Below are 58,955 nucleotides of genomic sequence, written 5' to 3' on the forward strand. Positions count from 1 at the left end.
GTTCTCATAGTTCTCATAGTTCAGGTCCTTTGGTTAAACAGGAGTTTTCTATGTCAAATGAAACATGAAAATCAACCCTGGGTGTATGGGAAGGGTAGAGAACAAATGCTCTGGCTTTTCCTGTGTTCAGCAGAGATCCTTGGAGTCGGTGACATTTCTGAGGTCCTCCTTTCTCATCTGGTTTTCCCCAAACGCAGACAAACTTGTCCTTCCCCACGATAAGAGAAGTGTGTCTAAGCCAAAGAAACCCTCCAGGCTCCTCTGAGGTGTCTCACCTGGAAAGTGCTGGGTTCTTGCACTTTCCCCACACTGATTACCTGCACCACCCAGGGGAAGAAACTGACTAAACCTTTGTGGTTCTCAGCTGCACTGGCTTTAGGAGGTCAACAGTCCATCTGGTCTCATGATGTTTTTGTGAAGGAGATTATTGTATTTTAAAGCTAGAACCTAAGCCATGGGAGCTCTCCAAAGTCCACAGCAACAGACGCTCATCTCAAAGCCAGGGCTGGGGACCATCTTTGCCACCTTCCTCACTTAGAACCAAGGAGAGAACCAACCCAGAACCACCTCTGCTCTCAAGGGCCTGCAACAACTTTCCTGGTATCTCCTTGTGAGCTTCAGGGACTGAGGCTGGGAGGAAGTGAGGGGAACTGGGGAGACGGAAATGGGAGAGCTGCAGAGAGAAGGCAGGCCCAGGGGAGCCACCAGCTCATGATCAACTGAGGGATGGAAAAGGAGTGCATGGGGGAGGAGGGGACAATGGGATGAGTAGTGGTTGGGGCCTCACTGAATGACCACAGCTGACGAGAGAGCAGCATGTCTGGTTTGTGGGCCTGCAGTTCTGAGTCAGAGTGAGGCTATCGTGTTTCTAGCCCTGCGACCTCCCTGGAGTCCTGATCAACATGGGGAGCTGCCCTGCTGTTCAGGAACGTGGAGACCTGAGATTTTGCCGGCTTCAGCTCCTCCCCATAGGGAACCATCCTCCAGAGCCCTGGGACTGGCTACAAGGGAGAGAGGAGAACCCTCTTCTCTATTCCCAGAGGAACCTAGTTGTGCCCTAGAGAGTAAGAGAATGCAGCATTTCCCTTTCATGAGAGCAGAGTTCCCTCAAGCTCCTGTAGGGCTGCACTCCCGACCCACTGTTATCCCAGTACCAAGCGAGGTGACTAGCCTTGCTCCACAAGTGCATGTTAAATTGAAAGATATCCTTCCTGTACAACCTTGGCTGGCTAACCTCCCCCCACCCAGAATGTCTCTCTGTTCTTTCAGGGGCCCTAGAAAGTCATGAAGGAGCAAATATTTCCCCAAGTGCATAGACTTTCCTCTAGAGGTCAGGCCAGATGGCTCCAAGGCTTAGCAATAATTAAGCTTCTCTAAAGGGTTTTGAAAACTTCCCCTTCTGCAGCTCTCTCATCTGCAAAAAAATTCTTATTTTCAGGAGCCAGTTATAGCTCTCAATCCAAGACCATCACCTGCTTAGGGGATATTTTCCAGTAGGGGCTTCCCTCTAAAGGCCAAGTGAGTGGTAAAAGTCAAGTCCTTCATTTCCACATCAGTTGTCAGGTCTGTGAAGAACAATCAGCAGACACCTGATCCTGGTAAGCGAGAGGCTACAGTGAGGCCTTCCCACAGTGGGAGTGGCCTGATACTGGGATTTAGATGCGGAGAGTCTTCTAACTCAGTGGAAGTACCAAGTCTTGGCAAATACTTCAGAAGGATGAAAGAAGGAAGGAGGTGATGCCAAGAAATAGTTGAGAAAAAGCAAAATAGATAATAGGATTTTGTTCCAAAGCAATTTTACATATGCATTAAGGACAGTAAACTTATTAGACAAGCAGATGCATACACACGTCCACAAAGTAAGTACTCATTTTATTGGCTCCTCCTAACTTTTAAACATAACTTATTTAGTTCTTGGTTCCAAGATCACTAGCAGGCATTGCTCTACTTTGGGAGAAAACCCTGAACTAAGATGGCTGCTGAGTTTCAGCCAGAACTACATGAGTGAAGAGCATCAGGCTGAATAGCAAGAGCTGCAGAGTCTGGGCTGCTCTATATCATCCTGAACTATGTCAGGGTCAATGACAAGACACATATGAGTGCTTTCACAAGTTAAATCATCTTCAGTATGCTGTGTGTTAGCAGTGACATACTACCTTCAGCATACCCAAATGTAACTCATTATAGATCCCTAGCTACATGGAGCCTGCCTGGGCTTTTTACTGCTGGTTGTGGTACAGTTTAGTAGGCAGATTATATTCATTTAACTCACAATTATTTCAAATCTTTCCTCTTTATACGTCAGCCTCTAAAATGTGTTGCCAAGGAAAGCAGAGAAAAATCTACTAGGCTCATCTTAGAACCACAGATATCGCTAAAGAAAATATAAACGGCACCCCTCCCTGCTCAGATGTGAGGCCTTCTCATTCCGTAACAGACTCTAGGGATGTACAGAGGCAGTATTTTAAGAGATGTCAAAGATCTCTAATGGTGTCATTTTTGTAAATGAAAATAGGCTGAATTAATATCACCCAGACTGTCTTAATAATTACCTTGGTGTCCAAAGTACTGGGACCAAATTTGAGCAGAGTAAGTAAGTTCATTGGAAAATGAACATCACTGGGGACCAAATACTGACAAAACTCGATAATGTTCTATTTAGTAATCATCACTCTAAACCCAATTTTTTTGCTTTGGGGCCAAACCCAGCTCCTAGTTCATAATACTCTGCCATAAATTTAAATGCACATGAAAGATCTATCATTAATCTTATTCCAAATTTTTTCTTAATTGTTAATTTTTATAATCTTAATAGATTATAAAATAATTCACATAGATTTATAGAATACCTTTCCTCCTAAGATGCAGAGGAGAGATGAATAAAAAATTTTTAATGTAAACCAGGTTCATTAAGATACAATTCAAATGTTTCAGGTGCATAGTGAAAAAGTTTATTTATGATAGATTTCAAAACTCGGAAGAGAAGACAAAGAATGCACAAAAGCATCACAAAACTGTTACATAATATAAAAACACAAGAACAGAACTATTTAAAGAACCATAGCTCAGGATTATCTGTGTATCACAGCAACACATTCAGTGCCACAGGGTGGTAAAATATATTTTGAAGGCAAAACCACTCAGCAGGACATAAGGATTAAATAACATTTGGTACAGAGCTCTCAACTTAGAAATCATAGGAGATGTTGACAGCATTTCTCATGATGGGGGACATGTAAAACAAGTTGACTGTAATAAATGATTGGCTGGGATACTTTTGTATTTTAAAGAAAAGACTGTGATATTCCCTTCTGGACCCATTTTTGTAATGTCTGCATCAGTGCATGATATAGACCAATAAGGAAAGGCCTTTGTGGTTGTCAGTTGTTTAAACATTTACCAAGAAAACATGATTATCTTTCAGTCAACTGATAGATCTCAGTGCATGGCACCAAAGCAGGCCTTTCAGAAATGTAAGTAAATGGCATAAAGTAGTTTAGGGAATCTTCAAGCACCTCCCTCTATTCCAATTATCCAAAAGTCTGGCTTTCTTATAATCCATTGCTTTGATTACAAAGCAGCTTTCTTCTGGGAATTTCAAAACACTTCCCATTATTAAGGGAAAATGGGTACACCAGAGTCATGGGTCACAAAATTGCTTTCTCCAGACTTTATCTGCTCTTGAATATGGCTAAATGGAAATAATTCAACTTATTAAATGAAAACAAATTCATTTATGGGACAATAATCTCAGAAAGGGATCTTACTAGAGTATTTAATATGGAATTTCTTAGTAAAATGTACTGCTTAGGACATAAGAGAAGGAATGAAGATAATGTTTTCCAGATGATTCTTGGCCTGAACCTAAACACCAACAACAACAACCAATAACAAGGAACATTTTTACACAGAGGTATTTCAAACCTGAGTGAGGAAGAGAATTCAGGAAGAGAGCTCCTTAAACTGACTGTAAGTTAAGGGCTCTTCTGTAATCCCATATACTAGAATACTTCAAACTAAAACTTTAGGATTAATCATGACCCTATATCAGAACTTTCAGCAAATGTACTTTGTCCCCCAGAAGTCATTTCACATATATTATTTTACCCCTACATAAGCCAAAACCACCTGCTTAAAGTGACAGAAAACTGGAATTTAATAAAGAAGACTGTCTCTCTAGATTTCTGGGGCACCTTTTCTTCATCTCTTAGATTGAAGAAAAGCCATGAAATTAACTCTAGTCAACACGCTTGGGGACTGAAAGAAATCAAAGCACATATACTAGAAATCTGATCATGAGTTCAAACCAGTGACCAGAACCACAAATACTTTCAAAGCCAGCGCCTTGCCTTTGGACTTAGTTTTTGAGAAAATGACTATTTGTGAATGAACCCCACTATGGGGGCTTTAGGCAATTGGGTTTTCCTAGCTTAGTGACAAGAGATTTAAACAGGAGGGGTGTATGTGGCCTTCGTGGTTCAGACAGGGACAATGCAACACTTCAGATGGAGAAGTGATTTCTCAAATCCGGCGACACAACACTTAGCAAAGTTTTTCTCACACTTTAGGTCCCAAATCCTGCCCAACCTCATAATCTAAATAACTGGATCAATGTTAAAGGAGCGCCCACAGGTGCTGGACAGGTTAGACAAAGCAAAGGGGTGCCACTGACCATCACCGGGCACCAACTGAGCCAAAGCAGTTCCCGCCCGGGTGCCTCCCCCCATTCCCCGAAAAGAGGCCACCAGAAACCAGCTCTTGGGGGGTTCTCCAGAGAACGCTAAGGAGCTGCAAACTCACAATGAAACTGCACTTACAGCCAGTGACAGACTATAGTGCCCAGAGATGGACAGCTTGCTCTGTTTATTACTCAACTCAATTAATTTGTTGTCCTCATCCATACAGCACTGTCACATCCTCTTCACTCATTTGGTAAGGTTACCAAGAGTTCCAATTGCACGGTAATACACGAGTCACTCAGCTATCCCAACATGAAACTGTAAATCATAATCCCTGCCCTGCTCTACTTCCAACCAAGGTTGATTGCCTTATCTACTCAACTCACACTATTATTTAATTCTGGTTAATCAGGTAACCAGAGGCCCTGGAGACCATGCTGCCAGTGCTAAACAATACCACAATTAAGACATCAGAGAAATGAGGGAGCCTAGTCCATCTCTCAGCTGTGTGGATAGGATCCCAAGTAGGTGAAGACTGGGACTTTGGCCATATGGATACTTGCGATATACTGGGGTGATGGAAAGCACCCAGCTTGTGATTGGTTTTAGGCACCCATTCCCTACACACAATGACTTGCTCTCTTGTTAATACATCCCTTAACAAGTTACCCCTTGCAACGACAACAACAAAAAAGAAATGACCTTTTTTTCAGACAGAAACTCACTTTCTAACTCTTTTCAATCACTGAGATTATATTGGGATGGTGCTCTTCCCTTTTCTAGCAGATTCAGGTTTCTAGGAGTTCGACACTTTTGGCCAAGTGGAAAGAGACTAGTTAAAGAGGCTGATGTGGACCTTTTAGACCCAGGAGAAATTCTAAATGGAAGCTCTAAAAGAGAGAACACGCTGTGTCATTTGCTTCCATTTCCTGCTGTGTGTATGACCATCCCACACAGATTAAAGAAGATGGTGATTCCTACACCCCACAGGGAGGTCGGCCTACAGGGAGCACAGCTTGTTCACAAACATACTCTTGTGGCTTGAGGCTCTTCTGTGATGTTGGTCAAAATTAACCTATTTCATCCCTTTCCTGGCCATAGTCATAACCAACCAAGGCTACAGTGACACAACTGGAACTCCTCCCAGCCTCTTTCTGATCTCACCATCTTTTTTCTTGGCACCAGACTTGTAAATTCCAGAGAATATAGAGATGAAATCAATGCTCAGGTCAGGATTACACTTAGCAGAGGAGACCTACTCAAAAATACCCCTAAAGTCGACCCTGTTGGAAAAGACAGCAAAGTGGGTTTGGGGTTTCTCAGACAAGCACAATGAGAACCAGTGAGGCTTCTGGCTTAAAGAACAATTCCAACTAATGAAATGCAAATGAAATAACTAAACGAAATCAGGATATGAGAAAAATTCCAGGATACATTTGATAGCTTTTCTCTCTTCCCCTCATTTTATTCTGTTTTCATTCCTTACTATCAATTTAAAAAGGCAGTTCTCAAGCTTCATGTTCTCATGTTTCACTCATGCCCCTTCCTCTAAAACAATTGTCTTTTATGTAAATATTAGGGTCACGCAACTCTGTACCTTAGACCCATATACTCTGGGGGTAAAAGGCAACCTTTTGCAAAAAAGTGGTCTTAAAAAATAAATATCAAAATACAGACTGTAGGTTTGGGTTTCACCTAACTCTTTCAAAGAGGGACTGAGTAGGGCTCATCAAAAACATACAAACTTGGGGCCGGTCCCATGGCCTAGTGGTTAGGTTTGGCGTACTCTGCTTCAGTGGCCCAGGTTCAGTTCCTAGGCACAAACCTACACCACTCGTTGGCAACCATGCTGTGGCAGCGATCCACATACAAAACAGAGGAAGACTGGCAACAGATGTTAGCTCAGGGAAAATCCTCCTCAGCAAAAAAGAAAAAAAGACATACAGACTCAGATCTTTCTATAAATGATAAGTTTTACAATAATATTCAATCCCAGTGATTAATACAATACAGAGAGCTTTCAGATTTAACTCTTCCATATACATATTATAAGGGACAATATATACTTTTTAAAAGTCTGAGATTTTCTTTACTAAATAACAGATAAAAATACTTTTAAAGTGCATGAATCAATGAAGAAAAGAATAACTAAGAATGGCCTAATTTCAAGTTGCTACCTACTTCTATTATAAAGCTACATATTGTCTGAGGATTGAGTTTTAATTTCAGAGTCCTGAGGGTGTGTCATAAAGCAACAGAGATTGTAGTCCTTCCAGAGCAGCTTCACAATTACCCTCACGCTGACATGCCAGTTAAAGAAGAAAACAGCAAAAATTATGGCCTGAGGCGGGAGGAAACACAGCATGAGTTTTGAAAGATGGAGACCAAGAAACCTTTCTATGAGGACCACCTCCCAGATAATACACATTGAATGAAACAAGTCTGCTAAAACCCAGGGGCTCTCTGACACAGGACACCTGATGTCTGTGCACAGAACATATGCTAATTTGCCCCCTGTGAAAGGCAAGAGAATTGTGGAATCATCTTTGTTTAAAAATTAGCAGTTTAGGGGGCTGGCCCCGTGGCCGAGTGGTTAAGTTCGCGCGCTCCGCTGCAGGCGGCCCAGTGTTTCGTTGGTTCGAATCCTGGGCGCGGACATGGCACTGCTCATCAGACCACGCTGAGGCAGCGTCCCACATGCCACAACTAGAAGGACCCACAACGAAGAATATACAACTATGTACTGGGGGGCTTTGGGGAGAAAAAGGAAAAAATAAAAAATCTTTAAAAAAAAAAAAATTATAAAAAAAAAAAAAAAATTAGCAGTTTAGCATTATAAAATCGATGTGCTAGGTATACCTAAGGGTGTTTACTATAGACTTCTACTGTTTGCTGAAAATTTTTCATAATAAAATGTTGGAAAAAAATTAACACTTTAAACATGTCTTCCTTTCTAAAAGCCCCATCTCCAGCAAAAAGTAGCAAAACTAAAGAAATTGAAGGAATTTAAGAGCTCAGCCACTCTGTGTAGAGAACTCTAGTCTCTCTCCCACTATGATGCGCTTTCTTTCGATTGTACGTTCATGTTTATTTGTGCTCTAGAGAACAGGGTGGGGTGAAAGCAAGTGATTTTCATCTTGCTATCTGGCTCTATAAACTTGGACTGGGAGAGACTAAGGAAATGACTACCTCTTAGGATCTGCTGGGCTGTGATATTCTCAGTATATTATTACTTGTGCTTCAGTAAATAATAGTTTATCCCTAAAGTTCAGTAATTATAGAAATTTATTATGAGAATAGCGAATGAATTAGACGGTGAAAATATCTTAGCTATTTTGTGCTAATTGAACAAAGAAACCCTGATTGTTAGTGAACACCAGTACAGAATGAAATGTAACAATGTCCAAGACTTCAAAAGTGACCAGACAATAAGGGGCACACAGAGGCCATGGGACCAAGTCCCTCAGGCTTCCCTGATGCAACAGAACTAAGATTCCAAAGAAAATAAGTACAGAGAATCTCATGGCAAAAATAAACAATAAGTGTTATCCCACGGAGCTTGCTGTGGCCTGTGAGCTCTTTTTAAGAGAAAGTCAGAAGTTAATAAACAGAAAAATTAAGCAAGGCTTTAGCTAACTGGAGAACAGCTCAGTAGAAAATTCTTTTATAAAGATTCATTCAATTAGCTAAGGCAGGATTCAACTTCAGTGGTGAAAGAGTGGTCACTCAGCTATCTGACGGGATGACACACAAGTTTGCTTTTTACCGCCCAAATAGACAATCGCTAAAATAATTTCTAATTTTTTCCAAGGTATATAAATTTTGGCCAGTGTAATCCTCTATAAAATGCACTCAAATATAAAACAATGGATGTACGATGCTGCTCAGAGCAGGGGGATGCTATGGCCATCCACAACATCCTATCCTACTTGAGGCTTTGCACCCAGGGGAACGGAAGGTGCAGGCCATATTGCCCTTTGTTCGTGACAGAGATGCTACTGCAGACCTACTGGAGGAGCCCTGCTCTGTGAGTTCCTACTCATAGAGGGAGGAAAGCCTTGGTGTGAGGCACCCACACGAGGGAGGAATGAGACAAAGGAAACCTCCTGAAGAAGGTAACACCTCAGAGTAGGCAAAGGACTTTGAAATCCTGGAATCACAGGATATCTCTGATGGGCTAGTCAGTTCCTCCACACTCAATCCTGGGAGAATGGGCGGCTTTCCTCACAACCTAGAATTCCTCATGGGGAATGCAGGGGTAGTTTGGCACGATCCATCTCAGAAGGGGCAGACTCTCCCAAAGCATCACAGGACTGACCTGCGGGAATGGAACATGATCACTTCCCAGCTTCGCCTAAAATCATCATGTTTAACTCCACAGAAGAGGTGGTCTCAATGGCTCAGAGCAGATGGAAGCCTTCCGAGAAACAGATGGAAAGTGTTCCAAAGGCAAAATGAAATGTGCTAAAAAAATAAATAAAGTAATAAATAAATCTAATTATTCCTCAAAATTCTACGGCAGTAACAGACTTGACACAGGGAATAAGAAACAAGGAGGTACAGACAACCACAGTGGTCCCTTCTCTGCCTCCCCATCTGCCTGAGACCCCCGACCCTGCGGCTCTGGTGACCACTGGCTGCAGCACCCTGTGGCCCTCTGGGCTTCAGGGTGAATGGAGTGGGAAAGGCCATCACCAGGGAAATGCAAGCTTTGGCCTGGCAAAGAAGAAATCCAACCAGCAGCAACAGTGCCGCTTCATTATCACCTTTCCGAAGAGACTCTGCACCCCTGAAGCTTTACGCCCTCGATGCAAGAAACCCAAATCCAGAAGCTGTGGAAGTCTAATTGGTTCCAAAGCAAATTTCTAAATAACCCTCTAACTCTAAAGACAAAAAAAAGTGGTGGGGAATCTAGAGTGTTGTTTTGGGGGTTTTTTTTAAACCTTCCATCTCTTTGATTATACAAAAAAACAATTTTGTAACACTGGACTTTCAAAGATGTGAGTTCTGAGATCAAGCCAGCACCTAATTTCCACCCTTTCCCCGTCAACCACCAGTGTCCTGGTCAGGGACACTAGCTCTTGAAGCAGGAAGTGATGGAGGCAGTTTTTCTTCCCAGAAGATCTTAGACCACATGGATCATCACTTTAGCTTGCACAGAAGTTCTTGCTGTAATGGCAAAGACAGACTTAGGAAGGGGAGGAGAGGAGGCAAAGAGGCAGAGTCGAACCATCGGGACTGATAACACCCCTCCAAAGGCAGTGAGGGCTCCCAGCCTGTGCTAGAGACCACGAAGAACCGGCAGGCGGGAATATGGCAGTGGTGAGAGACTGGACAGAGCTGCCTCCGTCCAAGAGACTGGGTTCCTTCATGGACAATGTGCTTTTCCCTCTTCTAGCACTTCTGAAAAGCGAAGAGAGTGGGCGCCACTAAACGCGTCTGCAATAAAGGCACCGGGGGAGGAGGGAGCAGCCATTCGAATAATACACCTTGTACCAAAACAAACATTTTTAAAAGACAACACTCGACTTCCTTTTAGGCTCTTGCCTTATGGGTTCCTTCGGAGAGGGATTTTGCTGGAGTCTGAAGCAAGAAGAGCATGAGTGAGGGAGCACAGAACAGGGGTACTACACCACCGCCTGTAGAAGCCAAGAAGGGGGAAAAGCTACATGGGGGCGACAGTCAGGCATGCCAGGCAGGGCGTGAGGGTCAGGAGCCTCACACTTAACTTTTAGCTCTCGCCTATCCAAAACAAGAGGCCCCAGCTGGCAGCCTGCTCGAGCCCACAACGCCCACCTGCCTCCCGTCCCAGCCAGCCTTCAGCTCGTGTAGTAGATGTGGAAGTAGAGAGTCTTGTTGCGCAGCAGGGAGTAGGAGTTGTCAAACTTGAGCAGGTAGATGCCCTCACCGGGGTAGTCGTGGCTGCCAGCCTGCACGTCTCGGTGGCTGTCCCGCCGGTACACAGGCATGACTTCCCCATAGCGACCTCGCAGGGAGCTCCTGGAGCCTCTCTCCACATCTCCAACTGGGACAGGGTCTGCATGAGCAAAATGGCAGAATGTCTCAATATGAGTTGAGAGACTGAATAAGTCCTACAGGAAGGTCAGAGGATGAACCAGGTGACCTAGCGGCTTTCGCCAAGGAGGGATGCTATTGCCCTCCTACAGGAATTGGAAATGGCTGGTGGCCTTTTTGGCCATCACAGTGACTAATGGGTGATATTGGCATTTGGTGCCCAAGGGTCCAGGACTGCTAAACACCTGGATAGTACCTGCTCAACAAAGAAGCATGGCACCCCAAATGCCAATGACGTCTCCACTGAGAGACAAGGACTTCAACTTACAGAGCCTCGCCAGCTCCAGAAGTATCAACATTTCCAAGGAGAAAAAGATATTGAGAAAGTACGATTCTGACATCCTTTCATTCAACGGTGGAAAGAACCAGCTAATGGAGGCAGGAAATGGAGACATGCTGCACAGAGTGACCTAGAACTTTCACTTGACCTCCTGAAGAGCAGCAAATAAGATCTGAGGTTCTCCTCCCTAAATACCTTAAGATTTCCCTGCAGACCTGCTTTTTCATGTGGAAGCAAGTTAAGGGATTGATTTTAAGATTATATAGGAAAACCAAAGAATAAAGCCAGTGCTTAGAACCTACTCTTTTTTTTTTTTTTAAAGATTGGCACCTGAGCTAACATCTGTTGCCAATCTCCTTTTTTTTTCCTTCTTCTCCCCAAAGCCCCCCAGTACATAGTTGTATCTTTTAGTTGTAGGTCCTTCCGGCTGTGCTATGTGGGACGCCGCCTCAGCATGGCTTGATGAGCAGTGCCATGTCCACGCCCACGATCTGAACCAGCAAAACCCCAGGCCACTGAAGCAGAGCGTGCTAACTTAACCACTCAGCCACAGGGCCAGCCCCAGAATCTATTCTTATGTTACAGAAAAAAACATGTCCCTGGGCCATCCTGAGCAGGCACTGAAAGTAACAACTGGCCCAGAGCACAGAAACTACTTTCGAAACTGCTCTAGGCATGAAATAAAGAGGTCACAGTAGTCAGCCAGCTGTGACAGCTCGGAGGGGAAAGAGAATGCATCCATTTAGCAAACTGTAATCAGCCAGTTTGCTTCCAGGCCAAGAATAAATGTAAATATCTCAAAACTAAGAGAGAAATGTAAAATCATCTCAGGTTTACACGTGATCTGAAAAACCCTGCCTCTCATACAGCAGCACTGACCCACCCCTCTCCCTGCCCTCGGCCCAACCCTGTCCCCAGGGAGATGTTGGGGAAACAGCAGGTACTGAATAAAAGGAAAAGAATCGATACCAACCCTACCAGAATGTTCTTTGAGGGTCTGACTTTGGCCTGCATCACTCATCTCAGCTTCAGGGCTGAAAGGGATTCCCCACCTGCATTCTAAGGAAGAGGACTAGTACAACACAGGAAGTGGTCACCAGAAACTAGGTTGAGCCAGAAAAGGAAACTGCAAATTATGTTAAAATTAAATTTACCTTCAATCTCCTCCTCCTCTTCCTCATCTTCATCCTCATCCTCACTGGAATCACTGACCTGCACAGTTATGTCAGTGCTGGTTACAGGGGTCCAGTCAAAATAAACTCCAAAGCCAATGTCATAGTCATCGGTCGCAAACTCCCAGCAGACACGCTTCCCCTCTGGATGGGTAGGAACCCGGATGGTCACCACCTCACCCCGCTTCACCACCAGACGGCTGTTCTTCTCTTTGCCCAGCTTGCTTTTGAATTCCTTCATCTTGGCAAAGGTCCAGATGCACGGAGGAGCCATCAGAGGTGGGGAGACTGAAAGGACAGGCAGCTTACTGATGAGAAACAAGCGGAAATGCCGCCACACCTGGCATTGTGCTTCAGGAGGGCGTCACAGTCAAAGACATTCTTTCTACTGGCTTCTTTGACTTCCTTTCACAAGTCGCTTTCTTTCTTTCCTTCTACCTGCCTGCCTGCCTTTCTTTAAGTACCCACTGGAAACAAAAGAAACATTTTCTATACTCCCAAAGATCTCACCTTTCCTGTGGTCCCCCAGAAGATCTGCAGATTCCAAATCAGCTGAAAGAATATCCATAGCTCCCGTGTGCTCAGACTGGATCATAACGATGTCCCCAGACCTTTGTGGAACTTGATACTTGGCCATCTGCACAACAGAATTCTGGTTAAAGGACATACTAGAGTGGCAGATTCCAATTAGCCTCTTTCCAAATGAAGGCTACCCAACCCTGCCCTATTACCTCCACTCTCCAAACCCAAAGCCTAATGTGCTTGTCCACATTCCTTCTCTTTCCTCCAGGTACAGGTTACCAATAAATTCTACTAATTTTTTTTAATGCCACCAAAATGTTACCTAGTTTAAAGATTCTTTCGTGTTCTCTCCTACCTTTTCCAACTTTCCCACTCCAGACCCTTTATAAAAGCCTCATCTGCAAACATCCTCAAGGCTTGCTGCTGACTTCTGCATCAGCAGCACTTCCAGGCCATGCCTTGGTCTCGCCTCAGCCTGCACAGTATCTCCCTGCAGCTCCTCTCATGACAGCACTTGCCCCCGGGGTTAGCTCAACTCCCACTCTGCCATACATCCTCTGCTACAATTCCCGTTCAAAGGTCACTTCCAGATCACTGTCAATCAACTCACCAAGCACTGCAGAGAGAGAATACTGGTTCATATATATATACCGGTTTACATTCTCTGTCCCCTCCGTCTCACACATGGCACACCTTCCAGGGCTTATCCTATAGGTTGTCCCATCCACTAACATTGTTCTAAAAATAATTACAATTTCCCCTTAGATCAGCCCCGGGATTTGCATTTAAGGAGTATATTTGCTGCCAGACATCTAACCTGTATGCAAGAGTACAAATGTCACTTGATGCTCAAAGCCCTTGCTAACCCATGGCAGGAGCCTGCAAGCTCTCCCTAGTGGGTTTCACTTCAAATCACTCAGATTACTGCTCCTACTTCATGCCATTGTGCCTTAATGTCCCGCTCCTTCTCAGGAGCAGGCAATTGAAGAAGAAATGCACACCTACTGCCAACATGGGAGAGCACATCAGTGAGACAGCAGTCCAGTTAAGAGACCATAATTATACTTACAAGACATAATAAATAAATTTTGTAATCTTCCCAGACTACACTCTCATAATCATCTATTTCTGGAGAATAAGTCCTTCAGTTCTTATCTCCATTGCTAAATGAGGTGAATCAGACTTTGGCTAACTTGCTTGAACGAGTCTTTCCTTCTCCAGAAGGCTAACAAAGAATTTAGTTTGCACCTTATTAGCTGCATAGCCTTAGCAAAGTCACTAACAGCTCTTGGCCTCAGTTTCCTCATTTGTAAAATGGAGACATACTGGGAGCTATCTCACAGGGCTGTTCTCAGGAGTAAATGAAGTACTGTGGATAAAAATGCTTTGTAAACTATAAAGTATTATACAAATGTAATTACAATGCTTGGTGTTGTCTTTAGTGACACTAATACCATTTGTTATTATAACACATATGTTAATAAGGATACAAACAGGCCATTCCTCCATGGCAAGGAGAACACTGCAATCTGTACCCTTTCCATGGCATCTTTACCATAAATACTGAGTAGATCTACCACAAGAAAAGTGAGGCTAAAACACAGTCCAATGGTTTAAAGCTTCTCACAACAAGAGGATTTTAGACAACACGTAAACACTCATTCTAACACTTCATTTTCTGAATAGGTGCCTACTGGCTGCTAGTACAGTGACGGGCTCTGTGGGAGATATACATCATCATTCTTCAAATAATCAAAAATGAGAGGCCCCTAAAGAGCAAAAAGAATTCTGCGAGCCACCCTCACAGTGCTTTCACTTCCAACCCGTCCGTACGTCTCTAAGTTCTGATGCCACAAACTCCTTTTCAAAGAGAGAGCGAGAACGTGCTCCTTACCTTGTTGAGGACCTGGGCCTGGTCTGTAGGCAGCACTTCCTGTTCCACCAGGGCCTGAGCCTCCAAGGCACTGGCTGCTTTCCGCAGATCTTCAGCGGCATCCTCACTCCCTGGAGATACCATCTGTGGCCTCTCAGAGGAATAGAGCATGTCAATTAAAGGACTCTTTTAAAAGGCACGACCGTCCTGGAGAAACTCAGAAATAAAGCAACCTTCAAAAGACACCCCCCACAACCTCTGTTTTCCTCTGCTAGTTAGATCTACTGGCACTTTAGCTGATCTCTGCCCAGGGCTGAACTGGCCCACAATAAAGCGACGACAGTGTGTGAGGGCCCAGAGACTAACAAAGCCAGGTCCCAGGCTCCAAGAACCATGGGAAACACACAACTCCGTCATAAGATGGACTGCAGGTCTGGTTTCATTCCTCATTCTGGGACCCATGCCATTTGCTCTACACAGAATTTCAAAAAAGGAAAGTTAGAATCCCAGTTCTGTTCTGCATCTAAAGCCACTGGTTAGAAGCAAAGGAAGGAGGCCTAAGGCAGAAATTGATCACCAAAATAAAGGAAGTGCGAACTGATTAGCCCAGAGCAAAGTCTCCCAGCGGTGCCATTTCACCCCCTATCGCTGATAGCACACCATTCCCAGGGCACTGGGTAAGAAAAAAAGGTAATCACTTTCTTTTCTTTTTTAAGCACATTAATCTACCATTCCAATCACTTAAAAGACAACTATTTGATTAGTTAGTTTTAAAGAAGCAAGGAAATAATTTATGCCCTCTTCCATTTCTCCTGGCTCCCAGAGAGACTAGAAGGGAGTCAAGTGCCAGGGCTGTCGCACAATACCCCAGGCCTCTCGGAAAACTGTTGCCAACAAAAGGTGGCACAGATTTTTTAAAGCAGCAGTTATCAAAGTACAGTCCAGGGACCCCTGAGGTCCTGAAGACTCTTTCAGGGAAGGCTGTGAAGTCAAAACTTTCCCAAAAAAACTCTAAAATATGATTTGCCTTTTTTTCCTTTTCATCTTCTCAAGACTATACTGTGGAGTTTTCCAGAGACTACGCGACACAGGATATCACAACAGAATGAACACACAAAGCAGATCTGAGAATCCAGCTGTCTTCTGTTAAGCCAGACATTAAAGAGATTTACAACATCTCTCTTCTCACTAAATTATTTTTGCTTTGGAAAATAGTTGTTTTCCATTAAAAATATGCTATTTATATTAATGTAATGAGTTCATTATTGTTATTTTTAAATGAATCAATAACTATTTTCTGATTTTTCAGTTTTAATTTCTAACATAGTAAACATTGATAGATAGAACCCACATAAACAAAAATTCTTTGGGGTCCTCAATAATTTTCGAGAGTGTAAAGGGTTAAGAACCACTGCTTTAGGGCACGGTTTCCTCAGAAAAGCTGAGTAAATCACTGGAAAACAGTACTATAAACCACAGGGGGAAAAAGAGGGCTTATTTTGGTGTTCATTAGTTTCTTTGTTTCTCAATCCTACTTTATAAACTACCTCTTCTTCAGATAAAACAGAGCCAACTTTTGGAATATCCAAGTCACTCCAACCCACCTCAGAACAAACAAGAGGTAGTTACTATGAAAGTTAGAGCTGTGGGATACTGTTGGATTTTTATGGGTTTGCTTGGGTAATCCTGTATAAATTGTAAATTGGTCTAGGCTATGAGCCTATTTATCCTTGTTTTCTTATTCTTTTTTCTGTTTTTTGCTGAGGAAGATTAGCTCTGAGCTAACATCTGTCATCAGTCTTCCTCTTTTTTTGCTTGAGGAAGATTAGCCCTGAATTAACATCGGTGCCAGTCTTCCTCCACTTTATATGTGGGTTGCCGCGACAGCATGGCTGACAAATGGTGTAGGTCTGCGCCCAGGATCTGAACCTGCAAATCCGGGCCCCTGAAGTGGACTGCACTGAAATTAACCATTATCCCACAGGGCTGGCCCCCCATATCCTCGTAAACACAGAAATTACGGTCCATTTTTGTTCTTGACACAATTTATTATTATCTGTCTCCTCTATTAGAAGGTGAGCTTGATGGCAAGGACTGGGTCTTACTCCCTCTGTTTGCACAGCATCCACAGCCAAGCCTGTCATATGGAACCATAAGGCCCTTTGCGCTCCGACCCCATCTCCTAGAATGACCTCATCTCACCTTGCCTATTCCACTCTTGTCACAGTGGCCTCTTGAATGCTGAGACTCCTCAAACACCTCAAGCACTCTCCACTTGAGGGTTTTTGTACCTGCTGTCACCTCTACTCAGAATCCTCTTCCCCTAGCTACCTTATGACTTCCTTCCTTCAGGGCTCTGCTCAGCCATCACTTTTGGGGTACCTTCCCAGATGTCTGTATCTAAAACAGGTCACCCTCCCTGGCCCCAGCACTCTTTACACCCTCACCCTGCTTCACTTCTCTTCATTGCGCTCCTTATTGCCTACATACTATGTACCATATTTTGTTGATTGCAAGATGCCTATTTGTTTTCAGATTTTAATACAACTGAAAGATGGGATTTGAGCTGTATTAAAAATCGGTGGTGTTTTAAAACTGCCACAGGCCTGGTCTGACATCAAGTGCTTCCCCAGGAGATTTGTGATTGCTTCTGCCAGTACTCGGGAGTGCTACCAACTAGGTCAACTTGAACCTAAGTTCTGTTTAAGGGTTTTGTTTAGACAACACTGGTAGAGTGAATTTAGACAAAAAACTGGTGACTGCAGACTTGTGGTTCATATTCTCAGGGAGATTTCTCTTCCTGTTCTTACACTGTGCCAAGGTTGAGACATTCAAATCTCCTTGCTGTCCCTTTCTGTGTGGAGGGATTTCTTTCCTTGATTATCTTTTCACCCAAGGTGCAGGCTTTCGGTGTCCCAGCTCCATGGGGGAGTCTCTTATTAGACTCTCTATCTCAGCCATTTTTTCCTTTCTTAGTAGCACATAAAATAACAGTGCATCTTACAGTTGGTGGCAACCTAGATTCTATGAAATATGACACATGCTTGTTTTCTGTTCGCCTCCCCCATTAGAGTATAAGCTCCATGAGACTGGAGACTTGGATTGTCCGTTCATATGTGGTAACTTCCGCGCCCAGAACACTGCCAGCTAAGTAGGCTCTCAATAAATATCTGTTAAATGAATACATAGTAGACACCCAATAAATATTTGTTGAATGAATAAATGAATAAATTAACTTTTCTTTGGGAACAAAAGAGGAACATTTGGAATGTGAGGATACAACAGTTAATCTGAACCACTAGCCTGACCTTACTGTATATGGCATCTAAAATTTAGTCTCTTCTTTTGTGCATATCTGCACAAATATGGTTCTGCTCATAAAAAAAAAATTTTAAAGAGGACATGCAACAGCCACATAAATTTAATATTCACTTAGCCTTTTATGCTCTGAAGAATTAATGAAAGATATTTTGGGAAAGATCAATTGCAAATGACTAGATGCTGATGATAAACCACGTAAAGGTAAACTCCCACAGGGAGCCTTCTGGTTTGTGCTGACCCGGAACAGAGAGGCCATCCCACAGGAAGGGGAGAGTCTGGCCAGCCAGGCAGCCTCACTAGAAGAGATAGAGCTGTTTCCGTTTCCAGTATGCACAAACATAAACACTATACTTTAGACATCACGCTCGCGGGATTTTCTTCTTCACTCTAGATTTCAGAAACAAAACTTTAAAATTAAATCTCCTTTTGTCTAAGAATGTTCTATGCTCCTTGCTCAAAAAATTTATTTACGAGCCAGCCCTGATGGCCTAGAGGTTAAAGTTCAGTGCTCATGACTTTGGCGGCCCAGGTTCATTTCCCAGTCACGGAACCACACTACCTGCCTGTCAGTTGCCATGCTGTGGTGGCAGCTCACACAGAAGAACTGGAACGACTTACAACTAGGATATACAACCATGTACTGGGGCTTTGGGGAGGAAAAAAAAAATTTATTTACTCTTAGGAGGAAAAAACAGTTCTGTGACAAAACCCATCCCCCAAGGATCCTTCAAATCAACATGTGCAGAGAAAGGGTGGTGGCAGGAAGAAAGAAAGGAGCTCTCCTCAGGGGATTTGATGAGAACATGAATGGTCTCAAATAATCAAAGCCCTGAAGAGGCCATGTCTTCTATAAGGATTGTCACATATAATAACCCAGTTGCTCTAAGCACAGAACTCAAAACCCTTCTATTGCTACTTAGGACAATAAGCTTTAGAGTTGAACAAACCTAAAGCTGTGTGAATTTGGGCAAATTATTGAATTCAGTATTTGATTTTCCTTATCTTACAAAAAACAACCGGTATACTTATTTCATTAGGGTTGCTATGAGGATTAAATGAGAGAATACATTTTAACACCTATATAGTATTGAGAAAATAGAAATATTTGATTAAAAGTAACTCTTTTATCACTGTAACAGAGAAACATTCAATAAAGTACGGCTATTACATTATTATCAGCAACTATATTATAATTATATTAATCATTATGATCTTCCATCATCTGAATTCTGGGGGAAAAGCTTTACTCCATAAATAAAGGTAAAAAGAAAGAACTTCTAAACAGAATTCAAGAAGTAACAGGTTTTTTTTTTTTTTTTTTACAAGTTTTTATGTGGATATTTTTATTTCTCTTGGGTATACACCTACAAGTGGAATTGCTGGGCCATATAGTAACTTTATGTTTAACATTTTAAGGAACTGCCAAAGCAGCTGCACCATTTTACATTCCCATCAGAAATACATGAGCGTTCCAATTTTTTCACCATCACCAACACTTGTTATAATCTGTCTTTTTGATTATAATCATCCTAGTGGGTGTGAAATGGTATCACGTTGTGGTTTTTCTTTTTTATTAAGATTATGATAGATTACAACCTTGTGAGATTTCAGTTGTACATTATTGTTAGTCATGTTGTGGGTACACCACTTCCCCCTTTGTGCCCACCCCCCAACCCCCCTTTTCCCTGGTAACCACCGATCAGTTCTCCTTGTCTATATGTTAACTTCCACCTATGAGTGGAGTCATATAGAGTTCGTCTTTCTCTGTCTGGCTTATTTTGCTTAACATAATACCCTATAGGTCCATCCATGTTGATGTGAATGGAACAATTTTGTCCTTTTTTATGGCTGAGTAGTATTCCATTGTGTATATATACCACATCTTCTTTATCCAATCATCAGTTTCTGGGCATTTAGGTTGGTTCCACATCTTGGCTATTGTAAATAATGCTGCGATGAACATAGGGGTGCAAGGGACTCTTGGGATTGCCGATTTCAGGTTCTTAGGATAGATACCCAGTAGTGAGATGGCTGGGTCATAAGGTATTTCTATTTTTAACTTTTTGAGAAATCTCCATACTGTTTTCCATAGTGGCTGCACTAGTTTGCATTCCCACCAACAGTGTATGAGGGTTCCTTTTTCTCCACAACCTCTCCAACATTTGTCACTCTTGGTTTTGGATATTTTTGCCAATCTAATGGGTGTAAGGTGATATCTTAGTGTAGTTTTGATTTGCATTTCCCTGATGATTAGCGATGATGAACATCTTTTCATGTGTCTATTGGCCATCCGTATATCTTCTTTGGAGAAATGTCTGTTCATGTCCTCTGCTCATTTTTTGATCGGGTTGTTTGTTTTTTTGTTGTTAAGCTGTGTGAGTTCTTTGTATATTATGGAGATTAACCCTTTGTCGGATAAGTGGCTTGTAAATATTTTTTCCCAATTAGTGGGCTGTTTTTTTGTTTCAATCCTGTTTTCCCTTGCCTTGAAGAAGCTCTTTAGTCTGATGAAGTCCCATTTGTTTATTCTTTCTATTGTTTCCCTCGTGTGAGGGGTTATAGTGTCCAAAAAGATTCTTTTGAAACTGATGTCAAAGAGTGTACTGCCTATATTCTCTTCTAGAAGACTTATTGTTTCAGGCCTAATCTTTAGGTCTTTGATCCATTTTGAGTTTATTTTGGTGTGTGGTGAAAAAGAATGGTCAATTTTCAATCTTTTGCATGTGGCTGTCCAGATTTCCCAGCAACATTTGTTAAAGAGACTTTCTTTTCTCCAATGTAGGCCCTCCGCTCCTTTGTCGAAGATTAGCTGTCCATAGGTGTGTGGTTTTATCTCTGGGCTTTCAATTCTGTTCCATTGATCTGTGCACCTGTTTTTGTACCAGTACTATGCTGTTTTGATCACTGTAGCTTTGTAGTATGTTTTGAAGTCAGGGATTGTGATGCCTCCAGCTTTGTTTTTCTTGCTCAGGATTGCTTTAGCAATTCGCGGTCTTTTGTTGCCCCATATGAATTTTAAGATTCTGTGTTCAATTTCTGTAAAGAATGTCCTTGGGATTCTGATTGGGATAGCTCTGAATCTGTAGATTGCTTTAGGTAGTATGGACATTTTAACTATGTTTATTCTTCCAATCCATGTGCATGGAATGTCTTTCCATCTCTTTATGTCGTCGTCAATTTCTTTCAAGAAAGTCTTGTAGTTTTCATTGTATAAATCTTTCACTGCCTTGGTTAAATTTATCCCAAGGTATTTTATTCTTTTCGTTGCGATTGTGAATGGGATTGAGTTCTTGAGTTCTTTTTCTGTTAGTTCATTCTTAGTGTATAGAAATGCTACTGATTTATGTATGTTGATTTTATACCCTGCTACTTTGCTGTAGTTGTTGATTGTTTCTAATAGTTTTTCTATGGATTCTTTGGGGTTTTCTATATATAAGATCATGTCATCTGCAAGGAAGTAACAGATTTTAAAAATATCTTAACATTCCCCCCTACCCCAGCCATCAATTTTGTGTGGGCATGGAGACCACAGGTTCTACTGGACAAAAGTGTACCATGAGTTGGTCAGTTGAACTATAATACCCACTAGCTTAGTGTTCTCCAAAACATAGTTTTTCATTAATTATTCCATTAATGTTTCATGGTTCCCACTCATTCTAGGGCTCAGTACAATTGTTCCCTTTCTGTTATACACGTTGATATCAATGATGACGGGTGGACAAGATTGATAAAGAAGGAAATTAAGAATGACAACATGAAGGTCATCATAATGAATTAATCTGAAAATTACATAATAAAAAACTACCTCCAATCATGTGTGTGTCTGAGAGAGTGTGTGTGTGTATGTGCATGCATTTTATGGGTAGAAACCAGACACTTTCTCTTGCAAGTCCACCTGGGATCTACTTTAAATGTCTTAACATTTGAGCCTGGTCTTCAGGAGAAGATAAATGAAGACACTGCACTATTTGTTTCAGTTTTATTCTCTAAGGGTAAAATAAAATTTTATAACTGAAATAGATCTGACATTGCTCCTAAATACACTTAAAGCGTTGATTAATTAACAACAAAATCATCCATACCCTTCACTTCAACTTGTCTTCCCCTTAAAGTCATTGCCCACTTCTTGCAGTCAATTCTGATCTCAGAAGATAAAACCTCTAGAAACATTTCATCCAATGCAGTTACTGTCCCTACCTGTAGGATGAGGAATTGGGTTCTGGATCAGAGGCAGGAGCCACTGGAGAGGTGACCTTAGTGTTTTCTAGATCTTCATTCTCTAGAAAATCAGGGGAAGAAAAATTCAATATCTGAGAGGGAACACAATCATAATTATCTTGTACCTTTAAAAAAATCTGGTAGTTTCAACCAACTTTCTCATTTCAAAAATATTCTGGGCACAAACTTTATACTCTGGGATGCCCAGTACATCAATTATCCAAGTCATCACATCTAAGTATTTTCAGACAGTCATAACTCATTCATAAAAAAATAAGTCATTTTCTAAAACAAGTCCCCAAAGAATTACTCCTAATTCAAGAATCACACTTCTCAAAAAGCAGATGATTAAATTAGGCAGAACACAGAGGGCAGAGTGGGATGCAGGATGCAACGAACTGGGATTCAGTGCCAAAGGATAGTGTCACTTCTACACTCAATAAGCTCACATCACTATATCCAGGTCAGGTAAAGGATTTTTCTACTTTCATTCATTTACTTACTCACTCACTCACCAATGATTTCTTGAATAAACGTTAGATGCCTTCAAGGAGTACATAGGTGAGATGCATAATGAAGGCCATGATCCCCAAGCTCACAACAAGCCCATGGCTGATATTTTCATAGCCATTTGGCAGCTAAGAAAACTGAGATATAGAGACAGGATTCAAACCCAGGCACATGCTCTGAACCATTAGGAGCTGTTAAGTTTTACGGTTTATTTGCTTAGTCTTTCCTTGAGTACTCAGAAAAGCATATGGTTCAGTGTATTTAGATAACCCCTGGTTTAACCTCTTCTAGTTAAGACAGCAAGAAACTGAAGCCCCAAATTGACTTCTCAATACCAAATACAACCTCAAACACTGAAAGATTCAGGTTAGTAGCAACATAAAAGTGCAAATGACAGGCAAATATCTGTGATCCAACTTTAGTCTCTTTTTATGTATGTGAACAAGATCTTTCTCTTTTCATCAATTCACACCCTTCTAGGTGGAGCGCCTTACAGCTTACGTCACTCAATTTTCCTCTTGTGAGATAATAGAAAATACATATATTAGTCTCTGCCCCCAGTTCCTGGCACAGAACTCCTAAAACCCTTATAATTCCTAAGTGATAAGAGCACTAGAAGCATCTTTTGTTCTAATCTTTTGGTCTTTGACCCCGGTTCCTGACACAGAGTTCCTAAATCCCTTGGAATTTCATGGGTGATAGCAGTGTATTTGTTCTAACGAGGTGACTGTTGGTGGGCTCCTGATGGGGGCTGCTCACTAGAAACACCAAGCCCTGATTAGAAGCTTGGAATTCTCAGCCCCACCCCCCATTCTCCAGGTGGGGAGAGGGGCTAGAAATGGAATTAAGGATTGATCATGCCTACGTGATGAAGCCTCCATAAAAATCCCAAAAGTATGGGGGTTTGGGGAGCTTCCAGGTTGGTGAACACATCTGTACACTGGGACACTGACACACCCCAACTCCACAGAGACAAGCTCCTGCATTCCAGACCCTCCCAGACCTCCCCTTTGCATCTCTTCATCTGGCTGTTCATCTGCATCCTTTACTGTATCCTTTAATAAACTGGTTAACGTAAATAAGTGTTTCCCTGAGTTCCGTGAGCTAAAAAATAATCGAATCCAAGGAGGAGTGGGTCATAGGAACTTCCAATTTGTAGCCAAGTGGGACAGAAGTCGTAGGCAACCTGGGGACCTACTAATTGCAACTGACCTTTGAAGTGAGGAGGGGTGCAGGGGGTGCAGACTTGTGGGACTAAGCCCTTAAACCTGGGGGATCTGATGCCATCTCCAGGTAGAGAGTGTCAAAATTGAGTTAGATTGTAGGAACCCAGCTGGTGTCACAGAATTGCTTGGTGTGGGGAAAAAACCCCACACATCTGGTGTCAAAAGTGTTGTGAGTGTGGCAGTAGTGCGAGAGTCAAGGAGAAACACAGGAGGAGTGAGCTTTTCTTTACGCCTCTCAACAAAGGAACTGAGTCTAAGACATCGTCAGATGTTGCCACTCAGTGAAGATGCCCTTTTCACAGACGGATAATGAGAATAGAAAGTTCTTCCCTACGTCGACCTAAGTAAAATCTGTGTCCTAATAAATTCTGCTCTTTGATCACTCTGCCCCCACAATATCCTTTCAAATATTTACAGCCTGCTATCACATTCCAGCAAGTTCCTTCCAGCCTGACCAGAACTTCCCTCCAGTTCTCTCAATCATCCCTTAGATCTCTGACGATGCTGACCATTTAGTTGTTTCACTTTGTCCCACTGAAAGAACGCTAAAACAGATGACTCTGTCAGATGTGACCTAACCCATGCAGAGTACACTGAGACAATGATCTCTTAATAAGGACGCAGTATTTCTTGACGTAATACCTTAACCAGGCACTAGGTTTTTTGTAACTGAAAACTTACCGTTGACCTAAATAAGTCAATCAAGATCTCCAGGGCTTATAAAAATACACTTCGTCTAAGCCCAGATTCTCCTATGCTCTATTTTTGAAACAGATTTTTGGAAAATAATTGACTTTTTAACTTAAATGCAGGACTTTACATTTCCATATTATTTATTTCAAATTAGCTTTTTGAGATTACACTAACATATGCTTTGCTCATTGTAGAACACATTAAATACAGATTAGAAAACATTTTACAGTTACCCTTCTAGACTTTGATATACAAATAATCCATTATTCAGTGTAGAAAACTCAGGAAATAAAGATAAGCCAAAAAAAAAAAAAAGCAAAAAACAAAACAACCAACCACAATCCCACTAGCCAAAGATAACCATTGTTTACATTTTGGTGCATATCCTTTCAGAAATATATTTATACATATACTTACATGTATATATGTGTGTGTATGTACATATATAGATGTATATGTATATACATCTATATATTTATATATTTTTCCCCTATCCCAAGCCATCAACTTTGTGTGGGGCATGGAGACCACAGGTTCTACTGGACAATACTGTACCATGAGTTGATCAGTTGGATTGTGATACTTACTAGCTCAGGATTCTCCAAAATACAGTTTTCACTAATTATTCCATTAATGTTTCAGAGTTTCCACTTACTGTAGGGTTCAGTACAAATATATATAAATATTTGTTTATATTCATATTTCTGAAAGGATATGCACAAAATGTTATCAAACATTATTCATGAAGACTTTTCAGGGTTAGTAAACATGGGGCTACACCACAATTTTAAATGGCTGCATATTATCCCACAGGCTACACCATAATTTCTTTAACCAAGCCCCAAGCCTCTATTGTTAAAGCTGGAGGCTGTTTCAAATATTCCACCTTTACTGACAATGATGCTGCACTGGAGGTGTCTACAACCCTTTCTTAAGAACTTTCCCTGTTCACAGCCTTGGAAGGGGCAGGCCCTGTGACCACGATACACTATGCTGGCCATAGCTCATTGGGTGAACACCTGCCCAAAGTCAGTCCAGTTTTCTTCCCAAATACCTGAAGATGGCATCAGAGAATAAAACAGTCTGAGGAGCTTCAGTGGGGTCAGAGACTGAGCCTACCATTTTGGAGAAGCTTTCTAGGTCAGACAAAAGCAGATGACTAAGCAGAGAAGACAACTGTCAGAGACAGGAAAATGATGCATTCATGCAAAGAGAAGCAACAAGGGACCACGGGGTCCAGGAGGAACACAGATGCAGAGAGGCTACCTGACCACTTTCTAATTCCCATGAGGTCCAACTGTGCTTCCTGCAATTAGATTCTGTAAGACTGCTTTCTGTCCTAACAATAAGCTCTCTTTCTTTTTATTTTTTATTGTGAAATATATCATACATACGAAACACTGCATGAAAAGTAGACACCGAGCTAAAAATGTTAATAATACCAATACTGCATACTCACTAACTAAGTTAATTACTAGTACTTCAAAATTTAAAACTCCCTTGTGTAACGCCCCTTCCCAATCACCTCTCTCCCTATTCTGAATTTTGAGTAAATTATTTCCTTGTTATTCTTCATATACTATAATTATATTAATTACTACTATGTAAAAACTTTCTTATTTTAAAAAATTTTTAAACATACACAAAATTAGAGAGCAGTGGAAGGAAGACTCATGCACCTGTCACCTATGTTCTCAACAACATCTTACATCTTGTTTCATCCATCCTCTGCCTCCCTGCTCTACCACCACATACACAGTGCATTATCTAAAGCAAAGCCCAGACATCATTACATCCATTTAGAATATATCTCTAAAGAAAAAGACTTTCAGGGCCAGCCCTGTGGCCTAGTGGTTAAGTTCAGCATGCTCTGCTTTGGCGGCCCGGGTTCAGTCCCTGGGTGCGGACCTACACCACTCATCAGCAGCCATGCTGTGGCAGCATCCCACATACAACATAGAGGAAGACTGGCACAGGTGTTAGCTCAGGGCGGATCTTCCTCAGGAAAAAACAAAAGAAGGAAAAAGACTTCCAACATAGGTACAATATCATTATCACTCCTACAAAACTGGCAATTCCTTAATATCGTTTCAAACCCAGCCCATGTTCAAATTTCTCCAATTGTTTCACAGATTGTTTTTTAACAGCTGGTTTGTTTGAATCAGGATCCAAGTAAGGTTCACACACTAAATTTAGCTTATATGTATCTTAAGTCTCTTAATTTATAACAATCTTCACTCCACTGTTTTTCATACAATATATCTGTTGAAATAAAAATTAAAATATCATGTGACCTACAGACTTTGCACATTCTGAATCTGGCTGCTTGCATTTTCATGGTGTCACCTTAACAGATTCTTCTGTCCACTGTGTTACCTGTAAACCGGTCGGAGATCTACGGCTGGGCTGATACAGTAGCCACTAGCACATGTGGCTAAATTTAAATTAATTAAAATTAAACATAATGTAAAATTCAGTCCCTCAGTCTCACTAGGCACATTTCAAGTACTCAATAGTTACAAGCTGCTAGTGGCTACTGTACTGTACAGCACAGAAACAATTTCATCACCAAAGAAAATTCTACTGGATAGTGTTGACCTAGAGGCTTGGTTCAGTTTTGTCCTCGCAAGAATACTCCAGACACGGAGCATGTAATATTCCCACTGCACCACATCAGAAAGCACATCGTGTGTGGTCCTCACAACTTTAATGGGGTAACGACTGATCGTTGGGTTCTTGTTTTCAGCCCAAGTCACCTAATGGCTTTAGCAGCCATTCACAACCATTGTCTAAAATAGATCCAGCATTTCGTTAGAGGCTAGAAAATGATTTTTCTAATTCTAGCACTTTCTATATTTATTAGTTAAATTCTTGTATAAAAAAATAACTTCCCCTCATCAAGTATTATTCATAAAAGAAAGGCAGGATAAAGGCTTGAGTCTTTCCTAATTGTCAGAATACTGAGTGAGAACCACAGCAATCTCCGTTTATTTATTTTTTGAAGTATTGTTAGAAATATGTGGATTTTAACAAATATTTTATGTGTTTCAAGTTTTTCTAGTTTTGGCCAGTGGGAGCTCCTTAGAGTAGGCTTCTGTGTCCTTTTAATGTGACCGCAGTGGTCTTGTTTACAGACAAGTTCCAAGCTCACCTTATAAATGCCCTGCCCCAGACCTGGAATCAGCCATCTCTAAAGAGTACTGGTTCTTCTTCATGAGACCACAATTAGGTAAAATATCACACACAAATATACTTACATACACACGCACACACGTCATGAATTCATCCACATACTTCCAATTCAGATTAAATCCAATTCAAACTGAATCTAATTCAGGAATTTTAGCTACATTTAATTTTATTTTTATATTTCTTGGTCTCTTTTGTGGAAAATCCTAGATCCTAATAATATCCACATAAAAACATATTTGCTTTATTCTACAATGTAAATATAATAGTTTTAAAAGAATAATATTATGGGGCCGGCTCAGTGGCACAGCAGTTAAGTTCACACACTCCGCTTCGGTGGCCGAGGTTTCACCGGTTCGGATTCCGGGTATAGACATGGCACCACTTGGCACACCATGCTGTGGTAGGCGTCCCACATATAAAGTAGAGGAAGATGGGCACAGATGTTAGCTCAGGACCAGTCTTCCTCAGCAAAAAGAGGAGGATTGGCAGCAGATGTTAGGTCAGGGCTAATCTTCCTCAAAAACAAAACAAACAAAAAAAGAATAATATTATTACTAAGAATATGGTTACTAAATTTGAGGTTAAGATTTATTTGCAGTTATTTTTATCCCTATGATATATCCTAATGGACATATTCTCTCAAATTTTACTGTTTTAAAACTTGAAATACTACTTGAATTAATAATTCCATGTGTGGTCTTGCCACCAACTTCTGGTTATGCCACAAGGCTCATTTGTTTCATTTTGTTTTGATTTTTTGAGATTCTTTTGGATTGATTACTTATTCATTTATATTGATATAAATCATGTTCATGTTTCCAAAGTCAAAACTTTTTTTTAAAGGGAATATTCAGAGAAGTCTAACTTCTCTTCTCCTACAGATGGCCACTTTTATCAGCTTTTTAATTTAATCTGCCATTATTTCTTTTTGAAAATATAAGCAAATATATACACATATATTCATATTTTACCCCTTTTCTTAGAGGAAAAAATACACATTCTTCTGTACCTTGGTGGACCATCAGTACACCAGAGTGATGTCCCTACCAGTGGACATTTGGGTTATCTCCAGCCTATTAATGTTACAAATTGTGCTACAATGCCTTGAGCACAGTTCATATTTTTGCCAGGGTGTCTTTGGGATAAATTCCTAGTAGTAGAATTTCTAAAGCTAAATTCCTCTCCACAGAGATTGTATCATTTTACATTCCCATCGGCAATATGTACGTGCCTGCTTCCCTACGGCTTCCTCCCTTTGACGACAGAGCTTGACATGTGAGGAATAGTATCTGAATCTTAATTTACACTCCTCATTTTTAAAGCATTAGAGCATTGTTTTCATATAATAACCTCTTTTTACTTTATTTCCTTAGGACAAATTGAAATGTCTTGTCTACACATTAAGACTTTTATACATATACACATTGCCCAATTTTTCTCCAAATTTCACTTCTAGTAGCAGTGATAAGTGTGACCATTTTGCCATAGTCTCCTAACACTATTCCTGACAATCTTTGCCAATCTGATAGATAAAACACAATGAGGCTTTACTGTTTTAATGTGCAGTCCTTTGATATTTCATATCAAAACAAACTCTTTCTTTCGCACCACCGCCCCCCCCCCGCCCCCGGGGAAGATTCGCCTTGAGCTAACATCTGTTGCCAATCTTCCTCTTTTTTGCTGAAGAAGATTTGCTCTGAGCTAGTGTCTATTGCCAATCTTCCTCTATTTTGTATGTGAACCACTGACAAGTGGTGTAGGTCCACACCTGGGGAACTGAACCCGGACCAGCGAAGCAGAGTGCACCAAACTTTACCACTAGGTCACCAGGGCTGGTCCAAAACAAACTCTTTTATGCTTTGTTTGTTTGTTTTTGGTTAAAAACATGAGGTCATACCATACAAACTGTTTAATCTATCTTCCTCACTCAACTATGATATTTATCCATTTTAAGCAGCCCACTGAATCTGCCCTTCAGATATCACTTCACCAAATGTTTTACCAAAATCAAAATATACTATATACACAGCAACCACATCAAAAAGGGAATCCTGAGTTAACGACTTTGCCTGCTTCATTCAACAGACCTTTACTGGGCCCCTGCTGTGTGTCAAGTACTGCATTCCATATTGGGAATACAGAGTTAAATTAGACATGATTTGTGCCCCAAAGATGTCAGCCTACAGAGGAAAAGAAACTCATCAATGAACAACTGCAATATAAAAGTGGTGTTATTTAGAATAGAATTATGCCCTAAACATCACAGGAACACAGAAGGTACTTAACTAATTCAGGGAAGAAAGGTGTCAAAAAAGGTTTCCTGAAAGAGATGACAATTAATCTGTCTTAAAGAAGAGCAGGACTTGGCCAAGTCATGTGGAAAAGGGCATTGCAGGCAGACAGGACTGAATGAGCAAGAGCAAGGATAAGAAAAAACACCACAGCGAAAACTACAGAACATTGATGAAAAAAATTAATGAAGACACAAACAAATGGAAAGACGTCCCACGGTCATAGATTGGAACTTAACGTTGTTAAAATGCTCATATTACCCAAAGCAATCTACAGATTCGATGCAATCCCTATCAAAATCCCAATGACATTTTTTACAGAAATAAAAAAATACTAAAATTCATATGGAACCACAAAAGACCCTGAATAGCCAAAGCAATCTTAAGAAAAAAAGCACAAAACTGGAGACATCATACTTCCTGATTTCAAAACATATTACAAAGCTACAGTAACTAAAACAGTATATTACGGGCATAAAGACAGACAATAGGCCAATGGAACAGAATAAGGGCCCAGAGATCAATCCACACATATACGGTCAACTGGTCTTTGACAGGTGCCAAGAATACACAACGGGAAAGGACAGCCTCTTCAACAAATGGTGTTGGAAAATGGATATCCACATGCAAAAGAATGAAATCAGACCTTATCTCACATCATATAAAATCAACTCAAAATGAATTTAAAAACGTAAGACCTGAAACTGTAAAACTCCTAGAAGAAAACAAAGGGGAAAAGCTTCATAACACTGGCCTTAGTGATGATTTTATGGATATGACACCAAAACTACAGGTGACAAAAGCAAAAATAGACAAGCAGGACTACATCAAACTGAAAAACTACTGCAAAGGAAAGAAAACAATCAACAGAGTGAAACCTATGGAATGAGAGAAAATATGCCAACCATATATCAGATAAGGGGTTAATTTCCAAAATATATAAGGAATTCCTACAACTCAATAGCAAAAAAACCCATTAACCCAAATTAAATATGGGCTAAAGACTTGAAGAGACATTTCTCCAAAGAAAACATACAAACGGCCAACAAGTATATGAAAAGATGCTCAATGTCACTAACCACAAGGAAATGCAAATCAAAACCACAATGAGATATCACCTCACACCCAGCTATTACAATGGCTATTATCAAAAAACCCAAAGACAAGTGTTGGAGAGGATGTGTAGAAACTGGAACCCTTGGACACTGCAGGTGGGAATGTAAAACGGTGCAGCCACTATGGAAAACAGTATAGAGATTCCTCAAAAAATTAAAAATAGAAATATCATATGATCTACCAACCCCACTTCTAGGTATTTATCCAAAAGAATTTAAATCAGGATCTTGAAGAGATATTAGCACTCCAGTGTTCACTGCAGCACTAGTCACAATGACCAAGATGTGGAAACAACCTAAATGTCCACTGACAGATGAATGGATAAAGAAAATGCGGTGTATATACATATAATGGAATATTATAATACTCTTAAAAAAGAAGGAAATCCTGCAATATGCAACAATATGGATGAACCTTGAGAACATTATGCTAAGTGAAATAAGCCAGTCACAGAAAGACAAATATCACATGATTCCACTTACATGAGGTATCTAAAATACTCACTCACAGAACAGAGTAGAATGGCAGACGCCAGGGGCTGGGGGCAGGAGGAAATGGGGAGTTGCTAATCAATGGGAATAAAGTCTCAATTATAGAAGATTAATAAGTTCTGGAGATCTGCTGCACAACATTGTCCCTACAATTAACAATATTGTATTGTACACGAAAACATTTTTTGAAATATTTAAAAAGCATTTCACAGAAATTAAAAAAGAATAAATATTGTAAAACAAACTGATAAAAGACCATACCAGTTCAGTGCATATAGCAAGGTGCAGGGAGAGAGCCAAGAAACACAGGTCCCATCACAGGGTATGAGTGAATCCCTACAAGTGCAGGGCCCCAGGCGAGGTACTGGAGAGAATGCGCTGACGCAGAAAGACTCCTGGCCCTCATGACGCTTTCAGTCCGGCAGGGAAGACTGTGAAGGGCCTTTTATCCCACAGGGGATCAATTATTTTAAGCTGAGAAATGCCATGGTCAACGTTGTATTTTTTGGTAGAATTCTATGGCAGCTGTCCATAGGATGGATTTTACCAGAGGCCTTTGCAGAAGTTCACGAGACAGTGACAACCTAATAGTGATAGCTCAGGCAGAGTAGAGAGGGCTCAATTAGAAAGTGATTAGGTGGTCAAATTTGTTTTTAGTGTGTGCATGCTTGCTCCTGGCAACCGTTATTTTCTTTACTAAGTGTTCACACACCATCTGTGATGTATTCTAGAAGTTCACTGAAAAGCTGTATCAAGTTTAATGTCTACAGATTCTGGATTCTGACCTCTCTTCCCCTTTAGGATCACTGGTACATAGGTTCACTCCTAGTCCCTGACCCTCCTCAAAGATGGCACAAAATTACACGTGCAGGTTCTTTCAGGACCCCAGAGGTAGTAGTCATCTGTCAACCTTTTGTCTTTCAAATACTCGACCTTCTCCTCCTGGGGGGTACTGACATTGTAAATCGTACACAACAGAAGTGAGAATCATTTTCCAGCCCTAGGAAGTTAGGGAACAAGCATAGGACCTAAAATATTCCCAGCAGGAATTTGAAATAGGAGTGAAACAAGAGACAGAATTCACCCAGCGGCAGCCAAACAGCCCTGACCCAATAGCTGGGGCTCAGCCTCTAGAGCCTCCTCCTCAGCCTTCTAACAGTGTGCTGAGCCTCTCGGATCCTGCCAATAACCCTCTTTCTGCTTAAGGCAGCCAGAATTAGTTTCTACTGCTTCTAAGCAAGAACTCTGACCAAAATATCTGGATAGAATTTGCCTGAGTCCAGAAATCCGAACTCAAAGTAGCTAGACATCCTGTCTTCATTCTGATCATCTTTATTATTATAGCCAAGAGTTGGTGATCACTTACCATATGCGAAGTGCCTTCTAAGCATTCTGTAGGCACGATCTTACTGAATCTTCACTGACTCTCACTAATTGCATAACCATTGAAGTTGAGACTATTATTACTTCCTTTTTACCGTTTAATAAATTGAGGCTCAGCAAAATCAAGTAACTTGCGCAAGATGAGCAGCAAACAGGAACAGAAGTGATATGAGCTCAAGTAATCCAAAGCTAGCACTCTTAATAACTACACTACACACTGACTCCTTTAAATCTTTTCTATCGTGAAATATAACACACATACAGAAAAGTACACAAAAGGGTGCAGCTCAATAAATTATCACAAAACAAACACCTATATAACTACTACCTTGACCAAGAAACAGAACATTCCTAGCCCTCCAGAAGCCCCACCCATGATGCTCCCCATCATTATCCCCTCCCTTCCTCATTAACCATTATCCTAACTTCCGGGAATCATTTCCTTGCTTTTCTTTATAGTTGGGTCACCTAAATATGCATTCCTAAACAGTGTTACTTCATTCTGCCTGTTTTCTGAACTCTATGTGAAGAGAAATGATCCAGAACGTTTTAAGTCTAGCTTCCTTCACTCAACATTATGTTTGGAAGATTCACCCATGTTGTTGAGGGTAGCTTTGGTCATTTTCATCACGGTATAATATTCCATAAATATGCCATAACTTATCAATATACTGTTGATGAAATTTGGGTTATTTCTAGTTTTTACATATTATGAATAATGCTACTATGAATATTCTTGTACAGGCCTCTCAGCACACATATGCATGCATTTATGTTGGATATAAACCTAGGAATGGAATGGCTGAGTCACAGAAATTTGAGTGGTAAACTTTGGTAGATAATACCAAACTATTTTCCAAAGGGGTTGTACCAAATATGCACTCCTGTTACCATTGAGGAGCATTCTCATTACTCTGTACCCTGTCCAATACTTGGTTATCTTAATATTTTTCACTTGGGCCATTCTGGTGGGTTTATGCTCATTTAGTTTGCATATCACTGATGACTTATCATGTTTCTTGGCCATTTAGAAATCCTCTTTTGTAAAGTGCCTATTCAAGTCATTCTACTGCATTCCACTGCACCACTACTGACGTCATCTATGATGTCATGAGGGTGGCAGCCATCAACATTGCAGCCCACAGACTGGGCAGTCCCCAAGATTTTGTTCCAGAGAGCTCTCCAGCTAAAGATTATTCCCACATCTGTCCAGCAATGTTCACAATCTCATCAAAACTGGTATTTCCACTGTGATTAATGTTTTTCTGCCTCTGTCTCTTGGTGGTTCCTTGAGGGCTTTGACGATAAGGGCAGAGGCAGAAGGTACCACCTCAATCCGGGCCTGTCTGTTCTGAAAGGTCAATTTCACTGTAATCCTCAGACCCTTCCAACCACGGTTGCCTTGGCGATGTTATCATCAACTTGTTTGGAGACAGACCCAGGGGGCTGATCTTGGGGACCAGGACAGATGTGGCACCTATTTTCCCAACAGTGCACCTCAGGTATACTACTTTGACCTTGTTGGGGTTGAACTTACACAGCATAGTGGAGGTGGCTGGCGTTGGCTGAACCCAGATTAGGGATAATCAAAGAAAGCTGCACCTTGGGCTGGTCCAGTGGTGCAGTGGTTAAGTTCACACATTCCACTTCGGTGGCCCAGGGTTCACCAGTTTGGATCCCGGCTGCGGACCTACTCACTGCTTGTCAAGTCATGCTGTGATAGACGTCCCACATATAGAGGAAGATGGGCACAGATGTTAGCTCAGAGCCAGTCTTCCTCAGCAAAAAGAGGAGGATTGGTGGTAGATGTTAGCTCAGGACTAATCTTCCTCAAAAAGAAAAAAACAAAGTTGCACCTTAGCCTCCTCTGAGCCAAAAGCTAAAAGCTGGATTGTCTTTTTACTATTTATAGGAGTCTGAATACAAAATTTTTGTCAATTATATGTGTTACAAATACTCTGATTCACCTCCTCTCTCTTTTAATGGTGTGCTTTGACGAACCAAAATTCTCAATTTTAATGTAATCAAAATTTATCAATCTTTTCCTTTATTAGTCTCTGTGTATCCCATTAAAGATATCTTTCCCTACACTGAGATCAAGAAAATATTCTTGTCTATTATCTTTAGGAGCTTATTGTATTGTCTTTCACATTTTGATCTACAATCCAACTAGAGTTGATTTTTTTGTGGGTATGGTGTATGAGGTAAGGATCAAGCTTTTTTTCTTTTCCTTCTTTCTTTTCTCTCAGGATACTCAATTGTCCCAGTAACATTTACCATTCTTTCTTCTCTACTCCATGGTACAGTCTTTGTTGCAAATCAAAGATTTTGTTTCCAGGCTTTTATTCTATTCCTAGGGGCTACCAGACTATTCTGTAAAAGCTTTAAAATAAGTCTTGATACCTGATAGAGCAAATCTTTCTGTCCTGTTCTTACTTGAGTATCTCTGCTATTTGTGGTCTTTCATTTCTACATATATTTTATAACCAGCTTGTCAAATTCCACCCCAAAAAACCCACCCAAACCCTGCTGGGACTTTTATTGGAACTTCATTTTATCTCTAAATCAGGTTAGGGAGAATTGACATCTTTACAGTATCTAGTCTTCTGATCTAAGAATATGGTACATCCTTCTATTTATTTAGATATTCTCTAATTTCTCTCAATAACGTATTATAGTCTTCTGCATAAAGGTTTTGCATATATTTTCTGAGACTTATTCCTAGGAGTTTGAACCTTCTTTACTCTATGGTAAATAATATTTTTATATTATTTTTTTAACTTCATTGCTGATATATACACGCACAGTGAAATTCTGCATATTGGCTCTGTACCCAGCAATCTGGCCAAACATATTAATTCTAATAATTTATCTGTAGATTCTTTTGGATTTTCCATGTACAGAGTCATCATCTGCAAACAACAGATTTAACACAATTCCTTTCTAATCCTCATGTATTTTATTTTTCTTGCGTGACTGTACTAGCTAGAATATCCAGTAAAATGATGAACAGCAAGTGGTAAGAGCGGGTACTCTTGTCTTATTCTCAATCTCAAGAGGAAAACTTTCAAGCTTCACCATTCAGTTTGCTGCTGGTAGGTTTTTTGTAGGCATGCTTTATCCAGTTAAGGAAATTTGCACTCCTGGAAAAACTCAACTTGGTCATGTATATTGCCAGATTCAGTCTACGAATATTTTGGTGATGAGTTTTTGCATCCGTGTTAATGAATGAGATTAAATCACAATCTTCCTTCCATCTGGGATCATTCCGATTCTGCCTGAAGAATTTAGTTATGCCTTTAGTGTAGGTCTCCGGGTGATATAAATTCTGCTTTCAATCGCCTGAAAATATCTTTATTTCATCTCCATTCTTGAAAACTCTTTTCTCTTTTAAAAAGATTCTATATTAGTAGTTATTTTCTTTCAGTATTCTAAAGATAAGGTAGCTTTCACTGCTCTGTGCAGAAGTCAGCTATCAGTCTAATTACCATTTCTTTGAAGGCAATTGTAATTTTGCTGTGGCCACTTTTAATATTTTCTCTCTTACAGCAGTTGTAACTTAATGTGTACCTACTATGGATTTCATTGCATTTATCCTACTTGGGGTACATGGGGGTTCTTCAATCTGTAAATCCTATTCCTTTAGGAAAATTCACAGCTATTATCTCATCAAACGTTGCTTCTGCCCATTCTTGCTCTCCTCACCTTCTAGGACTCCAAATACACAAATGTTAGACCTTCTCACCATAACCTCTACATCTCTTCTCTCTTTCCTAAATTTTCCCTTGTTGGATTTTTACGTATTTCCTTCTGGAGGTTTTCTTCTGACCTTTCTTCCAGTTCACTATTCTTTCTTCAGCGTAGAAACCTGTTGTTAAACCTCTCAATTGAGTTCTTAATTTTCGTCTGTATTTTTCAATTACAGAATTTCTATTTGGTTCTATTTCTATAAATTTCAACTTTCTGCCAAATTTCTCAAACTTGTCTTTTATTTCCTTGAACATAATAATTATTTTTAAGCCTATATCTGGTAACTCTAAAATCTGGGTCCCCTATGGATCCATTTTTACTGTCTGTTGTTTCCTCTGATTTTTGTTCACACCGTCTCTTCTCACATGCCTGGTCATTTTTGATATGTGCCAAACACTGTTCTCACAGAGTGAGTCTGTAGAAATAATTTGAAGCCTACAAAGATCCTTCAGAGATTTGTCTTTGCTTCTTCCACACACATGGGGGTACTAGCACCCTGGGGTCACCGTGATCTAATTTCATGAATTTGGATGTTTCTGAAGCTGAGCTGAAGTCCCTACAATGGCCGACTTCTAATTTACCCTTACTTCTAGAACGTGGCCTTTCACGGTCCTAACCCAGAGGAAGGGGGGGTTCACTAAGGTTCCCACTACCTGATTGTCCTGAGCATTTATCCCTGATGCTTTAGTCTGGAGAGGCACTTTCACAGCCTTGCCATTCAGCCTCCCCCCTCAGGTATCTAGTATATGCCCTCAGAGGAGAAAGGAGCCCCAAAATAGACTCTTGTCCCTGAACCTCGTCTTTATACTTCTGTCCGTAGATGGATCATAGTCTGGTAATTGTTCATTATCTGGCTAGCTCTCCAGGACCTTTAAGCAGATGTTTATATTCCGACAATTATTTTCTAATTGTCCCTATTGGGAGAACTGATCCCAATTACCTAGTCTGCCATTACTCAAAACGGAAACCTACATTGCCTCTCTACCTTTTTCAGTTTGAAGATACCTTAGTGAATAAAACGGAAACAAAACAGAAGTTTAAAAACTCCCCTCTTTCTGTCATTAGCTAACAGTATCAGCTTATCTAAGTAGTGGTCCTATATCCCTTTGACTTGTCCTTTTGCTTAGATCCTAACAAAGACTTCAATAAGGCTGAATTTTTAGACAAATGAAATTAGCACAAAAATGATGTAAGACAGTTGTGGATTTAAAGAATAACATAAAATGAATCCCTTAGGAGATTTACAAGTTGTATTTCATAAAAAATTCATTTGGGGTAAAAAAAACAGAAAAGGTCAGTTCCTGATGAACAGAAAGGCAACAGAGAGGTACAGAACGGCTCTAACTTACAATATAAACACAGTGAAGAATCTCATGACACCTTTGTGTGTATTTTTTCTGAATAAGTAATACATCCACATTATTGAAAATTCAAAAAGCATAAAAAATTCATGCCCTACACAACATTTCGGTCAATGACACACCATAGAGTGTATCATTGTGTATCACAGTCCCATATGATAGTACCATACAGCCCAGGTGTGCAGTAGGCTATGCCATCTAGGTTGTGCAAGTGCACTCTATGATGTTAGCACAACACTGCATTTCTCAGAATGGATCCCCCTTGTTAAGCAACACATGACTGTACAGTGAAAACTTCTTCCCATCTCGGTCCCCACCTCCAAAAGTAACAAATGTTATTAGGTTTTGTGTAGTCTTCCAGAGATACTTTACACACGTAAAAACAGTGTGTGTATATACACACACATTATATATTCTTTTTAACACAAATAATGAGCATACTAGACATACTACTGTGCACTGTTTTTTCCACTTATAGCTCAGAGACTTTTCCATAACTGTATATGAAAAGTTTCCTCATTCTTTTCTACGGCTGATTAATATTTCATTGGCTGGATATTCCATAATTTATTTAACCAGTTCCCTATTGATGGATATTTATGTCCTTTCTAATCTTTTGCCATTACAAACAATGCCATAATAGACTTGTGCCTGTGTCATTAAACAGGCACATGAATCAACCTATAGGATAAATTCCTGGATCAATGAGAGCAATTGTGATGCATACTGACAAAATTGCCCTCCACAGCATTTGTACCAGTTTACACTCCCATCAGCAATGCATGGAAGTGTTTGTTTCTGCACACCCTCACCAACATAGGGAGATACTGCACTACCCGGAGTAGTTAGGATTTCCATTTCCCTTATTACAAGTTAGGGTGAGCATTTTTCATGTTAAGAGCCACTTCTCATAGCATCTTAACAGCTGAATGTATGCAGGAAAAAAAAGTGAAAAGAGATATTGCTTTTGATTTTTATGGTTAGACGTATACACTAAATTATGTAAGAACTACTAGTAAAACAACTTGTAACTGGATTCAGAGAGGCAGGAAGTAAGAAAAGGAGAAAAATATATAAGTTTGCTTCTAGAAGAATAAAGTGTGGAAGATGCAGTCCTATTTTAAAGAGAGAGAAAACACACACAAACACAGCTTCTTAGTATCCTAAATTTATTTAGGGAAATTTAGCCGACTATACAGAAAAAGCCAATTTTTCTATAGTACAGCTTTTAATATGTCAGCAAAATACAGACCAATTCTACAAGTATTCCTAGAAGAGATCGGAGAAACGAGGACAAATTTTGCAAATTTAGATGGTATGTGGGAATTTTTTTTTTTATTTTTATGGGTATGGGTGTTTTTTGGTGTTTTTTTTGGTGAGACTGATTGGCCCTGAGCTAACATCTGTTGCCAATCTTCCTCTTTTTGCTTGAGGAAGATTGTTCCTGAGCTAATATCCATACCAGTCTTCCTCCACCTAGTATGTGGGACGCCATCACAGCATGGCATGATGCCACAGCATTGGTGTGTATTTATTTTAACATGTATAAGGAAAAACTGATATATCAAACTAGTAATATCATGGATACTATTTAGAATGAATCAAAATTTTAAATGTCAATTTAAAGAAAATACAATAACCAAATAATACTGGAATGTATTCTCTAACGTGGCAAAAATCATGACTGTGGTACCTGAATGGCCAGTCTTGAAACAATGAATGGAGAAGAGAAAATGGAAGCTCAAGAATAACTCAATTTATGGGGCCGGCCCAGTGGTGCAGCAGTTAAATTCGCACGTTCTGCTTCAGCGGCCCGAGGTTCGCCAGTTCGGATCCCGGGTGCCGACATGGCACAACTTGGCAAGCCATGCTGTGGTAGGCATCCCACATATAAAGTAGAGGAAGATGGGCACGGATGTTAGCTCAGGGCCAGGCTTCCTCAGAGAAAAGAGGAGGACTGGCAGCAGTTAGCTCAGGGCTAATCTTCCTCAAAAAAAAAAAAAAAAAAAGCAGAAGAACTCAATTTATAATTGATGGCCTCTAAAGCAAAGGTGAAGGGGAAGAAAAGAAACTTTCTTAAAATGGCTTATTTGTATTTAACAATTTTTTAAATATGAAGTTTTCTTTCTGTGTTACCAGAATACAGTTTCAGACATTCTAATCACGCTACAGTTTAAATTGACTATGAATTTTGTACTTTCTGTACAAAGAGAATCAAAAAGCAGGTTTTTTCTAAGTATTTGAATATCAGGTCAGAGTTCTCTAGAACAGATCTCATGGGACTTCCCCTTCACTAAACAGGCTGCAAAGAGATAATTAGCCTGGCCTTACAGATTCAAGAGCAGAGGAACCAAAAGGAAGTTATGTGGTCACAGGCTCAAGAGGCTTAAAAAGAAACTGGCTAAGTTTATATTCCAACCTTATCCAGAGACCAGGTGATCCAATTTCTTCTCAGCTCCTATGAGTGGACATGCTCCTAAGTGGTCATTCAAATTAGAAACCTTGGGTTGTACTATTATGGTTTGAATTATCAGAGGACTAACTGGCTATCTCAGGAGTAACTGGCTATTTCAGGACTAACTGGCTATCTCAACACCATAAAAACACAACCACAGGAAGAAAAAAATAACCACAGGCAGACAGATTTATACCATTGTGACATAAAACTACATGGAAAACCAAAAACATAAGGGCTCTTGGCACAGACTTCCACTCTTTTGTTCCAATATGGTAACCCCCAATTTTTAAGTTTTAATTTAAATTGAAATAGTCACAGATATGCAACATTTCCATCACTGCAGAAAAACTTATTGCACTGCTCTAAGTCCTACGTAAGAATCATGAGCAAATTCACCTGACCTGTTTCTAGTCCTTAACGTCTCAATGCATGGATAGCTCTCAGGGTCATCTACACCAAACCAAGCTCTGCTGACTTCAGAGCCGTAACAGACGTTGCCCTTTATTTTCCCCAAAGCTCCCTAAACTTCAAAAAAAAAAAAAAAAGCCCTGCTTTTAAGTGATGCAACATGTATCCCTCAAGAGTTTCACTATACAAAGAGCACTATCTCCCTTCTCATGGGGACTGAAGGACCCAGGTGCCCCAAGTAAGACTATTAAAAACAATTACAGTTCATAAAACACTAAGAACACTATGACCACTGGAGAGCTTAGTTCAAAAGAACATACACACTTTTCTTACTTTATCACCAAAACCTCAAGTAACAAACATGAAGACTCTCAAAAGGTGTTCTCTGCAGAGAATATTTTTAAAAAACAAGTTATGGTTATTCTGGACAATTACAAATTCCTGCTTTGAAAGAATAAGATACACTGAAAAATCAAACCCCTTAACTCAACAACAACTGAATGGCCAACCCCATTTCTTATTACTGTCTTCCCTCTAAGAGAGGATGATCAAAACCTCTTCTAATTTCATTCTGTCTTAGGCCTCTAATGCTCACTCATTGCATCATTTTCTAGAGGAAGGAGGCAGAAGGATCCAATCAACCAAACTCCTAATTTGAAGCAGTTTTTTGAGTTTACTCCCAAGCCTAGACAACTCTGGGCCAAGCCAAATGCACGACTTCCACTCTGCTTTGGAAACCCCGCCTAACTCTAACTCAAGGTCTCTCAACAGCAGCACGACTGCCAATTGGGACCAGATAATTCTTCACTGTGGGGCCATCCTGCGCACTGCAGGACGTTTAGCAGCATCCCTGGCCTTTACCCACTAGATGTCAGGAATAGCACCCCCCTTCTCCCCGCCCACCCCCGCCGGAGCTGTGACAACCAAAATGTCCCCTGGGGGAGGCAAAATCGCTCCCTGTTGAGAACCACAGCGTTAACCCAAAGAACATTCTTGATCATCTCAACCCTAGTTCCTCATGTTCATCTGATGCTCCTCCACGTCTCTGTGTTGAGACTTGGTCTCACAATCCAGCAAATATTTACAGAACCTCCACAACACAACATCAAGGGCTCTAGGAGATAAACAGACAAGACAGATTCTGTTCCTACCCTCAAGGAGGTTTCTTGGGGCTAAGTACATAAAGAACTGTAATAAAAGACACCCAATTATATAATGTTTTGAACTGCTGATTTTTGTTCCTGTGGTATTCCCATCTCACCAAATTAAAAACCCCTTGAGGGCGAAGACCATCGCCTGCCCTGGAGTACCAATGCTCGATTAATGGCCAATAAAAATAAACAATTGTAAACTTCATCCCAGCAAGGTGACAATTTCAAATAGACAGTAAGAACTCCACAGCTAAGCTGGGCAAATAAATTAAGCTCTCTCGGCTGGCTGTAGTGTGTTCTTCTGTAAAATGGGAAGAAATGACTGTTGACAGGATCAAGTCAGACAATACAAGTAAATTTCCACACTCTGCACAGAGCAAGCCTTCAATTAACATGAGCTATCATTACTACTATTTTATTGGCTATTTTATTAGCAACAAATTGTACCTCAAGGGGAAGAGCTTGCTCTGGGCTACAATAACAAACCCCTATATGACATAAAAAGAAATCAACACTCACCCTGCTTTCTAAGGGCAAGAGGAAGAAAGTAACCATAGTATTTCTATCAATATCCTGAGGAGAAAAAGTGAACGCAGGAACCAGTCAGAATCGGGGAGGGGAACAGACACACTCAGAGACAATCCCACTCCCCTCCAACATATGCTGGACTATTCTCAAGGCTTTTTTATTTTAAATGCTTGAGTATGTCCGCCATAAGCAAACAAGGATCTAAAGAAGTAAAAAAAAAAAACTCTTTAATTTATAAATATTGACACATGCAAGGAACAGATGTTTATGAGACTTTCTGAGTTTTCATTTGCTTAATCTTTTAGAAATTATGCTTACAATTTCTATCGCTATAATGCTAAATGCATACCATCAATTTTTAATTTACTACAAAGTATAAGAGTTCATAAGAAAAAAGGACAAAAATTGGTAAATGTTTTAAAGTAAGAGAACATAAAGACAAGAAAAAGCCAAGAGATTCAAAGGTGGGCGGGCAGGTGTTTGACGAAGCAGCATCAGGAGATGGGAGACGCTTGGGACAGAAGTTAAGACAGGGAAAGTCACTGTGCAGGAGGATGCACATGCAAGAACACCTCCTCTGCCAGCACAGGGAGTCCGGGTGAGCAAAAATAGACCTTATTCTCATAATAGTGGATAACACCAGTACAGCATGCACCCTGGGCTAGGCACCAAGTGCCTCAGACAGCGAGTGGCTCAGGGAATCCTTCCTGCAATCTGACCGGGCAGGTCCTATTACCAACCACTTTTTACAGATGAGAAAACAGACAGAAGTTAAATGACTCGCCCAAGGTCACTTAATTAGTAAACTGACGTTCAGACTCCAACCCAGGCGCCATGGCCCCACGTCTACAGCTATACTTTATGGTGTCTTTTAATTTCAGACCTGGAAAACTAATTTATGCTTGCTATTTAGCGAGACCAGTTCTCTCTCCCTACCCTTTTGTATTTCAAAAGGGCATCCTTTTAGGGCATCGTGTGTGGTGATCCATGTGGTGATCCATATGGAAGTCTGAAAGGTCAAAGTGTGACACATGGACCCTGCAGCCTCTGGACCCTGACACTGAAGCAATCCACACGGAGGCACTTGCGTGGGTAAAAACGGAGACAGTATCCTGAACAAGAGGCGGGTCCTGCAGAAGCAGAGAGGTCGCCAAAGTTCCTATTTCAGCCCCTACTTCCTGCCTTTGCTCTGACCACTATGTTCATGCAAAAGACCCCAGGGCTGACCTATTCCAGCTCTGCTTTTCCTCCCTCCCACTCTCAGCGAGGAAGAGGATGGAGGCGAGGCAAGGGGGCCTGCGTGCAGGGAGGCTGGAGCAGACGGGGGGTCTATACAGAGGGAGGCGAGGCTGCCTCCCCGGATGGAGCCAGAGAGGCGCATGTACAGGCTGGGGCCGTGGACACACGTGGGGATGGGGGTGAGGAGCCCGAAGCGGGGGGCCCCGAGGCACAGGGGTTGGGCCGGCCGCCCAGGAGCGAAGGGCGGGCGTGCTGGAGCCGAGGCAGCGCAGGGGCAGAGCGGCGCACTCGCCACCGTTTGGGCCGACATGAGAAAGGAAGCGGGGCAGGAACCAAGGCATTTCGAAACCGGAGCAGACTGTGACCTCGAGCGAAGCCCAGGGCCCCGGGAGGGCAGGGGTCGCGGCCGAGGGGAGCGAAGGCAGGGGCTCGGCGCGCGCAGGGGCTGCCCAGGAGGGGCCGCTCCGCCGGGGCTGCGGGCAGAGCGCGGCCGAGCCCCGCGCCGCGAGCGGGACCCCGAGGCCGGGCGGCACCCACCCGCCGGCGCCCCGGCCTTGCGTACCTGAGGCGGCCGCCTGGCTCCCCTCCACGCCCGGGCCGTCCCCGCCGCCGCCCGCCGGCCCTCGGCCCACTGCGGGGCTCCAGGGGCCCGGCCTCTCGGCCAACCGCCGCTCCGACATCTGCAGCCCGCGCCGGGAGAGCCTCCGCCGCCAGCCGCGAGCGGCTCCGGAAACAGCCGAAGGGCGGGCGAGCGCGGCGGCGGCGCGCCGGGCAGAGCCGAGCGGAGCCCGCGGGCCGGAAGGGGCAGCGGCAGGCCCGAGCGGTCGCGGGAGCCCCGGCCGGCGGAGGCTGGCGCCCGGGCGCGGGGACGGTTACCGCGTGCTTCTGCTCACGGGTTTTTAAAGTCGGAGCTTGAAAGAACAAACAAAACCGGAGAAAGTGCCGGAAGACCCGGCCGGAAATCGTGGTCTCCATAGAGACGCTATCGGAAGTTGGGGTTGCTAGGAGGCCTTGGCGCGTCGGCCAGCCAACATCATGGCCGAAGTCCCTGAGGACTACGATTCCGAGCCGGATGCAGGTGAAGACCTGGAGTTTGAGGGACCAGAACTGCCCGGGTCTTTCAAAATGGCTGAGGATGCCGAACCAGACAGCGCGGCAGAGGCAGGCCCGAAGCTGCCTGAAGAACCTGACCAGGAGCCACAGCCAGGGACGGAGGAAGAGAACTTCCAAGAGGAGGCGCTAAAGAGTGCTAAGAGTGTGCGCTCACAACCAAGACCACCCGGGACCCCGGAGGAAGAGATTCCCAAGGAATCGGAGATAGTCCTTTCTAGTGAGATTGAGCCAGGGCTTCCCCAAGAGGTAAAGTCGGAGACATCCAGAGAGATGGGAGAAGAGCTTTTCAAGGATTTGGAGGTCCCTATGGATGAAAAGCGTGAGGAGCCAGACCTAGAGCCACCGGAGGGTGCTAAAGCAGATCTAACAGAGGATGTACTCATAGGGTCAGCTAAGGAAATAGATCTACAGCCACCAAAGGAAACCGAGTCTGGGGTTCCAGGGGCCACACTCAGTGAGACAAGATTAGAGTTACTAGAGGAGACCAAACCGGAAGTTCTGGAGGAATCATTTATAAAGCCATACGAAAAAGTAGTTCTAGAGCCTCTAGAGCAGAGCAAACCTGAACTTACAAGTGAGAAACCGAGAAAATCAATTGAAGAGGCAGATCTCCAGCCACCAAAGATGACCACACTAGGGATTCCAGAGGAAACACAAAGAAAGTCACCTGAGGAGAAAAGGACAGAGCCATTGGAGGAGCCCAAACCAGAGTTTCCAGAAGAGAAACCAAGAAAGTCGACTGAGGATGCAGATCTAGCACCTCCAGAAGAGACTAAAGCAGAGATTCCAGAGGAGACACGAAGAAAATCAACCAAGGAGAAAGGGGCAGAGCCATCTGAGCAGACTAAACCAGAATTTCCAGACCGGAAACCAAGTAAGTCTACTGAGGAAACACGAAGAAAGTCAACTGAGAAGAAAGTTCCAGAGCCACTGGAAGAGACAAAATCAGAGTTTTCCGAGGAAAAAACAAGAAAACCAACAGAGGAAACAGGTTTAGAACCATCAGGAAAGACCAAGGCAGACATTCAAGAGGAGACACAAAGAAAGTTGAATATGGAGAAAGTTCTAGAGCCCCCACAGGACACTAAACCAGCAGATCAAAAAGATAAGCAGAGAAAATCAACTGAGGAGACGCAGCTAGCACCACCACAGAAGTCCAAATCAGACAAGACACTGAGAGAGTCAACTGAGGAGAAAGGTCTAGAGCCACCAGAAGGGACTAAACCAGAGTTTCCAAGGAAAAAAACGAAAAGATCAACGGAGGAAACAGGTCACGTGCTACCACAGAAGACCAAACCAGAGGTTCAAGAGAAGACACAAACAGAGACAACTAAAGAGAAAGATCTAGAGTTACCAGATACAGCCAAACCACTACTTAGAAGAGAGACATATGTAGAATTTTCCAAGGAAGATGGGCCAGAACCAATCAAATGGAAGCATTCTGTAGACAAGGGCGAGCTAGAGCACTCTGACCATCAAAGAAGAAAGTTGTCCATAAAAGAAACTAAAAACATTGCTAAAGACTCTGTGATAGAGTCTCTTGCAGTAAGTGAAGTAGACTCTGTGAGTACAGATTATGAGTTTCCTCAAGAACCCCAGAAACTGTTTGAACTTACAGACAATGACATATATTCAGATCCCTCAGAATCTCAGAGGGATTTGAGAGAGTCCTTCTGTGAAAAGAAAGTTGTAGATTTGTCCCCAGAGTTGAAGAAACTGGGACGCAAAGAAACCAAGCCAAAAGGAAGTATTGAGCTACAATTTGAGTATCTTGAATGGAGCCCGGAGAAAGTTGCAGAGTGGATTAGCCAGCTAGGCTTCCCTCAATACAAGGTATACAAAAGGAACATTTTTTGAAATCACATAGTCTCATCCTTCTACCTCTTATTCCTCTATCCTTCGCTGAGCTCTCACCTCATCTTCTCCAGAAGGAGTATGGGAAAATCCTGGTCTCTGCTAGAGGTGACTTGGATTTTAATTTTGGCCTTTCTGCTGATGTATATTTATATTTGGGAGGAGGGATGGAGGGTCACATCTGTTTTGCCTATTTTTTGCAGTGATTATAGTTCTCTGAAATCCTTGAATAAACACTAAGAAATTTATATAGGCTTCTTTTCATAGAAAACTATTTTTTAAGTAGATTTCGTCCAAGGTAGACATTTTGGTACTTTACCAAGTTGTTTTCGTGGCAGCTCCCTTAACTTGAACTTGTCCTATTAATCTTAAGTGTCTGCCCCCAAATATGTCCTATATATCATGAGCACCTAACAGTATTGATTTCAATAGCCAATTAATCAAAAATAGTTTTATTAAAAAGATATGGTGAATCCTTTTATTTCAGTGATGCCAATTATGTTCTTGGATAACAACACGGGATCTGAAATGGTTTGTACCCCCATCCTTAGAAGCGTAATTGAGACACAAGTATCATGCCAAGAAAAGAATTACAGAGCAGCATGATACTTAACCAAGAGCTTAGATGGAATATATGAGGGATTATTATTAAATTTGAATGTAATTTAAAGTTAAATTTAAAATTTTTCTCGGTATAGAACCAGAGACAAGCATGATTTATTCCCTCCCTCCCTCCCTTCTCTCTCTCTCTGTCTTTCTTCTTCCTTCCCCCTCCCTCCCTCCTTCCCTCCCCCTCCCTCCCTCCTTCCCTCCTTCCTACCTTTCTCTTTCTTCCTTCCTTTCTTTCTTTTCTTCTTGCTCTTTGCCTTATATCTTTTGAGTGATGCTCTCATTGTACTGACAGGAGTGTTTTACCACAAACTTCATCAGTGGCCGAAAACTCATCTATGTGAACTGTTCAAACCTCCCTCAGATGGGGATAACAGATTTTGAGGACATGAAGGTGAGTTGTGCATAAAGTTTCCCTCTAGAGCACTGTGACAGTGCTACCATCTGTCTCAAACCGACCTCTTTTCTTCCAGCCTGGCCTCTGTTTCTGTTGGCGGTGATATCATACTCCCAATCCCCCAGGCTCACAGTGGTTGCTTCTTCTCTCCTTTGATCCCCACAAAGATCCCAAGAACTGTCAGTTCCTCCTATAGCATCTGTTTTTTTGCACTCGTACTTGTTCCAGGCCTTTATCATCTCATACCTAGAACATTCCAGTAGCCTGCTTTTAGCCTCTGCCCATAGGCCCTTTGGATTCAAAGGCTCTGCTTTTAGACTCTCACCTTCCAACTATTTATGTACTAAGAAACATTCTTTGGATCTCCTCTGCTAACAGCATAGTCTCAACTTCTTAGTTTAGTATTCAAGGCCCTCCACGAGTTTTCTCCAACCACCATGCTTTCCCCTACCACTCCTCTCTGTGAATCTTCTGCTCCAGCCTCACAGGTCTAACTTACACCCTCGCAAACCTGTCTTGTGCATCCCTCCCCCTTGTCTTTGCTCAGTTCCCCCTTCCCCTGTTTGACTACTATGAATCTTAATCATCCTTCAGGACCCAGCTCAATTCTCATCTCCCTGTGAAGTCTTTCCTGACCTTCCCAGCCCACAATAAAGTCTCTTCCCAAGCTCTCATACGTTTTATGGGACACCCCCCGCCCCTCATTCTAACAACCGTTTCACACTTTTACAACACCCAAAGTGTTTTGCCTGCTTTGCTACCTAACTTTGAAACAAGTTGCATTAACCTCTCTGGACCTCAATTTCCTAAGATCTCTCCAGCACCAACAGTGCATAATTATGATTCTTTACATCACAGCACCCTCCCTTTATAGTGTTTTATAGTTTACAAAGCTTCATGTACATAATCTCATTTATAACCTTTCCTTTAATACCCCCCACCCCAACATACCAGTGTTTTCATTCATATACTTCTTGCCCATAAAGGCTCTGCCTCAGTGGTTCTCAAACTTGGATAGTCTTCAGAATCACGTGAGATTTAAAAAGAAATTAAAAGATTCCTAGGCTCCACATTCCAGAGATTTTGATTCATTAGGTCTAGGGTAGGCCCTGGAATTTTTTCCTTAGGTGACTCTCGATCAGGCCTTAGAACCATATAATTCCATGAGTCATATGATTTAGAAAATAAGAAAAGTATACTTGTTAATACCTAAGGCCTTTCCTGGCAACAAGATATAAAGAAATTCTTTTAAATTATTAAAGACATGGTCCTAAGTGAACACTTAATCTCTTGAACTCTAATAATAGCTATCCTTTTTGAGTGCTTAGTGTGTTTTAGGTACCATACATATATTATTTCACTTAATCCCCATTTTACAGAAGAGAAAATGGGCCCAGAAAGATGAAGCCACTTATACAAGGTCATTCAGATAGTAAGTTTAAGACCAGGATTCACATCCATTCTGTGTGACTTCCCAATCCATGCTGTCTTTAAACCACTATACTGTATTGCCTTTCTAAATGAACAATTTTGTAACATGAACCTCCATATGTAGATATATAATGTCGAAAAGGATCACTTATTACAAATTGGTATTTCCAACCATGTCTTCACGTAGCCACCAATTACTACCAGATAAGTATCTTACTCTTTTTATGTTCAAAGGTGATGCAGTGTATTTATAGTTCTCATTTCTACCTAGGTTTATAGTATACTAAATTTTCTAGATAAAAATAGTGAACAGAATTAGCAAAATAGTCACTTGTAGTCCAAATTCCTGCAACATTTAAGTACCAAGAATTTCAGCTATTTATCATGAGAAAGCATTTTTAAGAGTCTGCCAATTCATTTTGCTTCCTGGACATTCTAATTCCAAAAGTACAGTATCAACATGCAATAATAAAAATTCTAAGTTTGCTTTTTCTGGTCTTGCAAGAAACACGAGATCTTAAAAGTCTTCTGAAATCTTCAGGGGTAAATGATGAACCCCGTGACCTATCCTTATATCCTGAAAAGTTTGAATAAGCAAACTTCAGAATACTTACTATCAGGGTCACCAGACAAAATGGCCTCTCCTTGACGTCACTAGAATAACATAAAGATCAAGACATTTAAAGTCATGTTAGATAAGCTTTGCTTGATACTTAGGTCCACATAAAAAAGCAATTATACACTATGACACAGGTAACTTTTTAGAGACCATACATGAATTTAAGTATGCCATAGGTACCTTCCTTAATGCTGATATACCGATATAATATGCTGATGTACCAAGCATTTTTAATCCCACCGTTCTAATGATAGCACCCAGGACATCCACAGTTTATCCCATAGCAACACTTAAGCAATATAGTTACCTTGTTCATGCTAACTCTCGCATATTGTCATTCGTGGGCTTTGGGAGAGTGGGAGGAGTGGGGAAAGATCAGGCTGCTTGAGAGTACAGAATTCTGGACATGCTGCTAAGAAACTGAACCCCATTCAAACTGTGTACCCCATTTACAAGGCTTGCAGTTAATTTATGGCCAATTTCTATTCTCTTCAACTTCCTTTTACTTTCTTAATTTTGCAAGTACTCATCCTTCACCTGCAGAAATAACTCACCCTTCCCATTACCCTTCCTGCAACATCCTGAGATGACCAGAGAAGAGCTAAATGTGTAGGGGAGACCGGTGAGGCATGCAAGAGGAAAGACACACTAATTCTTCTTTTCACCTGGCCGAGGGATCCCTTGAAACCACCATCCTGTCTTCCCATTTGTAGTGATGCATTAGCTTGGGTAAAGGGGAGAGAAAGTCAATCTCTATTCTAGGGACAAGATAGACAAGACAGTGTTACACTTTCTTCAGCTTTCTGTCTTGGAAAATATTTTTAACTGTTCATCAAGAACAAAAGAACTCTGTGATAAATATTTGGAGAAGAACATAAATGAATTGCTTATCCCCTTCATATGTATGATTTTATATTACAACATATAGCCTAATAAGCTTTATAACATCTCAGTAATTTTACTGGACTTGCCTTGTGGCAAACTATTTAAACAGCACAAATTCATAACAACATGTCAGCAATTATCACTAGACAAAAATATTTTTATATATTTTTTGCGGAGGAAGCTTCACCCTGAGGTAACATCCACTGCCAATCTTCCTCTTTTTGTATGCGAGCCACCACCACAGCATGGCCACTGACAAATGAATGGTGTAGGTCCTCACCCAGGAACTGAACCCAGGCCACCAAAGTGGAGTGTGCTGAACTTACCCACTAGGTCAGTGGGGCTTGCCCCAAAATATTTTTTTAAATTTTAATTTTCAAATAATTTCAGTTTTACGAAAGAGTTGCGAAGATAGTACAGAGAGTTTGTATATGCTCTTAATCCAGCTTCCCCTACTGTTAACATCTTATGTAACCATGGTACATTTATCAAAACTAAGAAATTAACATTGGTACAGTACTACTAAACTATAGACTCTATTCAAATTTCTGCAATTTTTTCCATTGATTTTTTTTTTTTTTTTTGTCCCAAGATCCAACTGGAGATACCACCTTGCATTTAGCTGCCATGTTTCCTTGGTCTCCTCCCATATATGACAGTTTCTTGATCTTTCTTTGTGTTTCATGACCTTAACACTGAAGAGTAGTGGAGAGGTACAGTGTAGATTTCCCTCAATTTGAGTTTGTCTCATGTTTCCCATGAGGTTATGCTTTTTGGGGGAGACTGTCACAGAGGTGATGAGCCCTTCTCATCTCATCCCATCAGGGAGTACATGATATCAACCTGATTTATTACTGGAGATGTTAACTTTGATCGCTTGGTTAAGGTGGTGTCTGCCAGGTTTCTTCACTTTAAAATTACTCCTTCCCTTTTCATATTCTGTTCACCAGACGTGAGTTACTAAGTCCAGCCCATACTCAAAGAGAGGGGGATTAAGCTCCACCTCCTGGAGGGAGGAGCACCAAAGAGTTTATGGACGTATAGTAAAACTACCACAGTAATAAATATTTTAGGGGAGAAAGTTTGAAGCTATGCAAATATCCTGTTTCTCCTTAAAGTTTTGCCTGCTGATTTTAGCATCCATCAGTGGATCTTGCCTAGAGCAGTATTACCAAGTTGTCCTAATGATGATTTTCCATTTCCCTCATTCCTTCTGTTTAATTGGAACTCTTCTTAAGGAACTCTCTGTGTTTGCCCCTTCTCCCCCATTTGGGAGCTCTTTCAGCCTGGCTCCTGTGCCCTTTGACATGCTCCCCTTATTTTTTTTAGCGCTTTCTGGCACTACACGTTACTTCAGACTCATTTTGTACTTTGCTTGCTGCAGCCATAGAAGCATCTGTGTCTCCAAAGAGCCCTGGTTGCTTTTATTAGAGAATTGTGCTTAGAAACCAAGAAGTGGGGGCCAGCCCGGTAGCACAGCAGTTAAGTGCACACGTTCCGCTTCTTGGCGGCCTGGGGTTTGCTGGTTCGGATCCCCGATGCGGACATGGCACTGCTTGTCAAGCCATGCTGTGGTAGGCGTCCCAAATATAAAGCAGAGGAAGATGGGCATGGATGTTAGCTCAGGGCCAGTCTTCCTCAGCAAAAAGAGGAGGATTGGCAGTAGTTAGCTCAGGGCTAATCTTCCTCAAAAAAAAAAAAAAAGAAACCAAGAAGTGAGCACCAGTTGTGCTTATTGCTGCTGGGATGTCACTGCTTCTAGACACTCTCAGCAGAAAGATGTAGGAAATATATGTATGTACTAACCCAAGTGTACACAAATTTCTATCATATATCTGTAAGCATGAGTTCATGCTGATATCTCTGGCTCTAGTCCAGCCCCACAGGGTTCATTCTAATCTTCCCATCCTTCCTACCCCATTTTGCTTCTTTACAACTCCTTTTTCTGACAGTGAGAGACCTGGCTCTCCCTACTTATAAATAGGTATCCCTACGAGAAACAAATTGACAAATAGAGTCAGCATCTGTGTACAGTTCTTTCTGTCTTTAGCCTACACTACCTGAACAAAGCGCTGTTTTTAAAGGTAAAGTTGTTGAGGTCAGCTCCTTTCTTCTCTGCCCCCTTCAGTGAGATGATGTCTTTCTTTGTAATACAGTTGGATTCATTTGTCCACAGCCTATATTCCATCATGGGTTCCCAAAACATCCTGGCTCTTTAAAAATTTGCATAAAGTCAAGTCACTCTTTGTGGTGTACAGTTCTGTGGGTTTTGACAAATGCACAGAGCCACATATCCACCAGCACAGAACCATACAGAGCAATTCCATCACCCTAAAATTCCCCTTGTTTTCCCCTTTGTAGTCAGCTCATCCCTCCACCTCAGTCCCTGGCCACGACCAACCTGGTTTTTGTCCCTGTAGTTTTGCCTTTTCCAGAATGTCACATAAATGGAAGCTTTGAGTCTGGCTTCTTTCCCCTAGCAAAATGCATTTAAGATTGACCCATGTTGTGGTGTGAACCAAAAAGCAGCTTTTAAGGAAACTGTACACCTGCTTTAATAGTAGTGGGACAGGCAATTCATACTGAAACCACACAATTACGTCTTTAGGTTTAATTAAAGTAAATTATAGGTTCCAACTTTGCAAATGTGCATAGTTACATACTCTAAGGTAACTAAACAGTCTGCAATAAATTAGTAATGATGAAGCAAAGCCGTCAGTAATTTACAAATACGAACAAGAATAGCAGCCTTCAAAAACCATAATCGCCAGAAGATACAACGATGATATAGTAATGACAGAATCTTCTTGAAAACTATAGGTGTTACAAATATCTGCCTGAGACCATGTGAAGTAGATGCTCTGCAGTGAGGCCAAGCATTGAGTGTAGGCCACCATCCTGGAAGGTGGAATTAAGAATACTTAGGGAGCTGGCCCCGTGGCTGAGTGGTTAAGTTTGCACACTCCACTTCAGTGGTCCAGGGTTTTGCTGGTTCAGATCCTGGGCACAGACCTAGCGCTGCTCATCAAGCCATGCTGAGGCAGTGTCCCATGCAGCAGAGCCAGAAGGACCTACAACTAGAATGTACAACTATGTACTGGGGGGCTCTGGGGAGAAGAACCAAAAAAAAGAGAGAAGATTGGCAACAGATGTTAGCTCAGGTGCCAATCTTTAAAAAGAAAAAAGAATATTTAGAAAACTCTAATAATCCTCATGCATACCTATTTTTTTTATTGAGTTATTGATAGGTTACAATCTTGTGAAATTTCAATTGTACATTAATGTTTGTCAGTCATGTTGTAGGTGCACCACTTCACCCTTTGTGCCCACCCCCCACCCCACCTTTCCCCTGGTATCCACTAAAGTGTTCTTGGTCCATAGTTTTAAATTCCTCATATGAGTGGAGTCATACACAGATTATCTTTCTCTTGCTGGCTTATTTCACTTAACATAATTCTCTCAAGGTCCATCCATGTTATTGCAAATGGAATGATTTTGTTCTGTTTTGCAGCTGAGTAGTATTCCATTGTATATATGTACCACATCTTCTTTATCCATTCGTCTGTTCATGGGCACTTAGGTTGCTTCCACATCTTGGCTATTGTAAACAGTGCTGCAATAAACATTGGGGTGCACAGGACTTTTGGGATTGCTGACTTCAAGCTTTTTGGGTAAATACCCAGTAGTGGGATGGCTGGATCGTATGGTAGTTCTATTTTTAGTTTTTTGAGGAATCTCCATACTGTTTTCCATAGTGGCTGCACCAGTTTGCATTCCCACCAGCAGTGTATGAGGGTTCCTTTTTCTCCACAACCTCTCCAACATTTGTTACTATTAGTTTTAGATATTTTTGTCATTCTAACGGGTGTAAGGTGATATCTTAGTGTAGTTTTGATTTGCATTTCCCTGATGATCAGTGATGATGAGCATCTTTTCATGTGCCTATTGGCCATCCGTATATCTTCTTTGGAGAAATGTCTGTTCATGTCTCCAGCCCATTTTTTGATTGGGTTGTTTGATGTTTTGTGGTTGAGTTGTGAGAGTTCTTTATATATTAAGGATATTAAACCTTTGTCAGATATATGACTTGCAAATATTTTTTCCCAGTTAGTGGGTTGTTTTTTTGTTTCAATCCTGTTTTCATTTGCCTTGAAGAAGCTCTTTAATCTGATGAAGTCCCATTTGTTTATTCTCTCTATTGTTTCCCTTCTCTGAGAAGGCATGGTGTCCGAAAAGATCCTTTTAATACTGATGTCAAAGAGTGTACTGCCTACGTTTTCTTCCAGAAGCCTTATGGTTTCAGGTCTCACCTTTAGGTCTTCAATCCATTTTGAGTTTATTTTGGTGAATGGTGAAAAAGAATGGTCAATTTTCATTCTTTTACATGTGGCTTTCCAGTTTTCCCAGCACCATTTGTTGAAAAGACTTTCTTTTCTCCATTGTATGCCCTCAGCTCCTTTGTCAAAGATAAGCTGTCCATAGATGTGTGGTTTTATTTCTGGGCTTTCAATTTTGTTCCATTGATCTGTGCACCTGTTTTTGTACCAGTACCATGCTGTTTTGATTACTGTAGCTTTGTAGTATGTTTTGAAGTCAGGGATTGTGATGCCTCCCGTTTTGTTCTTTTTTCTCAGGATTGCTTTAGAAATTCAGGGTCTTTTGTTGCCCCATATGAATTTTAGGATTCTTTGTTCTAATTGTGTAAAGAATGTCATTTGGATTCTGATTGGGATGGCGTTGAATCTGTAGATTGCTTTAGGTAGAATGGACATTTAAACTATGTTTATTCTTCCAATCCATGTACATTCATGCATACCTATTTTTAATAATCCTTACTAACCCAAGTAAGTTGCTAGTAAGTTACTTTAAGTCTTAGGCAAAAATAAAGTCTGTTGCTTGTTATTCATCAGAACTAAAGAAAGAACTCACAGTTTTAGATTAATTTATAGCCCATGAGAGGACCCTTATGGTCCATCGATGAACCTCAGATGTACCTTAAGAATCACTGAAGTAGGGAAGAGATGGTTAGATTATATTTCCTGATTCCACATGTAACCAATAGCTTTATAACACCTTTAATTTCTACATTTGAATATTCAACAGTACTGGCCTCTTTCGGCCAACAGTAAGCACATAGCTCTTTTGGTTAATATTGAATGTGTTTATGACTACAAGGTCCTTCCTTGGGGCACCATATGTAAACCTCAGTGAATCTGTGAAATAACCTCTTCCGGTAAGGGGCATTCTAAAGGAGAGTTGAGGTGCAAGGTGCTGAGCATTGAGCGGCCTCAATTACAAATCAGAATTCTTAAGAGCCTCCTGTAGTAATTTGGATCTCAAATCTTAGAAACCTCAATTGCTACAGACCTCAATTAGTATTCCCTTTGGGATGCAAGGCAACCATGTAGACTCTCTGTCTTTTACCCACAAACCACCTCTAGAGTCTAAATAAAACCAATTCAAGTAAGATTTGAGAAGAAAGATGTCTTGCCTCTCTAAAATGCATTGCTAAAGGGCAGTTTTGCATCAGGTTTAGAATTGTCTGTGGCATGAATTTTACAGCCTTGAAACTATGGCCAGTAATTTTAAACTAAAAAAAAATTCCACATATTCCTTTGGCTGTGTTCTAGCAGGAATTTCATGGACTACATTCTCATCCAGATGCAGAATATGAATTCAAATAGCAACATTATAACAGACCTATGATTAAGACTAGAATTTGAAAATGCAGTGGCAGTTTAGGATATCAAGTGGCATGATGCTCAGTGAATACCAATTATGTTTTAGAGACACTGAAACTTGTGGCAAAAGATTTTTAAAAGAATATACAAGAATAGATACTAATAAAACAGCTGGAAATTTAATGTCTGCTTTTTAGTGTTTGGCATTTATTTTTAGTCAAAGAAACTGAGTAACTATTTGAGTAATGATTTTTTTTCTAGTTGCACATTAACTGAGCCTCTTATAGACAAGTTATTTATTAACTTTCCCAAAGATAGTCATGGTTCCTAATCTGAACATTATCATATGTTCATATGGTTGGTCAGATTGCTGAGGGAAAAAGAAAGAAATTAACCCTTCAGTGGCCATCTGATGCAAGGGCCTAGAAACATCTTTAAATGGTACTTTTAAAAAGATAATAAATCAAATAAGGCCAGCTTAGTTAGCCTTTCAATGTGTTATTTCATTATTTTATTTTCCCCTAGAAATAACTAAAGGGGTTAGCATTCAAGGGGCCTAGGACACTAAGTAAAACTTGGATTTAGTTATATTTCCAGGTTAGTCCCGTTAAACAATTATCCTTGTATTTCAGGTAATTTCTCAGCATACTCGGGAGCTGCTGGGAATTGAAGAGCCATTATTCAGACGCACCATCGCCCTTCCCTATAGGGACAATATCGGCTTATTTTTAGAGCAAAAAGGTCATTCTGGGGTAAAATCTGATTCCTTGACCTTCTCTGAATTTGTGAAAGAAGCCAGATTAGAGGATTATGCTCCACAAATAACTGCCCCTGAAGAGAAGGAAGCATTATATTACTTTGAACCATAGGGAAAAGCCATTTCACTTAGCTTGAAAGATCAAACTAAATCGCTTGGGGGAAGAAGTGTGGTCTTTTTGGGTTTTCTTTTTCTCCTCTTCATTAAGGATCAGAGTCAGAACTGCTGGCCTGCTCCTAGTTCTATCACCCGTTCACAGCACCTTCCCTTTCTTTGTGTATCAATTTAGCCCCTCGTTAAAACAGAGATAGCAATATTTCTCTTTCTGGGTAATTGTAAGAATTCCTGATAAATTCTAGTATCGGTATCTGGTAGTAAGAACATGTTGGGGAAATAGAATTACAGGTAAAGTCTCCTGCCAACCCAGATAATCCTCTCCACAAAGGCAGGAAAAGAAACAGTTTTATTGTTGAGTCAGCATGAAATCAGACTGTGATGCACGTCACAGGTAAGCTGCTGAAGAGTTGCAAAGACAAGGAGATCTCAACCTTTTATATTGCCCGGCAGATACAATCCATAACTTACGTGTTAACTGTCCACGTCCAAAAGAAAAATAAAACCTCTCCATCTCTTCATGACAACCAGGAAGTTACTACTTGGAGCCAGGCACTTAGGCCAAACTCCAGGTCAGGGAGACGAGGTGCCCTCCTCCTCGATACTCACGTTTCACAGAGAGAGCCCCAAGGCCCACCAAAACGTAGTCCTGGGATGTTAAAATGGCAGACAGCTTATTCAGCTTTTTAAAAGATTTACACCAATCTCAAAAACAGAGAAAAATGATTTAAATTACAAGTTTTCTAAAGGAAATATTTTAAGAAAAAGGAGAGGGAAGTTCTTTTTCCCTTTTGGCATCAGAGAAAATTTTTTTTAAATGTTTTTATATTTCTATTTATCCTTACAAATAACATGGCTTATAGAAGTACCAGTGACCATAGGTTTTTTTTTTATGTGGTGCCTTCCAGACCTTTATAAAATGAAATTCAGGCGAGAGTCTACCCATGACTGGACTGCTCAAAAGAAATTGCTGTTCACCTTAAACAAGTAGATAGCCAGTTATTTCTCCCACAAAAATGAATTTATTTGGGATCAGCAAAGAATTGCAACTCAGGATCTGCAACCAGGGCAGGCTATGTGCAAGTATGGAGCAGCAAGGGGAAGAGAAAACCCTTTTATACAGGCGAAGAGGAATTTGGGAGGGCTGTTATAAATGAGGAGTCCACTGGAGGAATTGAGAGTTCGAAGTGTGGTGGTTTATCATTGGCTGAGCTCTGGCAGGCTGTCCTTGGCAGAGCCGCTTGCCAGTCAAGAGGAAGTCTTTCTTCCTCCTGCTGGGCTCTGCTATCAAAGTGGGGTGTGAGAGCTCCCCCTTTTGGCCTCTCGACTCCATTTTAATGAGGTTTCTGTTTATCATTTTCCAAATTACAAAATATTTCTTGTTGCTTGAATGATGCCAGTTCCTCTCTAGTTTTACAGACTTAACTGCACTTCCTCTTCCCCATCTCATTTCTTAATCCTACAAACCACTATAGGGCTACCCTTAGCCAGAAGGGCAGTGCTGTACCCTGTCCAGTGCCCTGCACCTGCATGAACACTCGGAGGAATCCATTTCTTT

The 58,955-nt window shown here is 41.2% G+C and overlaps 2 protein-coding genes and 1 pseudogene across 4 annotated transcripts; 1 reads left to right on the forward strand and 2 right to left on the reverse strand.

The window, feature by feature from the left end:
• Window positions 1–7,681: 7,681 nt before the first annotated feature.
• Window positions 7,682–44,826, reverse strand: TMED8 (transmembrane p24 trafficking protein family member 8). Of its 3 annotated transcripts, none has more exons than XM_070593285.1 (7): window positions 44,500–44,784; window positions 22,120–22,201; window positions 14,623–14,752; window positions 12,717–12,843; window positions 12,189–12,494; window positions 10,588–10,716; window positions 7,682–9,143 (listed from the first exon to the last, which is right to left on the reverse strand). In XM_070593285.1, the coding sequence occupies exons 1-7, from the start codon at window positions 44,615–44,617 to the stop codon at window positions 9,049–9,051; spliced, it is 987 nt and encodes a 328-aa protein (XP_070449386.1). In that variant the 5' UTR covers window positions 44,618–44,784; the 3' UTR covers window positions 7,682–9,048. The 3 variants fall into 3 exon arrangements, with proteins under 3 accessions (XP_070449386.1, XP_070449385.1, XP_070449383.1); XM_070593284.1 differs by having other exon boundaries at window positions 9,005–9,143; window positions 10,476–10,716; window positions 44,500–44,746; XM_070593282.1 differs by lacking the exon at window positions 7,682–9,143 and having other exon boundaries at window positions 9,159–10,716; window positions 44,500–44,826.
• LOC139079295 (large ribosomal subunit protein uL11 pseudogene) lies at window positions 33,999–35,765 on the reverse strand (annotated as a pseudogene).
• SAMD15 (sterile alpha motif domain containing 15) lies at window positions 44,724–57,924 on the forward strand. Its single transcript, XM_008536474.2, has 3 exons — window positions 44,724–46,883; window positions 47,809–47,907; window positions 57,159–57,924. Exons 1-3 carry the CDS (start codon window positions 44,973–44,975, stop codon window positions 57,393–57,395), a joined length of 2,247 nt encoding a protein of 748 aa, XP_008534696.1. The 5' UTR covers window positions 44,724–44,972; the 3' UTR covers window positions 57,396–57,924.
• The last annotated feature ends 1,031 nt before the right edge of the window (window positions 57,925–58,955 follow it).

This window comes from Equus przewalskii, chromosome 25, assembly GCF_037783145.1.
Source record: "Equus przewalskii isolate Varuska chromosome 25, EquPr2, whole genome shotgun sequence".
Taxonomy (NCBI): domain Eukaryota; kingdom Metazoa; phylum Chordata; class Mammalia; order Perissodactyla; family Equidae; genus Equus; species Equus przewalskii.

Bases quoted from the DNA above. Each gene is read 5' to 3' on its own strand.
- TMED8 (XM_070593285.1), bottom strand. From the start codon at position 44,617: ATGTCGGAGCGGCGGTTGGCCGAGAGGCCGGGCCCCTGGAGCCCCGCA. The intron at 22,202-44,499 runs GTACGCAAGGCC...CTGATTTTCTAG, and splicing joins GAGCCAGGCGGCCGCCTCAG to AGAATGAAGATCTAGAAAAC. The intron at 12,495-12,716 runs GTGAGATCTTTG...CTGTCCTTTCAG, and splicing joins TCTGGGGGACCACAGGAAAG to TCTCCCCACCTCTGATGGCT.
- SAMD15 (XM_008536474.2), top strand. From the start codon at position 44,973: ATGGCCGAAGTCCCTGAGGACTACGATTCCGAGCCGGATGCAGGTGAA. The intron at 46,884-47,808 runs GTATACAAAAGG...TTGTACTGACAG, and splicing joins TAGGCTTCCCTCAATACAAG to GAGTGTTTTACCACAAACTT. The intron at 47,908-57,158 runs GTGAGTTGTGCA...CTTGTATTTCAG, and splicing joins CAGATTTTGAGGACATGAAG to GTAATTTCTCAGCATACTCG.